This window comes from Akebia trifoliata, chromosome 3 (assembly GCF_017979445.1).
Source record: "Akebia trifoliata isolate Shusen 1 chromosome 3, ASM1797944v1, whole genome shotgun sequence".
NCBI classification, from domain to species: Eukaryota; Viridiplantae; Streptophyta; class Magnoliopsida; order Ranunculales; family Lardizabalaceae; genus Akebia; species Akebia trifoliata.
In genome coordinates this window covers 43020117-43092205 of record NC_141377.1, presented here as the reverse complement: position 1 = coordinate 43092205, position 72089 = coordinate 43020117, and the positions used below count along the sequence as shown (strand labels likewise).

Genomic DNA, 72089 nt, shown 5'->3' with positions numbered 1-72089 from the left:
TGCACCATGATCAAATAACTTGGAACCAAAGGATAGGTTCATTTCTTCTTCTTTTTTTCAATATTTATTCATCCAATTTGAATATATATAGTGGTTTTAGGTGGCAGCATTCATTGGTTCATCACCTCATTAGCTACGCTTTTGCTGTCGAAAATGTCTAAGAATGAAGCTGTCTGCATACAGAGGATAGTTTTTCCTGATCAGACCCTTTATGCATTTCCAGTAGGAGAAATCAACCAACTTTCCATCCTTCTGGACTATAAACATGCATCTAGAGCTCTCAAAATCTGGATGGTAGCCGACCTGTCAAAAACAGAAACAAAATTCATATATGATCAAGAAATCAAAATAAAAAAAGAGCACTAATCTTAATGCATACACATGCAGAAATGTGTTATATTTAATAAATATAAAATTGTTAATTTGATAAAAATAGTGACATATATGTCTCAAATACTTGAACGTCATGTTTTCTCCTCCTTAACAAACCCAATTGAAGAATTTGAGACCACAATGATGTGGTATAATGATTTTGTTTATAGACTTGATATCTAACATTTTGAGGAAAAAAATATCATTAAAAAAAGAGAGTATAATCAGTATATGTTCATGTACCAATAACCAGCTTCAAGAGTCTCTAATAGTGTTTATGACATTAATGGATTGAGTTACATCTTATTTGGTCATTCATGTAGTTTAGAGTTGGAGCCAGTTAAAAAACTTCCCCCAATTTTCCTTTCTCTGCATACTTCCTATAGCAACCTTGAATACTTACTAATATTTAATAAGAAAATGTATATAACTCGCTGAGAAACAAGTTGGCCTGTCTGAATCCTGGTTGTAGGTTTACGCAAGTTGAACCTGAATCTAGAGATTTCAAACAATGCTTGTAAGTCCCATCTTCCTGGTAACTCAACTCCCTTTATGAAATCACAGTTTAAAAAGTAGAGTACAAATTATGAATCAATACCCACATGTTACAAAATAAGGAAATTGTAAAAGATTATCTTTCTTTTTCTTTTCTTTTTTTGATAGATGTAAAAGACAAGACCTCAAAACCTAAATAAAAATATTTGGCTGCGTAAACACTGTCAAGGCATGTTAGATGCTTCATAAATCTGTTACAAGTAATTCCCAACATTTTAAGAAAACTCATGTATAGGTCAGGCCTTGAGTCCCAATGCATAGGTGGGAGAAATGCAAATAAATCAGGATAAAAGTATATTATTTCAACCCATCCGAGTATTGTGCTAATTGGGGAGGTTAAAATATGAAGGGTGGTGTTTGGCTCACAATCTTCGGTTCACAAAAGGCTCACAAAAGTTTTGTCCTATGTGGCTTAAAAGTTTTGGATTGGGCTGATTTTTTGAGAGGATGATCTCTATGGTGAGGAGATCATCCTCACCAAAAATCAGCCGAATCTGAAACTTCTAAGTCCATCAAAAGTGGTTTTAGAATTGTGAACCATTGATTGTTTACCAAAAATTTGTAAACCACTTATGATGGACTTAGAAGTTTCAGATTTGGCTGATTTTTGGTGAGGATGATTTCCTCACCACAGAGATTGTCCTCACAAAAAATCATCCCAATCTGAAACTTTTAAGCCACATAGGACGAAACTTTTGTGGGCCTTTTGTGAACCTTAGATTGTGAGCCGAACGCCACCCAAATATGAATTACCTATATATTTTTGTATTCAAAAGGCAGGCTAAATTGAATGGTGAAAACAACAATAATTCAAAACATTTAACCAAGAAACTATAAAGTATGACAGAGTCACTAGGTCAAAAATGTCAGCAGCATCACATTTGAGAGCATAATTGCAGCTTCCAAGGTAGTGTATCGGGGTGAATGCGCTGGCGTAAAGACATGAATGTAGTGTTTGTCCCCGAAAAAAAGCTACTACAAAGATTTTGAAATCTTTCAAGAAAATGAGTCTAGTTTGAGAGAAAGAACGAAGCCATACTGTGATGTAGTTGATTCCACATCCTATCTTCTTTTCAAACTGTGGATGATATGGGAGTAACCTTTCCAGGACTACTTTCTCGTGCTCAGTGCTCAACTTTTCACCACTTCCATACCTTCAATAAGAATTCACAGTTGAAAATAATGACATTATTAACCCCCCTCCCCATCCAAAAAAAAGAAAAGAAAAAGTTGACTGTATAAATCTCATTATTCCAAATCAAATCCCCCTAGGAATTAGGCTAGGACCAGTACAAATATTAGAATACTCCTAATAGCAGATAGAAATGAAAAGAAATTGTCCACAAGACCCTACTTATGTCATAATAAATTCATTTACTTGTGCCAGCAAATCGTCAACATTAAACATAAAAATAATACTTAGTTCACAGAAACTTTCTAAAAGAAAATTGACTCCACTACAGTGTACTCAAATTCCAGTGACTTGTCTAAGAATACAAGGTGGATGATACAATCATAATTTTCTTGCTCCACATCAAAATTGGAAGAACTGGGATTTTGATAATTATAATTTCCACATATATGTCTGATGTTTTTGAATAATGATCAAATCAGACTAACAAATCTAGGGCATTCTTTGTAGTAATGTTAACTCTATATACAACTGCTTTAGCCAGCATTAAAGGAAAGCAGATTTTGGTATATACACAAGCCAAATCATGCTCTAAAAGCTTCAATGCACCTTGGTGAAAATACATGAATCGACAACCATCTAAAATCACTTTGGGCCAGACAACAAAACTGCCATTACGCTGGCTAAAAGTAGTCAATGTAGAGTTATTTCTTTGTAACTGAATAACTCGATTCATAAGTGGATAAGTTCCATTATGAACTATCTATGTTAATGGATTAGTTCTATCCAAAACTTGAGATATAAGGGATGTAGTCCAAAAAATGATTCATAAGTGGTTGTTAATGAAGTTGAAGTTACCAAATTAAGAGGAGTGAGTATCAATTTATGCCCAATTGCCCCAAATCTAGTTCCTCGAACCACATTTTCTAAACGAACCAGAGCCAATCCGAATTGATCTCGTAATAGATCCACTAGCTTAATGTGGGGCATTACAGGTGATTGCTAGAAATGCATCATATTTAAACTGTAGAAGAATCCGGAAATCTGATCTCATAGAATCAAGAAAATAAGATATTCTTCTTGATTATTCTTGATTACTCTTAACTTTCTAGAATATTCTTGTAATGTTCTACAATAGGATAGTTGGTTTATTATTCTAGAATATTCTTGAAGTTCTAGATTATTCTTGTAATAGGATAGTTGGTCTATAAATACCACTATTGGGGCATTTGTAATGATCATCCAAGAATTTTCAATAAATTCAATTTTTCTACATGGTATCAGAGCACTAGGTTCTGATCTAGGGATTACCTATGGCGGGTCAAAATCCGTGGAAGACGGCTTTAACCAGTGCGACTAGTAAGGACTCAGTGGTGTCAGGGGAAAGCACCACAAGTCCGAACCTGAACTCCTCCATCTCATTTAGTGGTTCAGAAGGGTCCACGAATTCGTTCCAATTAAATATCCACCGTCTAAATGGAAAAAACTACACGGAATGGTCGCAAATCGTTCGTTTGATTTTGGAAGGCAAGGGGAAGCTTGGATATCTGACAGGAGAAGTGACAAAACCTGCCGATGTAGATTCGACTCTCAAGACCTGGAAATCAGAAAATTCTTTGATTATTGCGTGGTTAGTGAACTCAATGGAACCCGCAATTGGCAAGCCCTTCATGTTCCTGCCGACGGCCAAAGATGTTTGGGAAGCAGTCAGGGATACGTATTCCGATCTAGAAAATTCTTCGCAGATTTTTGGTTTAAAATCCAAACTTTGGCACGCGAAACAGGGTGACCGAGATGTAACCTCCTACTACAACGAGTTGATGACATTGTGGCAGGAGTTAGACCTCTGTTATGATGATGTCTGGGAGTGTGCGAATGATAGTGTCCGGTTCATGAAACGACAGGAGAATGATCGTGTATTTATGTTCTTAGCAGGACTTAACAAAGAATTAGACGAGGTGCGGGGCCGAATTTTAGGGAAAACTCCTCTGCCAACAATTCGTGAGGCCTTCTCAGATGTTCGGAGAGAAGAAGCACGGCAGAGTGTGATGCTTAACAACAAATCGGTTCCTAGTACTACTAACTCGGAAGTAGAAAGTTCTGCCCTTGTAACTCGAGATTTTCAGGAGGAGGTGAAGAAGGATGGTAAGCGTTCTGAACGGCCGTGGTGCGATCACTGCAAACGTCCGTGGCACACACGGGAAACCTGTTGGAAAATTCATGGCAAGCCTCAAAACTGGAAGAAGAAGTCTGGTGGAGCGGGGCGTGCACTTCAGGCCAGTGTCTCGGATCAAGAGCAGCAGTCTTCTTCAAATTCGTTTCCTTTCACCAAGGAGCAGATAGACCAACTGTACAAGATTCTCGAGTCTCAGAAAAATCCTACTTGTTCTTTGGCTCAAAAAGGTAATTACCTGAAAACAACTCTCATTGGTGTCAACCCTGATCGCACCTGGATCATCGATTCAGGTGCAACCGATCATATGACAGGGTTGTCAAATCTTTTTTCTTCGTATAATCCTTGTGCAGGTAATCAGAAAATTAAGATTGCAGATGGCTCTCTTTCAGCCATTGCAGGAAAAGGTTCTATTATAGTATCTCCATCACTCACTCTTCACGATGTTCTTCACGTTCCCAAACTTTCCTGTAATCTTTTGTCTGTCAGCAAACTAGCCCGTGATCAAAATTGTCAAACTAATTTTTTTCCCAACTCATTGTGTGTTCCAGGATTTGACCTCGGGGAGGATGATTGGCAGTGCTAAACAGAGTGGAGGACTCTACTTCCTTGATGATGGATCTGAATCGAGGCGACAATCTCAACAAATAAGTTCCTGCTTTGAATCTATTTCTGTTTTCAATAATAATATTATGTTATGGCATTTAAGATTAGGTCATCCAAGTTTCAAATATTTAAAACATTTATTTCCTAAGTTGTTTGGCAATAAAGATCCATTTATGTTTCATTGTGAAATATGTGAATTTGCAAAACATCACCGTACATATTTTCCTTCACAACCATATAAACCATCAAAACCTTTCACTATTATTCACAGTGATGTTTGGGGTCCTAATAAGATAAGTACACCTTCTAGCAAGAGATGGTTCATCACATTTACGGATAATCATACTCGACTCTGCTGGGTGTATTTATTGAAAGAAAAATCAGAGGCCGAACGCGTTTTTAAAAATTTTTACAATATGGTGCAGACTCAATTTCAAACTAATATACAAGTTTTCAGGAGTGATAATGGGAAAGAGTATTTTAACGCGACCTTGGGAAATTTTTTTCTTGAAAAAGGAATAATTCATCACAGTTCTTGCATCGATACACCCCAACAGAATGGTGTTGCAGAAAGAAAAAATAAACATCTGTTGGAGGTGGCTCGTGCATTACTTTTTACAACTAAAGTTCCCAAGTATCTATGGGGAGAGGCTGTTTTAACTGCTGCGTACTTAATAAACAGAATGCCCTCCAAAGTTTTACAATTTCGAACTCCTTTCCAAGTTTTCACAAATTGTTTTCCAACTACTAGACTTTCTGCTGATCTACCTCTAAAAATATTTGGTTGTACGGTTTTTGTTCATGAACATCGAAAAATTGGAAAACTTGAGCCCAGAGCTATAAAATGTGTCTTCATTGGTTACTCCCCAACTCAGAAAGGCTATAAATGTTTTGACCCGATATCGAAAAAATGTTTTGTCACAATGGATGTTACATTTTTTGAAAAACAACCATATTTTAAGGATATTCATCTTCAGGGGGAGATTTTTAAGGAAGATTCATTTAACTCGGGCAATGTTTTTCTCTCAGATGATGTGTTTCTCTTGCAAGAATCTGAGTCTAGTATCTCTGCACCTACAGTAAATGGCCAAGATTCATTCCTTGAAAATCCTCCTATTATGAGTGATGTTTCCCCTGAGTCTAGACCTACATTTGAAAAACAATTTAAAAATCAGAATTCTGAACAACAAATTTTGGAAACCGAAAATAAGGAACAACCTACTATAATGTCACAACATGATAATAGATTCAAGGATGGTGACCGAACTTGGAAAGGGATTGTTTACTTGAAGAAGAATCATAAGAAAAGGAAAGACGAATTGACTCTACAGCACAGCCATGATTCTGAACCAAGGACGAATCAACAATCTGAGTCTGTTACAGGTAATTCTCTTTCTCTTTCCAACAGTCAGTCTAAGCCTTCTGATTTAGACATTCCTATAGCTCTTCGTAAAGGGGTTAGATCTTATACTAGTCATCCACTGTCTAAATTTGTATCATATTCGAAATTGTCATCATCTCTTGCTGCTTTTACCTCTCAATTGTCCAGTGTAGAAATTCCTAATAGTGTACAGGAGGCTCTAAAGGTTCCAAAGTGGAAGGAAGCAGTACTTGAAGAGATGAAAGCTCTTGAGAAGAACAATACTTGGAGTGTTGAGGCATTGCCAGCTGGGAAGACCACTGTTGGTTGTAAATGGGTCTTCACTGTGAAGTACAACTCTGATGGTTCAGTGGAAAGATATAAGGCTAGGTTGGTGGCAAAGGGATTCACCCAGACATATGGCATTGATTATTCTGAGACTTTTGCTCCTGTTGCAAAATTAAACACGGTGAGAGTACTTTTATCTATTGCTGCTAATCTGGACTGGCCCTTGCAACAACTAGATGTGAAGAATGCCTTCCTCAATGGTGACTTGGAGGAAGAAGTGTACATGGATAGTCCGCCGGGCTTTGAGGAGAAGTTTGGCTCAAGAATATGCAAACTAAAAAAGTCCCTGTATGGTCTCAAACAGTCTCCAAGGGCTTGGTTTGAGAAGTTCACACAGTCTGTCAAAAAACAAGGATATTCTCAAGGACAAGCTGATCATACCTTGTTTTTCAAGTTTTCTCATGAAGGAAAGGTTGCTGTGCTAATATAGTTTATGTTGATGATATTATTCTCACAGGTGATGATGTGATCGAAATAGAGAGATTGAAGAAGAGCCTTGCTTTAGAATTCGAAATCAAGGATTTGGGAGCACTAAGATATTTCCTTGGCATGGAAGTTGCTCGTTCAAGGAAAGGAATCGTTGTCTCTCAACGAAAGTATATTCTTGATCTTTCGAAGGAAACCGGGTTAAGTGGTTGCAGACCGGCTGAGACTCCCATAGATCCCAATGTAAAGCTTTGGGAAGAGGAAAGTGTTCCTGTTGATACTGGTAGATACCAGAGATTGGTTGGAAAACTAATCTATTTATCTCATACTCGACCGGATATTGCCTTCTCTGTCAGTGTTGTTAGTCAATTTATGCACGCACCTTATGAAGAACACCTCGAGGCGGTCTACCGAATTTTGAGATATTTAAAGTCTACTCCTGGAAAAGGTCTGTTTTTCAAAAAGACAAATCAAAGGAGTGTTGAGGTATTTACTGATGCAGATTGGGCAGGTTCAGTGAATGACAGGAGATCTACTTTAGGGTATCGCACCTTTTTGTGGGGAAACTTGGTTACCTGGCGAAGCAAGAAGCAAAATGTTGTTGCCAGAAGTAGCGCAGAGGCTGAGTTTAGAGCAATGGCTCAAGGGATCTGTGAGGTATTGTGGATATACAAAATCCTCGAAGAACTCAAGATGACTGTGGAACTTCCTCTGAAGCTGTACTGCGACAATAAGGCTGCAATAAGTATTGCTCACAATCCTGTCCAGCATGATAGGACGAAGCACATTGAGATTGATCGACATTTCATTAAGGAAAAAATTGAAGCTGGAACTGTTTGCTTGCCGTTTGTGCCTTCTAGTCAGCAAACAGCCGACATCTTGACTAAGGGGCTTGCTAGACCTAACTTTGAACATCTGATAAGCAAGTTGGGCATGATTGACATCTATGCACCAACTTGAGGGGGAGTGTAGAAGAATCCGGAAATCTGATCTCATAGAATCAAGAAAATAGGATATTCTTCTTGATTATTCTTGATTACTCTTAACTTTCTAGAATATTCTTGTAATGTTCTACAATAGGATAGTTGGTTTATTATTCTAGAATATTCTTGAAGTTCTAGATTATTCTTGTAATAGGATAGTTGGTCTATAAATACCACTATTGGGGCATTTGTAATGATCATCCAAGAATTCTCAATAAATTCAATTTTTCTACATAAACCACATGGGAGAATCAATTCTTGAGTGTTTGGTAACCACCAAGGTTTCTAAGTTCCACAGCAGAATTCCAACTCATCGTACAAATGATGAGCTAAAAGTAGAACTAAACAATGTGGAACATAAGCATATGAAATGAGACACTCAATCTTGACACTTGTCATGAATTTGTTAAGATACGTTATGTAATTATTTTATTTTAGTATTTTAGGATACTAGGATGTGTTGAATTAGTAGTTTTCTTAATTAAGGAGTCTTTAGTCATTAATTAGGAGTTATTATTTTAGGACTCTTTATATTTTATTAATTTAGGAACTTTAGTAATTTAGTATTTTATCTTTTCAAATCATTGGAGTCATAACTCTATATATTAGAGATTGTAGTTCATGATTTTGGCAAGCAATAAAATAAATAAAATAGTTTTCGAGGAAGATCCCCTTTAGGTGGATCAATTTTGTCCATAGGATCCTATCATCTGGTATCAAAGCATAAGATCTTGGAGCCTAAGATGGTGACTGTGCGATTGGAATCCGGTGGACGACTCTGATGGTCCCAACACGCACTGATCCGAAGTCGCTCCGAGTGCTCCCCGTCCCCTCGCAGCGGCCTGGTACCTACCACAAACATTCTGACACTCAAGTTAGAGAGACAAAGGAACAGTAATCAATACTGGCTAGTCCTCGGTCCTTTCAACCCCCCCCCCTACAATAGTGCTTACTGTGCTATTTAACACCCCTCACTTTTCCTAGGGTTCCCCCCCCTACAGACTGCAGTATAGGCCGTAATTATGGGATTTCTGCTGATTTTGAGGGGTTGTTTACCTGATCAAGATATCTTGGAATGATCGAGTTTATCTGTTATGATTGCATCCGGGATTTTTGGAACTGACGTGCACGCAACAGTATTGCAGTTTTCTTGAGGTCTACCCTGCCTTGCCTGGTTGGGCTGGCTTCGCTTAGTGTTGTGCTGTCCTGCAAGTCAGGTTAGGGAGGCCTCTGCTCTGGCCTGCCCTGCTTGCTGGGTAGCGCTTCATCAGCTGGTTTGTGTCAGGTACCCCTTGGCCAACTTGGACACGTGTACGGCCAAGATTAATGCGCAATTATTTCCTTTTACAGTGACTGTTAAGGATCTAAGCGAGAGATTCGATGCGTTGGAGCCACGGATTGAACAATAGAACACCAATATTCGCAAGCTAAGAGAAGAGATGCGAACGATCCGAATAATCCCAGATCGTTTGGTTGATGATCAACCTCCAATTCGAGAAGCACCACGTGTTCCTGATGTTGTGCATCAAAGGGGAGAAAATCAACAAGGAGGTACGGTAATTCAAGGTCATCCGCTTTGTACCGATTTTTCGAAGTTCAATGGAGATGATCCTGAAGGCTGGATTTTTCGGGCTAATAATGTCCTTGGCTTCGATTCACCCAACCTGAGATGCTATAGCGTTCAATTGGGTTAATGACATGGACCTAATTCTCTCGGGTCCTACGTTTTCACTTTGATTCTCAGGAGTTCGCAGATCCGAGTGCGGCGTTATCTAAACTCAAACAAACTGATACAGTTTGTGTATTTCAAAGCCTATTTGAAAAGCTTGCCAATCGGGTTACAGATTTACCAAAACCATTTTTAATTAGTTACTTTGTCTCAGGGTTACGTGTCGACATACGTGCTGAAATTCAGTAACTTAGGCCTACCTTACTAGCTGAAGCCTTCGACTTGGCTATTCGCTATGTAGTAACGATTAAGGTAACCCAAGAATTTTCTTTGTGCCAATCAACACCTCTTGAACCTAAAGAACCTCCTGAACTTCCTCATATTCATCAACTTTCCCCAGTAGAGCAAGCAGAGCGACGATCAAAAGGTTTTTATTTCAATTGTGACAAACTATTCAAACCGGGGCATTGTTGCAAGAATCCTCAACTACTCCTTTTGGAGGCCGACGTGAACATGCTTAAGGACGAAGTTGCTATTGAAATTTTTCTGACTTGAGCATAAGTCATTTTGAAGAGGGGTGGAAGTTAGGATAAGTTATTTAATTATTTTATTTTAGTTATTTAATTATTTTATTTTAGCATTTTAGGATACTAGGACACATTGAGTTAGTAGTGTAAATACGTGAGGTTCAAAGCGGTTTTGACCTCATCTACTTGGATTTAGGAGTCACCACCATTCAAAGAGTTAAGGTGTGAATGGACACCATAAAAGAAGGTTTTGAAATTTGATTTTTAAGCAAGTAGTGACTCAAATCTGGTCGTCACCTAGAGGTAAGGAGTAAACAGATTTGGTTGTGAGACAAAGAAGGTGTTAGGCACCTACTCTCACCCACCAAGTTAGTGGTTACCAAAGATTGGCCAAAAATGAAGTTTAAACTAATTTTTTTTTTGTCTTTTTGAAGTTAGAAACCTCAATAAATGACTTCAAATACCCTCAATCAATAGGGCTCAAAATGGATCGGATATTATCAAAAATCCGAGGGAACCGAATCCAATTTTTGGCGGGTTTGGGTCCTTTTAGTATATCTGAATTAAAATATGGGTTGATGTCCCTTGACCCGAGTCGGATATGGGTCGGATATGAATCCATCCCTATATCTGTCTATATCCGAATGATATATTTTTTTGTATGTTGTATACTATATTTTCATTTTTTTTTAGTTTATTATTCATCAACAAATGTGTATTATGTGTAGTAGTCAAAGATCTCTTCAAAAGGGGAGAGGTCTTGAGTTCAAATCACATTTAAGCAACATTTTTTAATAAATTACTTTGAAATGATTTGAAATTATCCGACCAACCCAAATCAATTAATTCGGTCGGATCAGATCTGGATATGGATTTAATGAAAGTAAAAAAGAAATCGGGCATGGTTTATGCTAGTAGGATCTGATTTGGACACGAATAAGAAATCCAAATATGAATATGGGTAGACACATATCCGGCCCGAACCGACCCGTTTTAAAGCCTATCAATCAACTAGTCTTTGATGGTCTTTACACCTACTTGAGTCTGACCAATCATGATCATCAAAGGGTAGAGATATCAAAGCACTCAAAGTTCTAGAGAATTCATTAGAGAAGGTAGAAGTGTCCAAACCCTTGGAAAGTGGTCAATTTCTAGAAAAACTACGAGCAATGACATGTAATTTACAATGGAGAATTAGGACTTTTAGGACAATTGCATTAAGTAAGCTCCTAACAACTTTAGGGAATAAGAGCAAAAGTCCTAGAGTTTCTAGAGGTTGCTTGTGAGTGAGCAAAAAGGTCAAGGACTTTTAAACTTGGTCAATTTGCATGGAATTTAGTAGACTAGATCTTGAATTAAGGATAGGAATGATGGGCTTAAATGTCAATTACCCTAATTGAGTCTCAACAAAATAGGGGCAAGAGGATAATTGGGTTGTGGGGACCAAAGGTGACAAAGAGAAGAGCTTAGAAGAATTGGGAATTTACTAGGAAGTCAAGGTTGTAAAATTAGTGTAGTCATAATGCATGGGCAAAGTGGGAAAAAGGTTGGATTTTCTTGAGGAATAAGCAATTAAGAGAGGGGTTTAAGAAGTAATTTCCTCAAGCAAATCTAAAGTACTCAATTGCACTCATTCCAAGCATTAACTATCTGACCAAACCTGGCTTTAGGTGAGTAAAGGTCAGAAAAATTTTATGAAGAACAATAGGCCAATGAAGGCCAAAAAAAATTTAACCTGGACATTAGGTGTGTGAAGACCAACACAAAATTTACGCTGACATTAAGTGACCAACGGCCAAGGAAAATATTAAGCTTGGCAGTTGGTCAATGAGGGCCAAGCTTATATTTGCATTGTTTTTTGGAATTTTGTGATTTTAAACATGATTGAAGTGGGTCCCACTTGATGATTTGAAATTTCTTAGGTTGCACATTCTTCACCGGATTTTGATGAACTCTCATGCTCGGTTCAAGCAAATTGGGGTGTCTACAAGTAGTTTTCTTAATTAAGGAGTCTTTAGTCGTTAATTAGGAGTTATTATTTTAGGACTCTTTATATTTTATTAATTTTGGAAGTTTAGTATTCTAGGATTCTATCTTTCCAAATCGTTGAAGTCATAACTCTATATATTAGAGGTTGTAATTCATGATTTTGGCAAGTAATAAAATAAACTAAATAGTTTTTGAGGAAGATCCCCCTTGAAGTGGATCAATTTTGTCCATAGGATCAATGGACCCTATGAGAATCAACAACTATGCTATTGGTTGTGTCCACTGGAATTAAATCTTTGATCACAGCTATGGATGTGAATATATTCGTTCTTCTCGAATGGGTCAAGTGTAATATTCCATATTCACGTGTGTCAAGTACGCAATTAGAAGTTTAGAACTAGAAATTTGAGGTCACAAATTCGAATTTTCAATCCAATTTCAACAACAACAACAAAAAAAACCCATTTTTAATTGAAATAATTGCATTTAATCATCAAAGATAAAGATAAAACCTTACTTTCCAGAGTGAAGTATCATCCTAACGAATCCGACAAGGGGTACGGTGTCCTCTAAAATTCGATCCTCCCAATCGTCCCACTCCTCTCCTGCTCTCGTCCCCTCGCCCGTAGATTCCTCATTGTCATCAGAAAGCTTGGAAGATCTCCTCTTCTTCGTAGATTCCTCGCTCTCGTAGTTGGGCGAGATAAGAGGCTTTCCCAGTAAATCTGGACCGTAAGAATCCTGAATCCGCACCTTTCCTCCGTCAGATGCAGCTTTTAGAGCACGAAAACGAGGTTGGAGCGGAGTTATGAAGGAAGGAAAGCTGAGGATAGAAGGAGAGAAGGGAATAGAAGTAGGATTTATGCGAAGGAGAAGCGAGGGTGAATTAGAGATGGACGCCATGGCTGAGCTTCAGCTGTTCTACTGTTTAAGCTAATGTGCTTCAGATCACACCATTTTTCCTTCTTTTGCTCTGTTGCTTGGATGCAGGTCTCTGCAGCTTCATCTTCTATCGTCACGGATAAAGGTGGGATATTTATATTTGTAGATTTTGAATAATGGCGGATATATCCTTTGGTCAACCTAAAGTTCCAAATTCATAGAAGAGGTTAGCTGTCCCGGGCGAGATAAACCATTTAACTCAGTTTATAAATATATATTTACAAGCAAATAGTAATAAAAATAAGGTAGATGATAAATTCCTTAATCCTAAGATCATATTTTTATTTATATAATAAAATTTTGAATTATAAAAAATATTAATTATATTAATATAAAAAAAATACATTATCTCAGTTGACTCAACCAAAATTTATTGATTTAGGAGAGATTTTCAAAATATGGTCCAAGTCATCTCATTTGTTAGATGAGATGCTTGTTTGAGTCACATTGATAATCTATAATGTTAGTGAAATATTGAGATGACTTGAGCGAATCATCATGGTCTCGGAAGATAAAAAATTGTCTAAAGCCACTTTTTGAGTTGTGACATCATCACATCGTTCTGTTATTAATAATATATGATTTTATTATAAAATCACACCATATAATAAAGAGTCATGCTTGGATGACATAGAATTTACTATGATTCTCACAATTTTAACGTGGACATGCATATATAATTGTAGATGATTTTTACTCGTATCACAAGAAAATATATATATGGTTATGTGCACATCCCACGTCAAACCTGTGAGAATCGTAGTAAAATTTTTTTTTGTCATTTCAACATTTTCCTATAATAAAAACACTTTCGAGATTTATTGGTAACATAGTGATGTGGTAATTTCATTTGCCCGTAATAAATCATAAGAATTAAAAAAATATTAAAGATTGTTGTTTGTCTAGTGCCATGTGGAAAAGAGAATTGTTGTCACAAATTTTAATTCGAAGTTGATGAAACAATGACTTGACAGCATGTGTATCAAACAAGCAACTGAAACCAAAGCACTCAAAGATGGGTTCCTCAATAATTCTAGATTCAATGGACATTGGGATATTTATGAAAAAGCGATCAACTTTTAACAAATGTACAATTCCGACTCACTGTTCATTTTAATTACCAAAACGTGAATGATAAAGAAAGGTTTTAAAGTAAGTATTTCACAGGTTTAAATTGACACTTTCGCAGGTTTAAAGTAATTAATTGAAAATAATCACTTTAAACTTGTAAAATTTGTTTGTTTAAAACAGTTGAATTTGTTATTGCTCTGATTTTTTTTTAATGAAAACATCATCATTCACATTTTGATAATTAAAATAAGCAGTTAGTCAAAATCATAAATAATCTAAGGACATTTGCTTGCATGATTCTTCAAATAGATTTTTTTTCTTTCTCTATTTATTTTATTTTTATTTTTATGCTTATGATAATTGAGAGGGGATTTTGAGGACCAATACATCTTGACAATTGTGTCACAAAAATACAATCATCGATTTTTTTTTTTATGATTCATATAATATAGACGGAATCAAATAAATCAAACAAGAATATCTTAACTCTTTTTAAAGATTGATTATTTATTTTTATCTTTTTTAATTTTTTTTTAATTGTTTTACTGTTGTTGTTGTTGCTTGAACTCCACATTGGTAAAGTACTTGATAATTTAATTATTTTTCTTAAATATATATTAAATGATTCACTTATATTATTCAATTTATTAAGAGAGATTCTATTACCACACCAACTTTTGCTAATGCCACCCTAATTTATATGTAATTCATTCAAGAATTAGTAGCACTTGGGGTGGCATTAGCAAAAGTTGGTGTGAAAATAGCAACTCTCTTTATTAATAGACTTTCTAATTTATCTCTATAATCTTTTCTTTTTTATTTTATTATGAAAGAAAAATCCCTTTCTAAATATTAGGTAAATATCTCACCTCTTATCTCTCTGGTTCTTTATATCATGATTTCAAAACTCGTTCGAGATGCATCACCCCAGGTCTTGATATCGGGCATGGATGAGATGGACAAACAAATCAATGTATTGGATGAGATTTAAAATCTCACGTTCATTTTTTTTATTGTTGAATGAGAAGTCTCAAACGTATTAAAAACCTCATCTGAGATGACCCAATCTTATTTATGGACGAGACAAGATGTCAAAACGAGTTTTAAAACAATGCGGAATTTATTTAAATTTTTTGTAATAGTTTTATCTATATTTTATCATTTACTACACATATATCATGGTTCAGGCATTAGAAATAGATGGGATCTACTAATTTTTTTCAAATCTGAAGAATGTTTTCAAAGAACTCTCTGGATCATTTGTCGACTGATCATTCATCAATCCAGATTCCAAAGACTTAATACAATTAAGATTTTCTATTCTTCATCGTAATGGGACCCAAATATGGACCTCTTCAGATATAAAAGCCCATTATAAAAGATATCAAATCCAACAGTCAAAAAGAAAAATAATTCTGTTGTTGATCAAGAGTGTCCTCCCCTCTCTGACATGGACAGTGGGTCACAATGGGCCTCTGATCACCTCATGTGTATTGATTTTCGATCAGCACGATATGTATCCTATAATTACTCTTCATATACAATTATACACTATTGTGAAAGATGACCAATCTGTCCTGATACGTTTGACCTTGACCTTGACCCAATGAAAGAGCCATGATTTCAAGTTGTCGTGGGTGTATGCAGGGATGATCTAGACCTACTATACCAATTTTTTTCCTACTGGGATCGAATCACAAATCGATACGAGAAGAAAAAATCAGTTATGTGTTATAGTTTGCTCTAAATTCATGGAATACAATGCGCTAAATGATAGGATGACTTCTAAAAATAAGAAAATATTTGATTTAAAAAGAAATTGGTAAATCAAAATATACCTAGTAACTTATAGTCATTTGATCTTGAACATGGTTTCAAAACTCATCCGAGTCGTCTCGGTATTAGGCATGAATGAGACGGACGGACAAGTCAATTTTTTGAACGAGATTTAATACCCCAAGTTCATTTTTCAAATTTTTGGACGAGATTTTTTAAACGTATCGGAAAACTCGTCCGAGACAACTCGATATTTGACATGGACGAGATGAGATGAGACGCGAAATCGAGTTTTAAAACCATGATCTTGAAGGCATCTGCATTTTTATGATTATAAATAAATTGTGGTCTTACCTTGATTGGCTAGAGATGAAAAATATATATAAATAAAAATCCTTCCAATGACTTAAACGATCTTCTTTATGAAGCAAGTTCATGAAAACTCCTCTTTTGATTTGTGTCTTTTTATTTATTTATTGGTAAGCCTGTTTTTAATGAATTAGTAACTCAGAGTTGGTGGGAATTGAACCTAGGTCTCTGGTATCATCACCCAAATGCTTTACCAACTAAGCCAATTGGCATTTGCGTTGATTTGTATATTCTTCTCTAAATAAGTTTGAGCAATCTCCTCTTACTTTATTTTCTTTCTTTATTATTCTTGGATCGATTTCTCTATGATGAAAATTGCATTTCCCCTTCAAGAAAATTAGGATAAGCAATGGAATTGATCAAAGCCTCATGTATGATATATAAACTTATGCCTAAGGGGTTCAATTCAAGCCGAGGCCCATTGATAGATCTCTACAAACTTCATAATATGTGTCAAATGATACTGTAGGATGAAACCCACTCTCTTGTGATAGGAAACTATTGTCACTTATAAGTTATAATTAACATCATCAAAGAATTATCTCAAAGATTTGGGATTAGCTAAATAAATCTCATTTATATTTTTCATTCCGTATAGAGCCATATATTTTATTATTAAAAACAAGTTTACACCTTTTCCACTATCTCTATTTTCATTCTGAATTTTAAATAAAATTAACATATTTTTGTTTTTTTGTGTGGGATGTACCAAATTTCTCTACATCATATGAGTCATTTTCATAATGAAGTTGGAACTTTGAAAAAGGCTTAGCTTCATTTTGAATTATTTAACTTCATTTTGAATCAAAATAGACCACTCAACAAATCAAACAAATGGCTTTAAAAACACTTTTTTACAATTGTTTTTCCATTTCAGTAAAGGTGCTTTTAGTACTATGCATTGGTAGAAGAAAATCAATTCCTAACTAACTTAGTTAGAAAAATTTACCTCACCTCATCATGGCATCCAAAAACATGATCAGAAGTCATAAGGATGTAGATCATAAAATTTTAAGAATTTTCATATTTTTCATAATTTAAATTTAAATTTAAATTTGGGAGTTCGGTGATCATTCATTTTTTATTTTTAAAGCCTTTGATCTAGTCCAACATTTATTTTTTCTAATCTAAGTTATGAAATATGTGGAGGGCTACTTGGTTATTTTGCCTAAATGACACCCCTCTTGACGATCCTTAGCGAGATTCAAAATCATACTAAGGTAATCACACTAGCCTCAGTCTTGATAGAATACTAAAAAGGCATATCTACAAATCATTTATCTTCAAGTTTGAGGCTTGACATTGAAACGTTAAGCCTTGATGATTTCAATTTTTTTCATTTTTGAGCTCGACATTAGATAAATCTTTTCGAAATATTATAAATGCATATATTATAATGATAAAACAAACATTTAGATTAAATATTATGACCATATCTTCAAAATTATGAGAATGTCGTCAATTTTCATCATTAATAATTGAAATCGGTAAAAAATTATATCTAATATTAAAATTATAAATATATCATTATTCATTCTTGATAATTGTTAAAAATTGTAAGAATCAATAACACTCACAGTCGTAAGTTAAAAGAGGTAAGAAAATGATATTTTGATTAATTTAAAATTAATTAGTTTTAGCTTAGAAAGGATGATTTTACTATAATTAAAATACCATCCAAAAGTTAAAGATTATTTAGCAACAAGTCCCTATAAATTATTATAGGGTCCATTAAGTAATTTTTCTTTGTTCCACTTCTATACACAGCAACTGTGGGCGTCAGATTTGCATTTAATAACAGATGAAGAAAAATCAACGGTCTACATCTATTGAGTACGACTAGTTTTTTGTATTTAAATCTGAAGGGTTTATCCTATCACCATTCAGCTTGGACACTTTCCACGGAGGAGAAAATAAAATACAAAAATAAGAAACAAAAGCCCAAAAGCACAAACGAAAAGCGTGCGAGTGGGTAAGTTTTGGGAGAAAAAGTTAAAGGTTTAAGCCACGTAATCACGTGCGAAGACAGATCTTTTAACGAGGCTTATAAAATATCTGGCTTTTGTTGGCACTATTAGATATTATTATCAGCAATGCTGACTTGGAAAAGATATGATATGAGGACACGTGTAAAAGAGTAGCCATGTGGAGCAATTTATGGCTCCGACCTCCCCCTGTTTACTCCTCTTCTTCTCTCTCGTCTCTTCCTTGTTTCTAGTCTAAATCAGGGGTTTCCTTCTAAATTTAGTCATCATTCCTCTAATTTTAGTGGAACTTTCTTCATATTAAAAGTAGAAATGGAGAGAAATGGAGAGAACACCATACCTCCAGATTTAGCTGTGGAGGGTTGCGGACAAAGGCAGATTGGGACGACCTCGGATATGTCGGGACTCACCAGACACGATTCGAGAGATTTGGCTCAAAATGATGAGTTTGTGAGCACTGTAAGAGAGAATTCTTTGTGATTTGTTTTTTCTTCTTCTAATTTTGTTGATGGGTTTGTTTTTGTTTGGTGTTTGGAATTTGTTGGTTATTTTCATTAGGGTTTAAGAATTTGAAATTACATATTGTTTTAGTTTCTTAGAGGAATTTTGTTTAATCTGTTTTTTAATTGATCTGGGTTATTCGTAAACTCTTTTATCTTGATGATCATATCAAATTCAAACAGAGAATTAAAAACTTGTTAGAAAAAAAAAAAAAAGATTTTTGTGTCTGCTTTTAATTTAAAGGATCTTTTATGGCTACCAAGTTTTTCTAGAGGATTTTTTTACATGATTGTTGTCGATCTGTTCTGATTCCAAACCGAGCCAAGGGGATCATTTGACGAGATAAATTTCCTATTTGTCTCCTCTTTGGTTGCCTTGGAACAAGTGAGACTTGCAACCCACATAACAGTTTTTTTAAGAGGCTAGGGGGTGAAGTCGGGTTTTTCGATCAGAGGTCTGTGGTATTACCGTTCACATACTTTACCCACTTACCTACTTGGCACCTTCAACAACCCACATAACACATTCAAGGAGAATCCATGAGATTTGTGGATTTTGTCGGAAGAAATCAGTAAGGTAGCCGGTGTGAGTTCCTTGCGCCGCCAGATTACATTAAATAATCTGCCAAAAGAAAATAATTTATATATATCAAGTCTAAATGAGATGCATGCAACACTTGAAGATAGTTGGAACCTCCCAATTTGGTACAATGGAATTTGAAATCTCTACATATGGGAGTCAATTAAGCCAAACTTGATTTTAGTGTAAGCAAGGCTGTGTGCCCATGAGAAACCCTTTGATCTCCTTGGACTGTCCAAATATAGTGTTGTCTCAAAATTGACGAAAACGAGTGTCATAAAAAATCCGTCCACGTGTAGTGTTTTTGAAATCAGGATGTGTTATCATGTTCCTACAGCGATACAAAATAATTTATAATGGCATTTATCATTCAAATATCTAGATTAATTGCATTTAATGTGGTAGAACTTTTATTTTTTTGTTTTTTACTAAAGAAACAATATCCATGTCGTAATAATTTCTTTGAGGAAATGCAATTCAAAGTCTCTTCTTGGTTAAGAGACAAAATGGATGTCATTGAAGAATAAAAGACCTAGGGAACTCACTTTTTTTTAAATTGTTGTGGGCCTCTTCTCCAAAGAGATGATAGCTCAAATTTAATTGGAAGAAAAGGAAAAAAAAAATATTCTTTGTTTAAGTAGAGTTTCCATGTGTTCTCAAATGAGAAATCCTTGGTTCAAAATATAGGAATGGACTGGCCGATACGAAAGAACAATACGAAACATTGAATGATTTGGGAATGTATCAGATTGTATCAAAATATTTTTAATGTATCGGTCGATACATTATCGGTTTTTTCATTGACCAAAACAGTCCATCGATATGACATTTTAAACCTTCATCCCCACTTTTCTTTATTTCGGAACCTACTTCAATGAGTATTAGGAGATTGAAACCCAAGGCCTCTTACCAGAAAACTAAAGCAAATGGTTCTATATACTAAGCAAGTTGCTTAGTTGTAACTTATATTAAAATCTCCAAAATATATTAATTTAAATTCAAACCAAACCATTTTAAAAGCACTTAAAATTTAAATGGTCTCTTCTCCCACTTAACTCCCATTTATTTTCCCAACTGTTTCATGGATATGGGTACAAATTTTAGAGACCAATGCAGGGAGGGAACGTTGGATTTGGAAAATTCCAAAAAATAGGGTTTGTGGACTCAAAATTATATTTGAATAACTTAGAACAAATATTTTTGTTAGGCAATTAATTAATTTAGGAAAAAACTGTAAATGGAATCTAATAAAAAAGAAAGTATATATAGTAGATTTTGCTACTGGTATGCTATTCTAATAACGTTGAAAACCTATCATGACAAGGAATTTTTTTAACTTTGGTTACCAGAGAATCTTGAATGGTTTCCTTATATTTCCAATTCTCATGCTTTAGCCTCCTCTTCGATCCTCTAAATTTTATTTTGGTCTCACAAAGTTAACTTCATATCAGGGCCCTTGGGTGTCAGAATCTATGTTGAAAGAATGGACAGATGAAAAGCATAGTTTGTATCTCAATTTCTTGGAAGCATCATTTGTTAGACAGTTATATAAGCGGAAACTTCGTTCAATGGAATTATTGGGTCAGCATTCAAGAATGGAGAACCTGCAGGATCCAAACTCATCACAGCCATCCCATGCCAACAACAATATCCCGCCTAGCCAGGTATTTAACTTAGACCATTTTACATGTTCAATGTACAGTTGTCATCATTAAACCCATTCCCTTACCATCTTGTTTTCTTTCTCCTCCCCCCCTCCTTTTTTTTAATAATAATTTCCAGTTCAAGGTACTTCAACGGGGATGCTGGCAGAAGATTAATCTTAAAAGAGCTCAACCTAAATTGGACACAATAGATGCATCTCATGTTATTCCAGAGAATCAATGGATTCGACATTTCTGGCCTGCTGGAAAACCCCGAGAACTAATAATATCCAATCTGGAAGAAAATGGCGCACAGAGAAGTGAATCAATCCTCTCAGGAACTCAGAAGATGATGTCCTGTGCAGCAGAGATAAGTGCAAAGAAGCTCCCTGCTTTTCATTCTCTCTCGTGTCATCAAGATTCCTTTGGCATCAATACAGGTAGCTTTCTACCAGAACTTGGTGCGTCTCCTGGCAGAGTTCTCCCTTTGTTTTCCATGTGCACTTTGAGTTTCATTTTGGACTTCCATACTTATTTATTGCTTTATCTTGAGATATCCATTCTGTGGTTTTTCAGAATATATTGTGTGCTTTTTTAAAATAAAAAAAATATTTTAATTACTTCCACTTTAGGGGAAGGAGAATTCCATTCAAGATATACCAAGTAGAGTTAATAAATAGGAAAATGCTGAATTGACTTCCTTCGACACTGCACTCAATACTGTGCTTACATGACAGGTGCACACTGCCACTGCCACATCAGTGCAGTGTCGAAGTCAGTTTAGAATGACTAATAAATAAGGTCACATGTGTTTCATACATGTCAAGTGATGTGAATCTGCATTCTTCTTCTTCTTTTCTTTCTTTTTTTATTTCCCTTTTTCGTGGGAGGTGGGGAATAGGCTTGGGGTTAGATAAACCCCTACCTTACCTTAGTCAAAAAACGGAGTTCCAAAATTGATGGTAAGTATATCCTATGGCGTCATCTTAAAATCATCATAAGAAGTAACCAGAAACTCATGTGCATTGTTGTTAGAGATTTTCTTTTAAAAAAAAAAAGATATGCTATTGTATTTGCTTCTTTAAAAGTATGAGTAGATGAGAGTAGCTGGCAAAAACATGTATATATTTATTCTTCCATTACGCTGTAGGGGTCCAAACGGCAACTGGTATCATAGGTGACAAAATAGAAAAACAAGTAAATTGCATAGTAATGTCATGATATGTTCAAGGTTCTAAGAAGATTTCTGGGTCTCACATGAACTCATTGCAGATCTTTATATCAAATATCTGACATGGTATTAATGAAACACGTATGTCATTCATTCATCTAATGGGGCATGTGATTCACTGGAAGGTGAGGGGTCTTCTGAACTAACTGCAGTTAGGAACAAAAATGATGACTAATATACATAAATGAACGATGTAAGTACTAGAAAAGATGATTGAAAAACAAACATGATCAATGTAAGTACTACACAATTCATGTATAACAAGTTTGTGGCATGGCCGAGAAATTGTTAATCATATTTCTTGGATGTTGGTGTGTTGCTGCCCTTTATTTTAATGATTTTCTGTTAAAATGACTTTTGAAATAGAGCTGGTGCATTCATCTTTCAAACTTTAATTTATTAAACTGTTAAACACAACTATTGTTTGATATTATATACTAGAGTTCACCCGTGCCTACGGCATGGGCATCTTCTCTTGCGTTAAGGGGGTAAAAGTGAAAAAAATAAAGTTGGAGGGGTATTATTATAAAAAAAAAATTGAGATTAAAAGGATAAAAGATGAAAAACAATAAAGTGGATTAAAGGGATAAAAGTGATAATATAGTAAAGTTAGAGGGGGCATCCTCTTTTGGGTTAAGGGGGTAAAAGTGGAAAAAAATAGAGTTGGAGGGGTATTATTTAAAAAATTTGAAATTAAAGAGTAAAAGATGAAAAATAATAAAGTGGATTAAAGGGGCAGAAGAGAAAATATAGTAAAATTAGAGGAGGTGAAGAATAAAGGAAATAAAGTGGGTCCGATGACACTATAGCTTGATGGGAGGTTTAACCCACAAATCTGTAGATGATGAGACGTTTGTGTCACATACAACTGTTCCAACTCAGTTGTGCTTTATTATGAAAAAAGTTGAAGTAACATTGAAATTGACATCGTGGGGGACATTGGTGTGCATAGAACCATAAATGCTTCTCACTTGTATCGAGATACTTCTTACACGTATCTCTATGACAAGCATCTATATGGTTCTGACATACATCCATGTCAGCAATGTCCCCCGCAATGTTACTCCAACACGACTCTTTTATTATATAGAATATCTCCAAGGAACATTATGCTATGTGAAGGAAAACTCTTTCTGTATCTAGCAACCTAGTGTTCTCCAAGATGACTATATATATATTTCTCCAAGAGGACTGTATATATATATATATATATGTATGTATGTATCATGAAATGTACATTTAATCATTTAGATAGACTCTTCCTTGCACAATATTTGGTTCTTCAAGTCTCTATTTACCTGTTCAACATTTTAGGCCGCCATGTCTGATGGAGATGACTTCATAAGAAAACCAATGTAGCTTAGAACCATGTAAACATTGAGAAATCCTATACTTATGCCTGCTTTTCTCCCCTCTTTACCATCACCTTTGGCTGTGAACCTTGATTTGGATAACCTGTTTGCTCACTATATAACTATTGATGATGGTTTAGCAGATTCCTAGATTCTTTGCTACTGTTTGGATTAAATAACCCTAAAAGAGTTGGCACTTTAGTTCTTCCTCTTTCAATTAATCCTAGCACTAGCAAGAAGAGATACAAATTATGAAAGTTGTTGACAGGGCCCAGACTTAACTATCGTGATCGATTTTCATTTAGTGTAGCATTGAGGAGTATGTTTGCATCTTCATGAACACCTGATTCCAGAAACTATTATTTGAAATTTGTGGTATGTCATCGCCTTAACTCATGGCAATTTGAAACTTTTCTTTTATTGTCAAAACAATAAGTTTATCACAGTTCTTGCAGAGGTATCAGATCAGAACTTTGTCAATGAAGACTACGAAGGGAAACAGTTAAGCAGTTTACACAAGAAAAAAAGGACGAGTCCTGATATTTTAATCAAAGATCAAGTAATGTGTAGATTTTTTACTTAGTTTTTCTGTTTGACAGTCTTCTATGAGATGATCATGTCGAGTTGGTGTTTTAAGTTTCACTAACGTCCACAATATTTTCGAGTCCTTTTCAGGTTGTTCCAATCAAGAAGAAATCTCCTTATGAGAGTCATGCTTCTCTGGAAAAAGATGGTGTTTGCTGTGACCAGCAATCAGAAAACATGGATAGCCATGCAAGACCTTAGAATTGAGGCATTCGTTCTTTGTAGACCAAAAGCTGAATGCAAGCTATAATGCATAGTAGTTAAAGTTGTAACTCAAAAAGACTGAGCCAAAAATAAGCAAATAAAACTAAAGCTGGTACCAAATGCTCTGCTGGAGCAGTATTGAGAGACGCTGGAGCTTTGAGATCGAGCTATTTTGCATTGTTGGTGAGAATTAATGTGGTGTAAATACAGAGTACATAGAAGTTCAAGATAAGCAACAAGGCTACGTTTCATCTACTTGGGATAATGGTTGTTGGTGACCTAATGTTTGTTTCAGGGTATTAGAAAATATAGTTGACAATACTTTCACAAGGTGGCTATGGCCAGATACATAGAAAAAGCTTGGTTCCTATGTCATTATATATTTGGAATGTACTTCAATAGTTTATATGGGATTTAACCTTTTTTTTATCTGAGGTCTATTGGAATTTCAAAATATAAAATCGTTTTTTAGGTTTTGTGTTTTGTGTTTTTTTGTTTGGCTTTCTTATGTTTGAAATTTGGGGATTTTTTTTTTATGTATAAAGTTTAATTCAACATTACTCACGAGTGAGAATGTGGGATATTTAATAAGAAATGAAATAAAGTTAGTTTTCTTTTCATACTTTTAGAGATGTGAAATGTGCTTCGAGGTGGTGCAATTTTCGAGATTTAAAGGCAACTGATGGTTGTGGTTGATCTGTCACGTTTGATGGATCGGGTGCAATCTGCATCATTCAATCACACTAGTATCTGATCAATTTCGTTAGTACTTAATCATGTGTGTTTGTTAGTGATTGATATCCAATCAGGAATGATCAAATTTATTAGATCAAGTGGTGATTGATCAAATGCGATCGAAATTGTTAAATTACATAAATTCAACTAATAGTTGTTGATGATAAAACACGAGACACATAGTTTCGATGGCATGCGATCTAGATTGTTAGATCTAAGATCAGATATGATCTAACAACTCTTGAACCAAGAGACATTGAGTTATGATTATTATTAGTCAACAAACACAAAAATGATTATAGATAATCGATTAGAAATCAGATTTTTACATAAAAAAATCTCGTGTTCTCTTATTTTCAAATTTAAAAACTTAGCATCTTCAGTTTTCAATAATTTCTTAATGTTTTAGGTTAAATCAGATTGTACATAATCCGATTTAACAATTTGATTGTAGGTTTTTCTATATCTTGAAGGCATTACTTCTTAGACTGTGTACGCGTGGTTCAAACCAAGTGGGGGAGAAAATTATTTAAAAGAGATTGAATTTTCAAAATTTTCTTCACCGAATTATTCTATTTTTGTACATTTTATCCAACAATGTCAAGCTCTTAGCATGTAGTGTAGTGGGGGTTGGTTCTTTTAGGAAAGACGCGTTCTTGACCTTTCCAGCACCAATTTTTTTTATTTTTATTTTTTTTTATTATTATTACCAATGTACATAGCAATAGCATTCATGTCATGGTTCACAAGGATGAAAATTCCAAAATGGGAAAGTCAGTATGTGCGTAGTCACCCCAAGTTGTCGTCACGTGTTACCAAATTGGGTCTTTGTAAGATCCGAGAAAATGATCCATATCGACTCCTTGGATGAAATTTCGGATAGTTGTATCCACCAATTTTGGATACATTTTGATTTTCCAGAGAGTGGTAGCAAAGCAAAAGACCAGTCAACGTCGGTTAGGTATGTGGAAATTGTTTCGAGTTGATTTTTATGGGCGTTTACTGTTGAACTTGAACCCGTTACCCTGGATGTTATTGGGAAAAAATTTGATCAAACAATCCACTTGACCAATTCAGCAAATCTCAAGAACACATTCACACTATATACAAAGAAAATAAAGAACTACAGATGATAAATTATAAACATGGGGCCCTCTCAATATTCCTATTTGTCCCACATTTATTGAGAACAAGCGCACGCCTTGGCCTTGACCACCCCTTATTTTAAAAAGAAATTGTTTAATTACATTCTTTTTGTAGTTAATGACTAAATGAGAGGTGAAAGTCATACAGATGAACAAAATAATAATAATTATTATAAGATTATTTAAAAAGATAAATAACACACTAATGGATTTAATATTACAATAGAATCTTGATGGGTTTGTCTCATATATCAATTTTGTGTCACACACGCTTTCAAGGCTATATGACTACACCCATCTCTCTCACTCTTAGTCTCCCTCGAAGCGATGTCCCAACAACAAAGAAAGTTACGTTTATGTCAATGGCGTTTGCTTTACTCTAGTCATTATTATATAAAATTGTTAGTATTAGGGATAGACTGGGTCTCTAGTGGGTCTGATCTATCCGGTCAGTATGATTGAAGATAATTCATTTTCAAGGAAATATAAATTCTTTTGCAAAATAATCATGATTCCATGGAAAAAATAAATTCCACCATTTGTTTGCACCTAGAAATATGTCACAATAAGAGTTGAATTTTGGTTTTGTGATAGTAGACACCAGTGAAAAAAATAACATTAGGAGATGGGAATATTATTTTGGTTAGGGATAGGTGGAAAAATATTTTCTTGTCAACAATGAAAAATTACTTTGGGTGGAAATATAGTTTTTCAAGGAAAATATGCAATCTTACACCTGAAAATCGTATTTTTTAAGAAAAGATGTATCTTTGTCCATTTTTCATGCACTATCAATTAGATCCTTAGTGGGAGCATATTGTCTATAATGTTTTTTTCATGTAGCTCTGTATAAAACTTTTTACATTGTCGAGAAGGTGTCATGCTAAGAAAAAATAACACATTAATCATTTGAGGTGGGTTCATGGTTTAGATCAGATTAAAATAACAAGTCCTGACCTGACTCACTTTTTTGTACGCTCACAGAATCATATAAAATCATAAAGATTTGTCATTATGTATCCCAAAGCAAAGGATCTATAATTCTATGAATGGAGGGTACAAAAAGTGAGCCAGATTATCACAACTCTAAAAATATATATTCAAAAAATACTTTTTAGACTTTGAAAATCGACAGTTATTGCACTCTTAAATTTTAATGACTGGATTTCGCTATCTTATTGATGTGGAACTCTCTTTAACCATTGAAAAAGCTTGAGAGGGATACAAGAAAAAAAAGCTACAGAGAATCCGCTCCCACCCTTAAAGTATTATAAGCTTGAAATCAAACAGGTCCCTTGACTATGTAGGCCTTGTTAACATTTTCAGCAGATATAATGAGAGCAAATTCTTTACATTCAAGATTTATATAATTTCTTTATCAAAAGAATCCATTAATTATGATCTCATGATAATGTATTATTTTGAAAATTTTATAATCTTACGAATGATTAGACTGATGTGTAAACATATAGAGACACTAAGGCCCCGTCTAGATAAAAAGTAAAATAAGTAACGTGGAAGAAAGTAGTTTTTTTGATAAAGTAGCTTTAGAAATAATAATAAAAAATTATTATTATTATTATTTTTTGGGTAATTTCAAATGGGCTCAAAGTAGGGGTGTCAATGGATGGTAGAAGTTTCGAATCTGATTCGAATTCGAAAAATCGGATATTATCCAAATTTTTTGGATATCAGATTCGAATTCGCATTCGGATAGTTTTATATATTCGAATCCTTATCGGATACGGATTCGGATATTAACATTTCGAATCCGATTCAAAATAATATATAATATATATTATTTTATTTTATTTATTTTTTATATAAATAATATAAAATATATTATTTGATTTGATTTATTTATTATATGTATAGTATAATATATAATAGATTTTTTAAATAATAAAAAATCAATTGGATAAAGAAATTTTTTTTTTTTTTTTAACATACAAATTATTTGAAGTCTAATCGAATATCATCCGATATCTTATTTGAATATGAATTCGGATATCAAATAAAAATTTCATATTCGGATTCGGATATTGCTATATCCGAACTGATAAGCATCCGTTGACAACCCTAACTCAAAGTATATCATATATTAATTGTTTAAAGTTACAAATTATCAAAGTATTTTATTGCAAAAAATCACATTCATCCCTTTAACTCAAAATATTTTTCTTCCAAGGTATCATGACTTTCAATCTTTGATAAAAATAAACATCCTTAGATGTTCAATGTTTGATAAATTTTCTTTTTCAGTCGTGATAATCTGATTCCCTCACTTGGCATACTCACCTGATGTGGCATGTGCTAGAGTCATATAATTTTTGCCTCGGGATACATATGTGCACATCCCCATAAGTATGCATTTTTGCATATCAAGGCAAAAAGATCTATGGTTTTAGCACATGCCTATTTTGGAAAATCATTACTCCTCTTTTTTTCAAAAAAGCTGGTACACCATCAACTTGATTTTGATAGCTTGAAGCATCATATTTTAGTAGTGCTTATATATATAATAATGAGAGAAAGGCAACTACTGTTAATCCAAATCAGCATTAAGTATTTTTGAATTACAAAAATTCATATGGATAGACTTATTAATGCATTTGAAATAATTTATTTATAATAATAAAATAAAATATTACTTTTTATCTTTTGCCATTCTCTGGAGACGGAACACTATGGATTTCAAGAGTCTTTACCCTTGCAACATGTGCATAGCAACCTTTCTTTTCTTAATATATTACAGTGATAGAATGGTAGATATTTTTTATTTAAATTTATATTAATAAAAATATAATGGTAGACTCTAATTTTTTTGTCCCTCACATAAAGAGGAATTGGGATTTAATCTTTTTACGAATCTCGAGGATAATTTATCTTTTTCTATTTTGCTCTTTTCAAGAATATCCCTCTAATTTTTTTTTTTTTTTTTTTTATCTTTTTCTATTTTCACCCTTTTCTAATAATACCCCTCCAATTTTACTATCTTTCCTCTTTTACCCCCTTAACCCCAAAGATGATGCTCGTACCAATAGGTATGAGAAAATTCTAGTATATCTATATAATAAAATATAATGGTAGACTCCATTCCCTTTATCTCCCCCGCATAAAGACGGGTTGGGACTTATTCTCACTACAAATCTCGAAGACAACTTTTAACTTTGTTATGTTATATCTTTAATTACTTTCTAGAATACCTTTCGAATTTTATTTATTTTCCTCTTCGACTCCATTTTTCAAGAAAATCCCTCCAACTTCATTGTCTTTTTTTTCACTTTTCCAATTATATCTCCAAAATTTATTATCTTTTTTCCTCCTATCTCCTTTACCCTAAAGAGAATGTCTGTGCCGGTAAGCTGGGCAATCTCTAATGTACATATAATAACGTGAATCCTTGACCCAGTCACCTTTTTACTCTTACTAGAATTTCCTTCTTTTCTTTCCATTTTTTTTTTTTTTTTCATTTATTTGTATTTTCCTTTTTAGAGTACAAACATTTCAATAATAGTTTCTCCTTAACTGTGTTGAGTGAAAGAGGAGAATCTTTGCCTCTTAAGATGAGGGTTTAGGGAGCTTAACCTAGGTAATATGATCAACACTCCACATTCCTTACAAACTAAATTGAGTTGGCACCTTAAATTAGATCATTGATATTAAACATCATTAACAAAAGCATTACCATATATTTTTAAATTTAGTTGAGATATCTTTACCATTATTATGAGAAAAGGTCGGACACACAAGTTTCTTCCAATGATCTGCCCCCAATAAATTTAAATTTACTAACCATTAGAGTCTTTTTGGTCAAAACAAATATAATTGCAAACGAACGACTCCCACTTTCATGTTAGTTAATTTGTTGGAAGTACAAAATATTATTTTAATCTCTAATATTATAATTAAGGGTGTCAACGGCTACCCAATTCACTACGTCAAAATTAGAAAATTCTACAGAAAAAATTGACAAGCCAAGGCTCACGAATTTTAGACTGTTGAAATTTTTGATGTTCCCAGATTTGACGGTTTAGAGCTGTCGAATTTCTCTCATATTTCATTAATTTGATAGATCCAGCCTGTCGAAAAAAAAAAAATTTTGACAATGAAAAATTCGATGCCAATTTGACCTCTTGGTCTGTCGAATTTTATGAAATTTGACAGTCCAAGACCGTCAAATTTGGGCTTTTTTCACATTGTGATTGTTCGGTGTATCCGAAATCAATTTGTCGATTTTAGGCCTACCAATATTCACCCGCTCATTTTTGGGTCCAGTTTTGGGTAGCTATCTTAAGGACTCGATAAGAATCAGGTCTCCTTCGGGTATGTGAATGGTAAATTTATAATATTATAATAAAATTAGTGGTCTAGTTAAATGCAATAAAGAGATGTCTTAAGGTAAATGTAGTTGAAGTAAAATAAAAATATAAACAAAATGTAAAATTTTTAATTTTTACATTTTCTCTACATGTACTCCCATTCAATTTTCATATTTTTATACAACTTAAATGGCAAATAAATGGTTCATACTACAATTTTTGATAATTTTATTATCAAAAGTTTTATTTGCTTGAAGAATTTATTATTGATCTTAATTTTCAATGGAGGAATTACAAGATAATTTGTTACATTTATAAATGATTGTCTATTTTATTGGATATTCATATTTTTTCTAAGTTAAAAATTTTAAACCATCTTAGGTGGGTACTCGACGGGTACCCGATGAGTATCGAGCATTTGTCGGGTTGATTTTGATTCCAAGGATCTCATACTGGAATCGAAATCAAGAATTTATTTAGGGTTCAATTTTGGGTATATATGAAACTAACCCATTGACACCCCTAATTAAAATAAGATAAGGCTCTAATACCAACAAATTCAAAATAGTCTTAATTAATATTCTAAATTATTAAATACCCTTAAAATATTATAAAATTAGAAGTTATGATTTAAAATTAGATTATTTATTTAAAATTTCTAAAATAATTTTAATCTTACATAAATCCTAATCTTGTTTGTAATACATGAAAGTTTCCACAATTGACCTAAAATAATTTAAAAATGTCCTAACTAGTTAAGTTATAATAAGAATAATTAAATGTCAATTAATTTCTTTAAAATGACCTTAATACTCATCTTTCTTGTTGTGCAATTATCTTGAATTATGCTTCCCTTTTTAGGGTAACTATAAAATGATTGTAGAGTATTATCTTTTTTTTTTTTTTTTTTTTTTCTATTTCAGGGGTTTCTATTTATGGGGACATGTACATGTTTTATTAATTCATGATTTTATAAATAGAGATATTTAGGATTGTAAAAACTATGATAAGAGTTTTCTTCTTCTAAGGTTAGAGAGAGAGAAAAAGAGAGGAGTGAAACCGGAGTGTACAAGGGTTTCAGGACTTGAGTTTTAGATTAAAACCTTATGTGTTTTTCTTGTACTGTTATCCTTTGATTTCTTAGTGAAGAATATTGATTTTGATCCATGGATATAGGGCACATTATCGAACCACATAAATCCTTGTGTGTTTCATATATTTTTTTATTCTTTTTTTTTTACTTAGTATTTTTATAAATTGGTATCAGAGACAAGTTGTTCGTATGGATGATAGTGATAGTTCAAATACGAATATCGATGTTAAGATATTTGACATGAATAGTAATTTCAATCCGTGGTAAAAAACGGTGAAGGATATCTTGGTTTATCAGTTGTCTGGTTAAGGTATTGAAAGGGAAGTTTGGTAAACTAGAGAATATGACAAATGATTGTGAAGTAGTTCTTATGATTCAAGAGGATGGGTTGAGATCCCTCTCTAGAGTTGATTGGGCAGTCGACTAGGAATAGTTATACATGTGCATTGGTCATGTGATCGAGCCGAGGTGGACCAAGATGATTTGATAGTGTGTAACTGGTGATCATAAAAGGCCAATGGTTGTTTACGGTATTAGTAGACAAGTGATTGAGTCGAATTGATTTAGATTTGATGTGGAGTTGCATCTCAGGCAATGTGATGTAAAGTTGTGGAAGACATGCACAAATTTTCTCCAATGTGGTTCTTGTATGTGGACTAAGGTGGAGTGATAAGCACATGTGACAAATTATTGTCCTAGGTCTTCAGTGACAAAATTCAAGTCAAGGAGGAGATTGTTGTGCAATTCTCTTGAATTATGTTTCCATTTTTGAGGTTATTAAAAAAAATTGTCTAATATTATCTTTTAGGTTTTTTTTTAAAATATATTTCCATTTCAGGAGGGTTCTATTTATGGGGACATATACATGTTTTAGTAACTCTTAATTTTATAAATAGATATCTCAAGCATTGTAAAAATTATGATGAGGATTTTTTTCTTCTAAAATTAAAAAGAGAAAGGGAGAGAGGTATACAAGAGTTTTAGGACTTGAGTTTATGATTAAAATCTTAGGTATTTTTCTTGTACCGTTCTCCTTTGATTTTTAGTGAAAAAATAGGTTTTAATCCATGGATGACCATTAATTCACATAAATCCTTATGAGTATAGTATAGTATATATATATATATATATTTTTTTTTTTTTTCGTATTTTCAAATTTCTTTCTCTCCATTTGTATGGATTCATAGATGAACACTTAGGAGGTAGAAGAAGCAGATTTATTTTAATACATAAGGCTATTGTACTAATAATGTCATCGTCCGACAAATTTTTTTGGGTTTGATCATGGCGCACTAGTGGAATTTCGGCATCCCGAAGCTTCCTATCCACGTGATGCACGTGCATGTCTGCCCTAGCCTGACCACTAAAAGGGTCCGATGCGCCATAATCAATCAAATGGTGGCCCACGAAATATTGTTTTAAATTGAAGGCAGCATACCTCCTTGGACAATGGGGCATATTTAATATGCCTCCCTCGATTTATGTTGAATGACTTTTGTAAAGGACGTTGCATAAACGCTTCAAAAGTAATGTATTATAATTTTCTTCTCAAAAAATAAAAAATAAAAAATTGAGTCATACTTTTTTCTTGAGAAATTCAATGGCCAATCCAACTTTCACACACCAATTCTTTTCAAATTATACCATTAAAAGAATTTCAAAACTAATTAGTGTCAATAGCACCTCTTTTTTTAATTTTTAATTTGTTAATTAATTATTATTATTATAAGATAGGGTACATCTCACATACCTTTTGGGATGGAACTAGTCCTTATGATTATACATCCTGATCTCACAAAATTTTCAATGTACAATAAGATAAATCAGGATGCCAACAAATTTCGAACACACAACTAAAGAAAACTAATCCCTATCACTAATTTTACCACTGAACCAACCTCCTGGACGTCAATGTATTATAAATTCATAATAAAAAAATGTAAAATAATCAATATTTAGAAAGATTCATTGGATGACAAGATTGATTGTTACTAGCTTTTTGTAGATGCAATTTCATAATCCATCGTGAAGAATCAAAACTTGACTAATGAACTCCTCGAGATCTATGCTAACTCCTCGTGGGTGTGCGTGAAACAAATTTTCTATATACAATTTAATAACAAAATAATCTTGAGAGATTTTAGAGAGTACATTTTTTTCTTTTATTTCATGATCTATTTATTGATGAACCTTTTTTTGGTTTTGATCCCTAGTATCCCACCAAGAATGGAATCCTAGTCTTAGACTAATCTTGTATCTCTTATTTTTAAGGAAGTGATATGATTCCGAATATAATAAAATAGTTGAATGAATTTATGATCGATCAAGTCTCTTCGTCTACTCCCCCAATATCGACATCTGAGAATATCTCCCTAGGACACTCTCTCCGATGGCTTGGGTAATTTGATTGTCCTCTGATCCCTAGGTGACTAAGTCATCATCTTACAACTCATTATTTTACCTTCCACACTTTCCATATTATTTGATCAATTATTCAAATTTTACATTATTTTATCTTAAAAATTAAGTAAATGAAAATAAATAATATTTTTTCATTGTAGACGACTTTATCAACAAGATAAAGGGTTGAAGACCTATGGGTGTTTGGAAGTAAAAAAAAAAAATTCCGTAGACTTTTAAGGACAAAAAAAATTAAGTATTGTTGAAAATATGGAATAAGTTCTTATTTAAAGACATATTTCTGGGAACAAATTAATCAATATTTTAGTAGAAGGTTCAAGACAAATGTTAGTTTTTATTAATCTCTTATAAAAGATTACTTTATAGCTTTGAAGACCATATATTGATAAGAGGATGCCCCATTATCCTATCTTAGAATACAGTTAAATAAGATAGGAGGATGCTTTAATGTATTAAAGGTATAAGTTTGAGAAATTGGTGTTTTGACCTAGTAAGGGTGCAAGTGTTTGATTAAGAGTTTTTCGATAAGAGACTATTTTCCAAGCCTTGGTAGGAAAGGAGATTATCTCAAATATTCACCAAATTCTTGAGGTGTATGTCAAAATTATAAAAAATAAAATAAAAATCCTATTGTCGCCATCTAATTTGACTTGAGTATCAAATAATATAAATATTCTTTTGGAAGAAAAAAAAAATCAAATTAAAGATTAATAGAATAAGATTTCTTGAATGTATATAAAGACTTGTGTCGGTAGTAGAAACTTTATTAGTTAACACACACCACCACTATGGGTCCCTTCGACAAGCCCATATAGAATAGCGGCACGACTCTAATGTCCTAAGCCCTATGATTTGTGGTTCAATTAATTTCTTTTTATGCTTTTTGATTGATTATTATATTTAATGGCTCAAAAGAAGCCAATTAATAAACAGTGGGGGATAGACGACAAGATTGATCCCTTGCTTTGAATCCAGGATTTTGATTGTTCGTGGGTGCGTTTTCGAAGGATTTAAATTAAGATTATAATTATGTTGGTTTATATTTTTTTATTTTTATTTTTATTTCTAATTTTCAATATTTGCATTTCTTTTTTCCCAAGAGACTATTACTATACTTAATGGGAGTTTTAATAAGTCATGAGAAAACATATGATTCGAACCATGTAAATACAAAATCCAACGAACGAGATGTATCCTTTTATAAATGAAATAGATTTAGCTAAAGAAAACGTTTTTAACATGGATCTTTCCTTCAAAATGTTTTGAAGAATAGGCAACATACATATAAATACATTTCTTTGGAATCACCATTAAAAAGTAAAAAGGTTACTCATTTATACATATTCCCATAACACACATCTCACAGATAATTATTTTAAAGATAAATCTCAACCGTTGAATTTTGTGTTTACATAGTTGAAATCATGTGTTTCTCATGAGTCACTGGATCCTACTCAATACTTAATATGCAATAGGTTAACTGTAAAAATGGAGAATATTAACAATAAATTAAATATTTAATTAAATTAAATTCGAGAAGAAGATCTATGTTGAAAGGAGCATATCATCATTTTGAAAGCACATGGAGATATTTGTAATATTACCCAAGAAAGGTACGATGATACTAATATTCTCATGAGATCTTGGATGTTAGTATTTTTCAATAAAAATATAATGATTTTTTTTTTTAAATTCTTAAAAAATTTTAATTAAAAATTGTGGGCATTTAATTTGTAACTCGGTGCAATTTTTACATTTTATTTTTATTTAGAATGAGAACAAGTTAAGGTAGAATTTCTAGAACTTTTGCAATGAGATTCTAATGCTTGTTATAGTGCTTGTTAAAACTCTTAAGTTGTATCTAAGTTCATAGTGGCTATTAATATTAAGTGCATAAATTATAGCAATTCTAAATTGTTTGTGGAGAGTTTAAATTGAACTATGATACCATATACGAATTTTATCTAACAATACATCGCTTAGCCGTCAATATTTAATTTCTTAGTTTGACTTTGATATAGCGAGGGCAGTTTTGAACTTTTCTTCAACTTTTTAAATTGGTTATGGCACCACTCAAGAATTACTTATCAATGTTCTGACTTGATAAGTTTTTGTTTTTATATTTCTTCTGTTTTTCTGATAAGAATATTGGGGTTCTAATCATAATTCTACAAATCGGGTGAAAATAGTTTAGGATTTGATCTTAATATGCATTTTTAAGACACCAAAATTTGGATTCTAAAAATGCCCTCAAAGTAACATTTAAACTTAATATAATTAGGATCATTTTAGTAAAATTTAAGATAATTACAATCACACGTTAATTAATTTTTTTAATTACAAAAATATCTATTTTACTATGTAATCTTCAAATCACTTTTTAATTAATATTTTAAATTATAAATAAGCTCTTGAGATACATGTGCTTTCGCACATGCCCCCTAGATTGCATGAAAATCATTATATAATCGTTCAATTACCAGAACTTTTCGACTAATTTGGATTGAAGTAGCTTGAACTTAGTTTTACAATCATATATGGCAATTTAATCAAGTGGGTAAAATGGTATGTTGGGAAGGTCAAACAAAGTGGCATCTCAAATGATTATGTTACAATAATTATTAATTCTTTTATAATGTCCACCAAAGGTAATTTGCATCTCCTTCCAAACTTAATTATTGGGTTCGATGGATCAAAGAACTATTGACCTTTATGGGCTGCTGTGGATGCAAAAATTCGCAATTCACCTCGAGATCTTGATTTAGATAAAGTTCCCCAAATAAATCTCATAAATGGTTGAACACTACAAATATTTTATGTTGACAAAGATGCTTACATCCATGGGTCTATGGGAATCATTCCACTATAAATTTTATTCCAAGATTACAGTATGCATTTATATTTTTTGACTTTCCACTTTCCATCTTTTTTTTTTTTTTTTTCCATATCCATTTTTTTCTATTTACAATGGTTTTAACCTTTTAAATAGAAAAAATCCTAGTCCAAAAAACAAAATCATAATCTTCCTCAAAGTGTAACTCTCATATTCACCTTTATCAGAATATAACAATTATCTGTAGGAAAATAATTTTTTTCTATTGGGATTCTTTTTGGATTAGATATAATCAAATCTTAATAGTACCACACAATATGATTATATGCCTCGAGATACTTTTCAAGTGATATAAAATGGATGACTTAGATGTGGTCGATTTTACCCCTCTATAGGAGCCCCCTCTCGAAATTGGATATAATAAAATCTTAATAGTACCACACCCTGACTTGATTTTTTTAGTTAATTTTCTTAATTATAAATTTCAATTTCTTCAGACAGTTATCAGCACAAGTTAGATTTCGATATGGAATTCTTGAATCCTTTAAAATCATCTAAGAGATTTTTTTTTTTCACTACGTGACACATACGTCATAATGAGGTAAAGTGGGTTCATGTAATTATTCCTCTTATAAATCTGTCATGATGCATGTTTAGTTTTTCTTGACCACTCAACACGCAGTCATCCACATATGGATAGTATTTATAAGATGAATAATCACATGAATCCAATTTACCCTCATTATGACTTATGTGTCAAGTGATGGGAAAAAAAAAAAAAAAATCTCTCGAGGGTAATTTTAATGGATTCAAGAATTCTACATCGAAACCTAACTTGTGTTGATTACTTTCCAAAAGAGTTAAAATATACAAGTAAACCAAAAAAAAAAAAAAATCAAGAATTCCACATTGAAACCTAACTTGTGTTGCAACATAGTCATTACTGCCAAGAAACATGGTCCCAAGATATTCATACCAACTCTCCACCTATTTAATGTGCTAACAACACGGGTCTAATTGGTTCAAGATACACTTATTATAGGTTTCTTGAATGAATTGGTACCTATTTGCAAAATTTTGAGAGAGTGTTAGGATTCCAGAGAACCTAAAGGTGTTCTTTAGGGAGATCATTTTCAAGTACAACAAGAATAGATAATTTATCACTATAACAAGATAACATATAATGCATTCTTGTGCAATTCGCTGAGGTTCTTTCCATACGTCATGGTCTTTCGATGGAGTCCATAAGGATGCTGTCATTTGCTCGGATCCTTGGCTCAAGTTCAACAATGATTATGCTTATTCTTGACAACACATGCATCTCATAAATCCATGGATTTCTTTTATTCCATTATCCCTCTCATACAAAACCAAACGGAGGCAATACCTCTATTTCTATTTCTGGTTGAACATATAAAATGTTTATAATCGGGGATTAATAGACAATTGGTTTCCACGCAGTGTTGAATAGACATCCAATTCTGATCAAATAAGTACCTATTGACACTTCTAATCATTTAAAGAAACACGTTCAATCATAGAGTGACAATGGCGTTAAAGTGCATGGCCAATCTCTCTATAACCACCCTTGACCATTCCCAATCAACATGTTATGCAAATGAGTAGTAAATCCAAGGAGTGATGTCACACCACTTATATGATCGAGTAATACAATATTTCCAAATATCAAAGTGATACTTCTAAGACAGTTGAAAATCTATAAATTAACCATAAATAAAGAAGTAAGATGGGCTCAATTTTCCTTTTTAATTGAATAATTTCAAATATACCAAACTTGATCGTTGGAGTGTCTACTTATAGAAAAACAAATGAGAGAACATCATTATTGGATTTGATTCCAATCGACTAATATTAATATTGTTCAGTCCACTATTTTTAGTGGACCAGCACACCAATAATCATTGTGATTGTAGATTCTTAAACGTTGGATTTGAGGTTGAGAGTCATAAAAAGGCCTATTGATGGGTTAGTAGTATCAAGAGATTATAATAAAATTTTATGTGGCATTTTTGGAAGGAATTTTATTAAAGTTTTGATGATTCGTTTATAAATATTTCGATAAAAAAAACAAGTCTTCTTCCTCCAAAAGTCAAATTTAATGCTGGAAGATTCCAACATAGCCGCTCGAGAAGAAAGAAATTAAAAAGAAAAATGCTTTGTTTCTTACTTCACGTCAACAAAGAAACAAAACTAAAGAATAAAAACAAAATTTAAAAAGAGGGCGGGTGAAAGAAAGCGTTTCTGAGTTAGGTGAGACATTGAGAGGTACCTTACAAGTGGTACCTTGCACACCTTGCCAGTCTTCTTCCGAATTTTATAGGGTCCAACGACGTTGGACACATTTCTATCCAGCAAACTTTAGAAATATATGCCCCTAGCTCCAAGTTCTCGTGAATATTTGAGTACCCTCTTGTCTTTTCAAACTGATGAGACATAAGTGCCCTAAATTTCTACCTCTAGAGATAATCAACCTAACCTTGTCTTCAATAATTCGAGAGAAAGATTTAAAATGCACTTAATTAAACTCAAGCAATCAAAAAACAATTTGAATGTAAAAAATTTCGTTGTCTTATAGAAAATTCTTGATTTCTAATTTTTATCTTAAAGGGTGAAGAAAAGGGTATTTAAAGTCATTTTATTAATCTATCAAGAAAAGACTAAAGTCAAAAGAATATGTTATCGGTTTGTAATAACATGGGTATCTAAAATATTCTTCTATATCTATCTATCTGTCTAAATAGATAACCCTAGAACCTTCGATTTCTCTCTTATATTAATATATATATATAAAAAAAAAAAAAAAAAAAAAGAGGGAAGAGATGAGAAAATTGTACACAGTAGGGGCACCAAATGTTGGGCTTGAATTTTCTGTCCATCCCCACCCACCAAATGTAATAGAAGCTTCTCTAGAAAGAACCTAGACGACGATTCAACGAGACAAACGCTTCTCCCTTTTCTTATCTTCTCCCCTTCTTATAACCACTATTCAAATTCTCTTTCGTAACCTTTCTGATTTCTGTTTCGTTGTGTTTGATCTTTGACTGCAATACAATTCCAGAAAGAAAGTATTATTGGGTGAAGTTATGGTTGTAGTTATCGGATCGAATCGAATTCGTCCGGGAGAGGAGGCTTAGTGATGGAAAGAGAGAGGCGTTGTTACGGTTACGGTTCGGTTTACTCGCAATCTCACTTTGTTGATCTGACCAACTCTGGGTTTCTTTCTGGTTTTTATTGCTGGGATTGGGAGTTCTTGACTGCTCTTCTGCTTTTCAGTTTAAATCTATATTAAAAATTTAGGTTTTCTTCTTCTTTGTTGTTCTAAGTTATTAATTTTGGTGGGAGGGATTTAGTTGAAATTGAGGAATAATTAAGATGGCTCATAGAAGTGTACCGGCGCCATTTCTGACGAAGACGTATCAGTTAGTAGAGGATTCGAGCACGGATGATGTGATTTCATGGAACGAAACTGGTTCTACTTTCGTGGTTTGGAAATCGGCTGAGTTTGCGAGGGATTTGCTTCCTAATTACTTCAAGCACAATAATTTCTCCAGTTTTGTTCGCCAACTCAACACCTATGTAAGTTACAACTTAATTTCTCCTCTTTCGTTTCTAAAAAAGTTGCGTTTGCGTTTAGTTTGGAATATTCGATTCTCAAACTAGATTCTTATTTCAGATTTTAAAAACTGATTTCCGCTTTTGGTTACACTGTTTATTAGAATCTAGATTTCGAATACAAACCTTGCCATGTACCTAAACCCAAAAACGTCATTTTTGGGGGAAAAAACGTAAGAAACGGATTTAAAGAAACGTAAGAAATGAATTTTGTACCATTTCTGATTCTTGAAATCGAATCAATTGAAAATTGAAATTGCTTAAAACAGTTTAGAATTCATTTTCATTAGTTTGAGAATCGGAATCAAAACATAGAGAAACCAACCAATATCGACAAAATTTAGGAGTTTCAGTTCTGATTCATTTAGAAATTGAGACTTACCATCCAAACCAAACATAGGGGACATATTTGATTGGGATGGTTAGATTTTAATTTTGGACTAAATGGTCTTTTTCCGATTCTGAAATAGAAGACAAAACTATTTTACAGTTAGATTTTTGGTATAATTGTCACCATTGGATTCAAGGATCTATCCAGACCTAGAGGTACGAGTGATTCTTAGGCCCACCTTAACACCACACCTTCTAGATGAGGGCATAGTGACAAATTCGGGATTCGTGAAGCATTCGGCAAGAGAAAGCTTCAAAAAGTCGATTAAAAAAATCAATAATTTTTTTTTTAAGTATAAAAATATATTTTTAAAAAATATGTATTTCAGATATTAAATGATAAAATACTGCTTAATAATGCTAAATATAAAAATAAAATAATTCTTTTTTAAAAAAATCGTGATTAATTTATTAATTGTGATTTTTTGAGAAATCAAAATTAAAAAAAAAAGAAAAAGTCTTCCTGCATAGATTTTTGCCACTGTGGAAGAGGGTGGCACTATGGGAAAGAAGCAACCTTTATGGCTATGGCCTATGGTATAGTACGAGAGGGCTGCTGTACGAACTCGGTAGCCCAATAATATCATTATCAAATGAATTCTTCGTGTTTTGAAGGGTTGGTGGGAGGAGAATCGTCATTTTCTTAACTGTCCATTAGTGGATGATGTCCCACATAACGCGTTGAAATTTGAAAAAAAAAAAAATACAAAAGCCATTTTCCAGTCAAGTTTTTCTGCAACCCTCTTCTTTCCGTGACAGGTGGTCACTCAATGTTTTGTGAATATTTAAGGTATCCTACGTTTTCAAAAATCGGTGACATGCCCCTCGACCTCGTCTTCTCTCATCAACTTTATAAAAAATAAAAATAAAAAAAATTGATCTAAACTGACTTAGAAATTTTTGATTTTCTTCTTAAAATTAATAATTTATAACTTCTTTGATATGATGACAACATTTGAAGGTGATGATTATAATGATGGTGGTGAGGCCATTTATGTCATTTTTGGTAATCCATGAAAGAAAACCAACCTTAGGGATGATATATATATATACATACATCAGTTTAAAAAAAATGAAGTATATCAAATATTCACAAAAATATAGGGGCATCTAAAATTAATTTTAAATATATATTATTTTTAAAAATATAAAATGGCACGTGTCAGATGAAAAGGATGGTTCATCCAAAATTTTAGAACGGGCTGGTCGTATCAAAGGCAGTACTCTTGTATAGTGTAATAGATACTTAGGATTGAGATTAGCATATAATCTTACAAATGTCTGATTCATATGCGGTAAAGCTTTAATAGACTTAAATTCAGCATCATTAACCACTCTTGCCACCAGATTCAAGCCTCAAATTAAAGTCAAGAATCATCAATTAATCTATGTGATATTTTTGCCATGTGGGTCCACTGAACAAACCCCATAGGCAAGACTGCCAAGATTGCTTACACCATGCAAATTGACTATCCTGCATTTATAGGCCGTCCTTTGATGGTTGATGTTGATTTATTGAATGGATAATATTGGGGTTTATTTTTGAAATTATTGTCAACTCTTTATATTCCTATCAAATCTTAAATTCACAATATTGATTTTATAATTTATTTCTTAAATTTTATATATATATATATAGGACCGTCCAATGTTTCTGAAATAGTTGAATTGTTCAGTGTTTTAGCTTCCCACATTTTTTCACATACCTAAAATAACCTTATAGAAATTGTTGAAGAGCCATGTTGAGTGACCTCAAGATTGGATCTCATATCGAACATCTTGATGTGATAGTGGATAAGAACCATAGAGGATTTTTCACTCATATCTTGAGGAAGGCATCTGTGGTTCCCGTACACTTTGACGTTAGGGGTGTGCGATGTGAGGTCCAATCTTGAGGTCACTTCAGCATTATTCATTGTTGAATTGTCCAGAAATGGTTGGACAATGTAGTGATTCATGTAGAGGTTGATAATGATAGGAAGCTAGAACACTACACAATCAATGGATTTTGAATATTATTATTGTTTAGGTGATAAAAGATAAGATCAATATCATTTTGATAATTTTACCCTTTAATAAAGATATATTCATGAAGTTCAACTAAGCTAATAAAATTTCCTACCTACTTGATCCATCATTTGACCAATAAAAAAGATTGGTATTCAACCACTTAGCGTACCCTTTATGGCTCGTTGTCTTGCTATCCTGACTTTGGTATGTGGAAATTTCTTATAGGACTTCTTGTTTTCAAACTTTCACATTGTACATTATTAATTAAAGGAAAACTAACTTCTTAAATAATTGCTTTTTTATCTTTTTTTTCTTTCATCAGTGAATTAGTAAATATTTCTATATAAGATTAACGTAATAAATTATCAGTTTTGGGTTTCGATGGGAGTAACTCCCATCCAATTATGCTGAAACAGGGATTCCGAAAGATCGTGCCAGACAGATGGGAATTCGCGAACGAGTTTTTTCGAAAAGGAGATAAGGAACTTCTCTGCGAAATCCACCGTAGGAAAACGGTCCATGCATCGACAGCTCAAGTAAATGACACTGGAAAATCCAATGGCAGTCCTTCGTCCCAATCAAATTCGGGCGATGATCTAGGGTCCAGCTCGACCTCCTCTCCTGGTACAAAAAACCAAGCTTCAGACGAGACGATAACAACAACGACGACACAATTGTCCAACTTATCGGATGAGAATGACAAACTGAGAAAAGAAAATCAGTTACTCAGCTCAGAGCTGGCACGGGCAAAGACCAAATGCAAAGACCTTGCAGATCTTCTATCCAAGTATTCCAAAATTGAACCAGAAAAGCAAGGAACTGTTTATCAAGATAATGGCGAAAAAGAAAAAGGCCGCGAGGAGGAGTGTTTGAAGCTGTTTGGAGTTTGGTTGAAAGGGAAGAAGAGAGGGCTAGATCATGAGAGGTGTGTCGAAGGGGGGCCATCAATGAAGGAGATGAAGATGATAGACTATATGGTCTCTGTGGATGAACATCCCTTCTCAACGCAAGTGAGGTCTGCAATTCGTGGATCTGTGTGAAGGGGTGGTGCGTATCTTAAGATCGATGCTCACCACATTGCATGTTTTAATTGCTTCTGTTGAAAAAAGGAGTGAAGACTCTTTGCATGGGTAAGTAAGTATATATATATATATATATATATAGCTGAAATAGTAAAAGGAAACCGTTTGTGTAGTATAATAATAAACGGTTCTAAAGTATATTTAGATACTTTTGTGGGTAAGACACGAGAGAGATAGAGAGTTGAAGATCAAAAGCAAATGGGTCTCTACACTCTTCAATATTAAATATTAGATGGTATTTTGTTTGTTTGTTTGTCTGAAGGTTCTAATGTTGGAAAAAACCCTCCTTGATTTCTATGATGTGATGGCTTTAGTTTCGTACGCTTGTCCACATTTTTTTCTTCCTATGTTTGGCTAAATATTCATGTTCTTTTGGATTTTTTTGGCTTTTTATGATAAAAATAAAAATTCCACTAGTATATAGATATTTCAAAAAAGTGTCATTTGCAAAAGTAAGACTTGAAAAAAGGGCCATTTACTATAGTATAGTAAGTCCATTTTTGGGACATAAAATACTCGTTGTAGTAAACATGTTTTTCCTATAATCTTTTCTACAAGGTTTCCCAAATGTCGTGAAAGATAGAGAAAATTTATCCTAATGAAGGATAGAAAAATTTATATACCATAAGCTTCCCTTCATTTCATTAGTTTGACCATCTATTTGTTAGTATGTATTTTATTTTCCATCTCAATATCTATCGGGGTTGGCCATTTCAACTCCTCAAAATAAGGAAGATTTTGGAATGTAAAACAAATAGAGAGGTATCATCATGGCTTGACAACTAATGAAAATTCAAGTTTTTGATCGTTTTGTCAATTGAAAAATGTTCTACAGTGTCAAGCCTCGACGAAAATCATCGTAGAGGCTCGATGGTAAATCATCACCAAACCTTGACGATTTGTAATCAACCAAGTTTCCAATGTTTCTTTTGTATGCTAGAAAATAGCCTGCAACGTCAAGGCTTGACGATAAAAAGACATCGACACTAGATGTATTCAATGTATTTTAATCGTCAATCTTCACTATTACTAATTAGTCAAAAACTAATGTTTACGTTAGTCTTATGCATGCATTGTAAATATAACTTAATTGTTTACTCTCAACAAATTTTTTTTAAAATATATATTGTGGACCTTCAATTATGGATAATTTGTATTAGAATTGTGGTCTACTTGTACAAATAAATCATCTGAGTCCTCAAGATTTTTGAAGTTCTATTTTGGAATTTTCTTTTTTCACGATGTTGGCACTATACGCTGTAGGAAATCTTGGAGAAAGTGAGAATTTTGTCTGTTCTTCGTAACGTCTTTGGTAGAGTAGAGAATCTTGAATAGAATTTCTGTACTTGTGGTATATAAATTCTCTCTATCCTTCATCATGGCATTTGGTCAACTTCTCAATCGAACATTTATTGAATTCTTACTTTACTTGAAGCTTGAGGCTTGTTGGGAAGCAATCATGAATAATGAATGGAAGGGAGGAAAATTAAGTTCCTCATAGTGTTATTTGGGTTAGATTCCAATAGGGTGGAACGCTAATTCACTGTTGGACTAATGATTTCATGACACTTAGGTGATCAATTTTGTTGATTAGGATCTTTTCAATCTTGCATCTATGATGATTCTCGCTTCTTCTTTTGATTCTTGAGAACTTTGCAAATGCACTTCAATGATCAAATTAGTAACAATTTTAACAGAGTATTTGGGTAATTTTAATTGGAATTCTATACCTTTACTTTCATCTATTTCTTCCATGTCGAGTTCCAATCGATTGTAGCACAAGGCGTTCTGTTTTTAAAAAAGATTGACACATATTGATTCCGAAGCCTCATATGCAAGTTTTCATACATATTAATCACATGTTGGCGTCGTGGACAATCTAGTCATGTTGTGCATGTTGCCGTTTTGTTCCCAAAACACCCAGGACAGAATGGTCAATTGTTTGTTCACTAGATGCTCCCAAGGACCGCCAACACTCTGCATCCACTAACCATCTTTCCCAGGGCATCTCTCTCTCTCTCCTAATCTAAGCTTTACTTCTAGGATTTCTTAGAAAACCCTAGGAGATAGAGATAGTTGCCTTGCATAATTTCATCATTTGGTGTGCTATAACAAGTAAATGTTGGTGTAGTAATATTTTTTTTTATATATAAAAATTAATATATAATTAAATTTCCAAATTGAGTAATGAAAAAATTATTGAAAAGGGAGGTGGATAACTTAATCTCTCTTTTACAACTCAAAAGCAATGTAGGGCTCACATGTCCGCAAAGGTGGTGTCATCAATGGATCTTTCGATGAAAGTAATCTCGAGACAAGTTTAATGGGACCGATGTTTCATCATACAAAGTTGTGCACGCACACAAATAAAAGTCCAATATGAATGGCCTCATGTTACAATGTTTCCTTCCACAGAACCCATAAAAACTTAACATTCCATTATAGCAAGGATTATTGCTTGCCCACTCCATCATGTTAGAGTATTTAGATGATGTAGTTGAGGAGTTCTTCGTTGATTCCATGTCTGGGCGTAGCCCTCTATCAGATGTAGAGCACTCCTAGTCTTAGGTGCTGCAGCAACGATTTTTGCCCAAAAAAGAAAAATGTTATTTTGAACTCTCTTCCTATAAAATACCTAGTAAGCCCTTATCCATCAACCCAGCCCATTTTACTTTATTCATACCAGGCCCATATCCCAAATACATCTCATTGCAAGAAGAAAGCTTCTTTTGGTAAAGTCCCCACTCTACCCTTTGGTTTAAGTGTTGAAGACATCATTTTGTCAAAGGACATATTTTTGGTGGATCTAAAATATCAATCTAATTCATCTTCTTTTTTTTTTTTTTCCTCCTTTTTTCAAGAGAAATAAATCCTATTAAACCAGGTACCCAACGAAGTCCGATTGATCCCCATCTCTTTGAAATCCAGCCCACTTGCTAATAGTAGCCATATCCATTGCCCATTGCGTGTAACGTGTTTACTAATGGATTCCAATCCCACTCTTTCTAAAAGTACTCCCCCTTCCATTGTTTAAGAACATAGTTTTAAAAATCGATTCGAATGTCTATAGAATCAAGTCAAGTTGAAAATTCCTGAGTCAAATCTGCCTAGTCAAATTAAAATATTTAATGACCCTTTGGTGAAATGTCATTGCAACTTATCCCTTTTCAATTTTCAACTTGACTTGATTCTATAGACATTCGAATCGATTTTGAAAGTTCTTTTCTCCTCTTCAACCTTATGATCTACTATTGCAACCCTTCACAAACAAGAAAGGGTTTTGGTGGATCTAGAAGAAGATGGATTTTTGGTGCACAAAAGGATTTTCTACAAGAAGTTGAAATCGATGGATTGAAGATGCAGTCGATTGAATTGGAGAACTTCAAGATGATGGGGTTTTTCTTAGACTTATCAAGGGTTGTATTCTAGAGATTGAAGGCAAAGTTGAACAAAGTTAAAGCCCTTGAAGATGATGAATCTTTAATAGAAAAATCAAGTTGGTCCTAAACATACTCATATATATATATATATATATATATATGAGTATATATATATATATTATATAATTATTATATCTAATTGGATTTGAATAGAATATTACTGTAGTGGATATTTTGATATCTAGATCTGTGTCCAATAAGAATTCAAATTTGAATTTGATATCTAAACATTTTGAATAATAATTAACCATTCATTAATAGACGTAGAAATAATATTTTTGGGAAACAACAATTGACGTTCTTAGATTATTATTTGCATCATTGTCCCAAGCTCAAAGAGTGTCAGATCTTTGTCTATTTAAAAAGGAAGAAAATTACTTAGGATATATTTAATTGCACATGAAAAATATGGTGGAAAACCACTTTTTATGGAAAAAGTCATTTTTCATATGTTTGATTGGTTTTTGTGATGGAAAATGATTTTCCATCCTCTTCAAAAAATTCAAGAAAGTGTGGATTTAATTTTCCCATTTATAACCATGGGAAAACAAAATTTACCTCTATTTTCACACCAAAATCAGAATCCTAACTGTTGTGGGGAAGTGTAACAAGATTAAAGAAAATAACTAAACGAACACACAAAATTTACATGATTCGGCAAATTACCTACGATCATGGAGGAGAGGGAGAAAAATCCATTATCAACGATAAAGATTACAAACTCTTTGTCCACACCGCAAGGAACCTCATAGATATTGCCTTGCCTCTTGAAATCCAAGCCCAATAAGAATACTAGACATCTCATAACACTAACCTCATCCCTAAAGTAAAATCCTAACGTCATCTCTTCTTCCACACCACCACCATCACATTCACCCTCTCTGTTTCCATCGTTGTCGCCTACTATCTCCCTCCCTCCTCCTTCCATTCTCTTTTCTTTTTCTTCTTCTTTCTCTTCCTCCTCCGTCAGCCCCAACCTCTCTATATCTTCTTCTTATTATTCTTCTTTCTCCTACTTCCTCCTCCCCAACCCTCTCTTCTTTCTTTTTCTTCTCCTTCTCTCAAAGATTTTTTTCCCCATGGTTTTGTCTAATCATAATCAAACAGGAAAGTCACTTCCCATGCAATCAAACATGCCATTAATGGACCCTAGGTAGGGAATTTTGAGTTAGACTTTGATACGGTCTGGTTGCTTCACAATTTTGTAGGAACCCTTTATTTTATGCAGATGTGGTTCTCTTATGTTTCCAAAATGATGACATGCACCCCTATGTTTCCATCAATATTTATGAAACACCCTTTTTTATTAAATTGATGATATGTGCTCTTGACCTTTATAGACTAATTAAAAATGACCTTAATCCTCTCAACATCATCACTCTCATCACCACCATCATCATCTTCGACATCATCAGAACCACCAACACCCCATCAATATCATTGTCATCATCTCATCCCTGTTATCTTTTGGCAAGAAAAAACAAACAGTTTTAAGTTATTTAACTCGTTTTTCATTAACTGATAAAAGAAGACCAAGGTCATGGGTATATTATTAATATGAAAATTATCTCATTTATTCATGAAAATGTGATAGTGCCACATGTTTTATAATAGGGAGGGTTTCACCAAAACTTTGAATTGGACTGGTAGCTTCAAAAAAATCATGGGATTTCTTTCTAAATGCACTTTAACTTTTGGGCAACAGCTCCACGACCCAGTTATTAAGATCTTTCTTACTTAATGGAGCCATTTTATTTGCACCCACCTTTATGGTCATTGCACCCACTTTCTTTTATGTATCTCTGTAGACTTTTGTTTTCATCCATGTAAATTGATTTTCTTGTAAGATTTTGTAAACAATCAATGTATAAGATAGTATGTACTTAGCTTGAATATAATTTGTCAAAGTTAAATTCTTTTGAAGATCAATCTTCAAGGAGATTTAAAAAAAAGTTAAATCCTTTTGAAGATCAATCTTCAAGGAGATTTAAAAAAAAGTTAAATCCTTTTGAAGATCAAGCATGAAGAGGTTTCAAGAAGAGTGAAGAAGACACTCAAGTTCAAGAAGAATGAAGGTCAAGATCAAGTTCAATTCTCGTCAAAATTTGGACTGAAAAAATTCAGGTTAGTATGTGAGTGTCCTTGGTTGGTTGACCGACCCATGATTGATCAACCAAACCCGTGGTTTAGACCCTTACTTCTTTTCTTCTCTTGGGCGACCGAACCTGAAACTTGATAACTTCTCTTTTTGTTCATTCGAGAGGTCGAGTCTGATCAGTTGACCAAACCTAAAACTTGATGATCTCGCTTTATGTTTACTAGGTCGACCGAACCCGAAAGCCTCATAGCTCTTGGGTTTTGGTCACTCGGTCGACCTACTCTCGTTCGATCGATCGAGTGCTTAGAAATTGTTTCACAACCTTTTTTTTTTATTCTATTTCAAATAACCATATCCTTTTAGATTTATCTGATCTTTCAATTTTGTCAAATTTGTTGAATCCTCCAGATTTTATTCTAATTAGTTAGGGTTTTTCTTTTAACCGTATCTCCTATTCTTTTCTTTAAGTATGAGAGAACTCTTAGAACTTCTCATCAAGTAAAAAAAAAAAGTAAAATTTCTATAGATCTGAACGGTATTTTTCACATCTTTTTTCTTCTTCTTTGATCCTTCTCCTAGTAATATTCTGGTTGAGAAATCATTCAAACGGCCTGGGTAAAAGTTCCTAGTAGAGTTTTTGGGCGGTATGCTCGTTTTTTTATATAAGCGGTTGTAATCCTATAACATTGAATAAAAAACATCAACTCAAGATTTTGAGTTTTTCGAGAGTGGAGTAGGGACCGAGGTCACTGAACCACTATAAATCTGTGCCTCTTGTGTGATTTGCATCTCTCTAAACTTTGCTATTAAATGTTGTTTGTGAAATTCTAATTGTCTATTATTGTTATTATTTGATTAATTTTAAAATTAAACTTTATTAATCAGAATACCTATTCACCCCGCTCTAAGTATTATTGTGAGGTATTTCAATCTCAATCCAAAATGTGCTTGGGGTGGGTGCAGTGAGCAGAAATGTTAGGTGCAAATAGGCTAACATTTCTTAATGCCTCCTCACCCGTGTGAAACGTGAAATTTAAATCACAGAGGTCAACAATTCAAATTGTTGAGATTGATGTTCAAACCATTGTTATCAACCATTTAAATGACTGGTCTCAATGGTTTGAATCGCAATTCTCAATTTAACAGTCGAGATCGATGATTTATAATCGTCAACTCGACAATTGGAATCTTCCAACTTGTAGATGTTAAGAAATATCAAAATGACTTCCCAACTTCGTTAATAGCTGTGATCGAATAACAGAAGTAACGTTGAAAGTTAGGTCTAGTGTTTGGGTCAATCTCAATCCTGATTTGTATAGAATTTTCAGCACTTGGACCCTACTAGATTTAATATCCATTAGATTTATAGTGGATGATAAAATTCCATGGAACTGAAGAACGTACAAGGCATGTATGAACATGAAAGCGTGTTATTTGGCGTTTTTAACTCGCCATGTAATCTCATAAATAGCCAATTATATAACTTATATATAAATACATTCAAGATAGAAACCCAGATCAAAGTCTCACAAACATCTAAATATCCAATAAATTAAACAAGATGAGGCTTCTTTTTAAGTCAGTCTGCCATCTCTACCTCTTCATCTCCCTCCTACCCATCTTCACTACTGCTCAGTTACTATTTCAGGTTTGCATCAACTATGAAATTAATTATTATATATAGAGAAGTTAAAATTTATTATTTTGATTTTTTTATTATTTCTATATATCTTATTTTGATATTAAGGGATTCAATTGGGATTCTTCGAAGAAGGATGGGGGATGGTATAACTTCCTCAGTAAGTCCATCCCTGATCTTGCTAGTGCTGGAATTACACATGTTTGGCTCCCTCCATCTTCACAGTCTGTTGCACCCCAAGGTACTTTGATCCAATCAAAAATCATGTCTCCTCCAAGATGGATAAAACATTATGTATGTATTTGATGAGTTTAAATTTCATGAACATGACGAATTATGGTTGCTTAATCATTAAATTAAATTTCACTGATATGTAGTTAGTAAATTTTGTCATAAACTTGTTTTTTTTTACTATATATTAGTTTAAGACGTGATGAAATCTATATGATTGGTTTCCTTTCATTATACAAAGATTTTCCCAATTGAATCATGATAGGTTTAACCAAGCTACAAAGTCCTATAATTCAAACTTTGATCTGAAATGTGCCCAACTGAAACTTGGAAACAAAAACACGAATTCCTTAACCAAATCTGATTTTTTTGAACATGGGTTTCCCATATATAGTCTTCAGAGTTTTTTTTTTTTTTCCCCCTAATGACAGTATGAGGCATATATATGATGCAATTGAAGGATGAAGATCATGGCAGGCCTTGATTAAATATGAAGGGCTTTAAAAGGGTAAGAAGAAGGCCGAATAGGGCATGAATGGAGGCATTGAAAAAATACATAAAAGAGCATGACTTGACTAAAGATATGGTGCATGATAGAGTTAAATATGTAGACATGATGTCGAGTCCACTAACCCTTTTTTGGGATTTTTCAATCCTACACCTTGTACCAGTGTCGAACACTGACTCTCGTAGCTGTATCCATGCAATGTCTTTAATTAATTTTATAGGGAACCCTTTGAAAGACAAATCAGTTTGTGGAATCTATACTTTAGGGTTGCCCTGTTTCATTCCTTGGGAATGTAGATGTATGATCAACATAGATGTTTTATAGGACTAATTCTAATCCCATGATATTGATCAACATAGGCTTTTACCATTTCTAAGTTAATTTCCAATTGTAACTCTTTTCCAGGATACATGCCTGGAAGGTTGTATGATCTCAACTCAAGTTACGGAAATGTGAATGAATTGAAAGCACTGATAAAGGCTTTCCATGACAAGGGAATTCAATGCGTTGCGGACATAGTAATAAACCATAGAATTGCAGAAAAGCAAGATGGGAGAGGGATATGGTGCATCTTTGAAGGAGGAACCCCAGATGATCGCCTCGACTGGGGCCCTTCTTTCATCTGCAGTGATGACACCTTATATTCTGACGGTAAAGGGAATCCTGACACTGGTAAAGACTTTGGAGGTGCTCCAGATATCGATCATACCAATCCAAGGGTTCAGAAGGAGCTATCAGATTGGATGAACTGGCTCAAGTCTGATATTGGGTTCAATGGGTGGAGATTCGATTTCGTTTTGGGATATTCCCCAGCTTTCACTAAGATCTACATGGAGCAAACCAAGCCCAACTTTGCAGTCGGGGAATATTGGAATTCTCTTTCTTATGGGCAGGATAGAAAGCTGAACTACAACCAGGACGCTCATAGGCGTGAGATAATGCAATGGGTTCAAACTGCTGGTGGGGCTGTGACAGCCTTCGATTTCACAACCAAGGGAATCCTCCAAGCAGCAATGGGAAATGAGCTGTGGCGACTCAAGGACTCAAAAGGAGGTCAACCTGGTCTGATTGGGTTATTGCCAAGCAATGCTGTATCTTTCATTGACAACCATGACACGGGGAGCTCACAACGATTATGGCCGTTTCCATCTGACAAAGTCATGCAGGGATACGTTTACATACTAACCCATCCAGGGATACCATCTATCGTAAATTTTCTAAGAAGCTCAATTCTCATTTTCTACTTAATGCAAGCATGAACATTTTTTAATTAAGAAACTACTTACTTGTACTAGTATTCTTTACTAAGGTGTAACTTCTTGTGCAGTTCTATGACCACTTCTTCGAGTGGGGAATAAAGGAGGAGATTGTTAAATTGGCTGCAATCAGGTCTAGGAATGGGATCCGACCAACTAGCACACTGCGTATTCTAGCCGCCGATGCTGATCTCTATGTAGCTGCGATTGATGAGAAAATTATTGCCAAGATTGGACCAAGGTATGAGGTCGGGAACCTTGTCCCGTCAAACTTCAAGCTTGTTGCCAATGGATTGGACTATGCTGTGTGGGAGAAAACACAGTAATAGAATTCATCATTACTAGCATTGAGATAACTAAAGTATGCATAGAGAAATAATGTAAGAATAAGCTCTATAGAGCAGAGTGCCCTCTTAAATGTAATGTTTGGGTTAGATTCCAGTAGGGTGGAATGAGAATTCATCGTTGGATTAATGATTTCATGACACTTACAGGTGATCAAATTTGTTGATCAGGATCTTTTCAATCTTATATTTATTATGATTCTCACATCTTCTCTTGATTCTTGAGAATTTTGCAAATGCATTCCGATGATCAAAATAGTAACGATTTTAATAGAGTATTAGGATAATTTTAGAACAATTGTATACCTTTGCCTTCGTCTATTTGTTACTTGTTTGGTTCTGATTGATTGTAGCACAGGGCGTTATATTTGTATCACTCTCAGAAATGTTGACACGTGTTAATTTTGAAGCTTCATGTGTAGACTTTCATACACGCTAGCCACATGTGGACGAGACGCCATGGACAATCGATCGATCATTAGATGCTCCCTACACCACCAACACTGTGCATCCACTAGCCAGCTTTCCCATGGCCTTTTTTCCTTCTTCTCCTAATCTAAGCTTTACTTCTAGGATTTCTTGGAAAACCCTAGGAAATAGAGATAGTTGTGTCTTGCATAATTTCAACATTTGGTGTGCTATAATATGGAAAAGTTGGTATAGTAATAATTTATTATTTATTTATAAAAATTAATATATAATTAAAATTTCAAATTAAGCAATGAAAAAATTATTGGAAAGGGAGGTGGATAACTTAATCTCTCTTTTACAACTCAACAGCAATGTAGGGCTCACATGTCCTCAAGGTGGTGTCATCAATGGATATTTTGATGAAATTTATCTTGAGACAAGTTCAATGGGACCGATGTTTCGTCATACTAAGTAGTGCACACGACATAAAAATCCAATATGAAGGGTCTCATGTTACAATGTTTCCTTTCAAAGAATCCATTAACACTTAGCATTTCATTATAGCAAGGACGATTGCTCTGCCAACTCTCTCATTTTAGAGTATTTAGATGATATAGTCGAGGAGCCCAAAAAAGGAAAATGTTATTGTGAGCCCTCTTCTTTATTTTAAAATACGTACTAAGCCTTCATCCATCTAACCCAACCCATTTTACTTCATTCATACCAGGCCCATGTCCCAAATACATCTCGTTGCAAGAAGAAAGCTACCTTTGGAAAAGTCCCCACTCTGCCTACCCTTTGCTTTTAAGTGTTGAAGACATTCTTTTGTCACAGGTACCCATTTAATCCGAACTGGAATCGAAAACCCCAATTTCGGAGCCCTTTTTATTAGAATCGATTTGAGTCGGGTCTAAAATGAAATCGAACCGATAGGACCGGAATCATTAGGTTCTATCCATTGAGTACCCATGGGTACCCAGAACCGATTTAGTTTGTCATTTTTTGGTACTATAAATGATTTAAGGTTTTTTTTTTCAAATAAATACATGTTATATAAAATTCTTTAATTTTTTATATAAATTATCCGATTGGAGCTTAAAATGAGTTATTTTTCTAAAAATTTATTATTTCTAATTAAGATAAATTTTTATTCTTCAAAAAAATCATTAATTTGTATTTTTAATATAACAAATAATAATTAAGTTAATAATTTTGTTGATAATATGTTAATTTTTTAAAAGAATTATATATATGGGTATTTGATTTGAAATACTTTTTTCTCATTTGAATCTTGAGAATTGGAATTTATGGGTACTCGTGATTTTTGGTAATTTTGGTTCTAGTTCCATTTATTTTAGAACAGACACAGAAACAAAACGAAACTAAGTATAATTGTTATGGTTCTAAGTTTCTTATGAAGCGAACTGGAACTGACCCATTGACACCACTACTATTGAGAGACTTCTTTCTAAATGCACTATGATTTATGGGCAGTGGCTTAATAACCGGTTTAGTAAGATATTTTCTTTCTAAAATCATGGAGGTCAACGATTGAAATTATTGAGATTGACATTCAAATCATTGAGATCAACCATTTAAATAATTGATCTCAATAGTTTGAATCATCAGTCACAATGATTCATATTCAGACATCGAGATTAATAATTTATAATCCTCAACTCACAATTGAAATCCTCCAACTTGTAGATGATAAGAAAGATCAGAATGACTTCTCCCAACTTCACGAATAGCTGTGATCGAATAGCAGAAGTTAGGCCTAGTATGGTTGATGTCAATTCTGATTTATATTGAATTTTCAACACTTGTGCCGACATCTTAGGTTCAACTCCCATAGAACCCAACTTCAGAATTACCTTTAAAAAAAAAAAAAAAAAAAAAAAAAAAAAAAAAAAAAAAAAAAAAAAAAAAAAAAACACTTGTGACCTACTAGATATAAAAATAGAACCGTATTGCCATCCACAAGATGCATGGTGGATGCTTAAAATTCCATGAAGCGGAGGAACTTGTTGAGGCGTGTTAGAAAGGGCGTTATTTCTTGACGTTTGATACGCCAAGCAACCTCATAAAGAGCCAATTATACCAGTATAAATGTATCCAAGAACATAGACCAAAGTCTCACTCACCTCTTAATATCCAATAAAATAAACAAGATGAGGCTTCTTCTTAAGTCGTTCTGCCATCTATACCTCTTTGTCTTCTTCTTAAGTCAGTCATGATTTGTTGGTTTGGATTGATTCGAGGAGCTCCCTCAAAGTCCAACTCAGGAAAAATCACCAAACCACTTGATGTGGACAATCCCCAAACTTATCCCAAGTCAAGTCTAAAATCTAAGTTGCCAAGTCCTTTTTTATTTTGAAATTTCAGGGTTGTAGGGTCTTTTCCTTTTTGAGGGGACCCTTCTATTAATTCTCAAGGGCCTGGGCTGATTTGGACAATCTCGAAGCGTCAAAATCTCGAGTTCAATGCTAGATTTATTAGTCTTTTGTTTTGAAATTTCAGCATTGTAGGCTCTTTCCCTTATGGAGGGGACCCTTGTATTAATTCAAGGGGTAGAAATGGTTAGGAATGTCTTCTTTTGTTGATATCGTGGCTATCCCCACACTTTGGGTGGGACTAATCCCGCGGTCACACATACCACCCCCTCAAAAAATTCTACGTGCAATAGATTGAGTCAAGGGTCCACTAGAACCTAGAGGGTCGCCCCAATAAATTCATAGCTTCGTGAGGTTTCGAACACTTGGCCTACTCTTCTTGAGGAGCTTATCAAGGCTTGGCTTGCCCCTGGGCCAACCCCTTGAGGTTAGTTAGGAATGTCAAGATCTATTAATTGGATCAAATACAAGAATGTTTGAATTTGAATTCAAAATCCGACAAGTACTCTAAATCAATATTTGAAATCAAATTCAATTCTCTTATCGGATATCCAATAACATCATATTTGGATCATATATACACATATAGACATCTTCTTTGGGATTAAAGGGTAAAAACAAAAAAATAGTAAAGTTGGGAAGGGGCATTAGTAAGAATAGTTTAGGTATAAAGGGTAAAATAAGAAAGATAATAAAGTCAGAGGAGGTGGGCTTGTGAAATAATGTAAAAGAAGAAAGATAGTAAAATTTGAGGAATATTATTTTAAAAAAAGGAAGACGAGGATGATGATAGGAAAGACAATAAAATTAAAGAAAGTGAAGAGAAAAGATAATAAAGTGACTAATGTGGACTCTATTCTGATGGGATGTTTGTCCCTTACAAAATAGTAGCAAAGTGGGCACTATAATTGTGTTTTATTATATATACTAGATTTCGCCCGTATCTATGGCACGAATATTTTCTCTCAAGTTAAAAACATTTAAAAAATAATAATAATAACAACAACAACAATAACAACAAAAAGTTAAAAGAGTATTATTGAAAATTTTAAGGTTAATGGGTAAAAGATAAAATATTAAAAAAATTAAAGGGGGTGAAGTGTAAAGAAAATAAAGTAGATCTCACACAAATATAGCTTGATGAAAGTATTAAGGGGTAAAAGTGAAAAAATAAAGTTTGAAGAATATAATTAAAGAATTTGAGATTAAACGATTAAAATATGAAAATAAATAAAGTTAAAATGATTTTATTAAAAAATATTGAGGTTAAGAAGTAAAAAATGAAAAACAATAAAATGGGTTAAAAAGAAAATATAATAAAATTAGAGGGAGTGAAAAGAAAAGACAAAAAAAAAGTGATGTAGATTGATCGGGGTAAGTAAGTATATATATATATATATAGCTGAAATAGTAAAAGGAAACCGTTTGTGTAGTATAATAATAAACGGTTCTAAAGTATATTTAGATACTTTTGTGGGTAAGACACGAGAGAGATAGAGAGTTGAAGATCAAAAGCAATGGGTCTCTACACTCTTCAATATTAAATATTAGATGGTATTTTGTTTGTTTGTTTGTCTGAAGGTTCTAATGTTGGAAAAAACCCTCCTTGATTTCTATGATGTGATGGCTTTAGTTTCGTACGCTTGTCCACATTTTTTTCTTCCTATGTTTGGCTAAATATTCATGTTCTTTTGGATTTTTTTGGCTTTTTATGATAAAAATAAAAATTCCACTAGTATATAGATATTTCAAAAAGTGTCATTTGCAAAAGTAAGACTTGAAAAACGGGCCATTTACTATAGTATAGTAAGTCCATTTTTGGGACATAAAATACTCGTTGTAGTAAACATGTTTTTCCTATAATCTTTTCTACAAGGTTTCCCAAATGTCGTGAAAGATAGAGAAAATTCATCCTAATGAAGGATAGAAAAATTTATATACCATAAGCTTCCCTTCATTTCATTAGTTTGACAATCTATTTGTTAGTATGTATTTTATTTTCCATCTCAATATCTATCGGGGTTGGCCATTTCAACTCCTCAAAATAAGGATGATTTTGGAATGTAAAACAAATAGAGAGGTATCATCATGGCTTGACAACTAATGAAAATTCAAGTTTTTGATCGTTTTGTCAATTGAAAAATGTTCTACAGTGTCAAGCCTCGACGAAAATCATCGTAGAGGCTCGATGGTAAATTATCACCAAACCTTGACGATTTGTAATAAACCAAGTTTCCAATGTTTCTTTAGTATGCTAGAAAATAGCCTGCAACGTCAAGGCTTGACGATAAAAAGACATCGACACTAGATGTATTCAATGTATTTTAATCGTCAATCTTCACTATTACTAATTAGTCAAAAACTTATGTTTACGTTAGTCTTATGCATGCATTGTAAATATAACTTAATTGTTCACTCTCAACAAATTTTTTTTTAATTTTTTTAAAAATATATATTGTGGACCTTCAATTGTGGACAATTTGTATTAGAATTGTGGTCTACTTGTACAAATAAATCATCTGAGTCCTCAAGATTTTTGATGTTCTATTTTGGAATTTTCTTTTTTCACGATGTTGGCATTATACGCTGTAGGAAATCTTGGAGAAAGTAGAGAATTTTGTCTGTTCTTCGTAACATCTTTGGTAGAGTAGAGAATCTTGAATAGAATTTCTGTACTTGTGGTATATAAATTCTCTCTATCCTTCATCATGGCATTTGGTCAACTTCTCAATCGAACATTTATTGAATTCTTACTTTACTTGAAGCTTGAGGCTTGTTGGGAAGCAATCATGAATAATGAATGGAAGGGAGGAAAATTAAGTTCCTTATAGTGCTATTTGGGTTAGATTCCAATAGGGTGGAACGCTAATTCACTGTTGGACTAATGATTTCATGACACTTAGGTGATCAATTTTGTTGATTAGGATCTTTTCAATCTTGTATCTATGATGATTCTTGCTTCTTCTCTTGATTTTTGAGAACTTTGCAAATGCACTCCAACGATCAAATTAGTAATAATTTTAACAGAGTATTGGGATAATTTTAGTTGGAATTCTATATCTTTACTTTCATCTATTTCTTCCATGTCCAGTTCCAATTGATTGTAGCACAAGGCGTTCTGTTTCTCAAAAAGATTGACACATGTTGACTCCGAAGCCTCATGTGCAAGTTTTCATACATATTAGTCACATGTTGGCGTCGTGAACAATCTAGTCATGTTGTGCATGTTGCCGTTTTGTTCCCAAAACACCCATGACAGAATGGTCAATTTGTTTGTTCACTAGATGCTCCCAAGGACCACCAACATTCTGCATCCACTAACCATCTTTCCCAGGACATCTCTCTCTCTCTCTCTCTCTCTCTCTCTCTCTCTCTCTCCTAATCTAAGCTTTACTTCTAGGATTTCTTAGAAAACCCTAGGAGATAGAGATAGTTGCCTTGCATAATTTCATCATTTGGTGTGCTATAATAAGTAAATGTTGGTGTAGTAATAATTTTTTAATAAAAATTAATATATAATTAAATTTCCAAATTAAGTAATGAAAAAATTATTGAAAAGGAAGGTGGATAACTTAATCTCTCTTTTACAACTCAAAAGCAATGTAGGGTTCACATGTCCGCAAAGGTGGTGTCATCAATGGATCTTTCGATGAAAGTAATCTCGAGACAAGTTTAATGGGACCGATGTTTCATCATACAAAGTTGTGCAAGCACACAAATAAAAATCCAATATGAATGGCCTCATGTTACAATGTTTCCTTCCACAGAACCCATAAAAACTTAATATTCCATTATAGCAAGGATTATTGCTTGCCCACTCCCTCATGTTAAGAGTATTTAGATGATATAGTTAAGGAGTTCTTCGTTGATTCCATGACTGGGCGTAGCCCTCTATCAGATGAAGAGCACTCCTAGTCTTAGGTAACGATTTTTGGCCCAAAAAAGGAAAATGTTATTTTGAACTCTCTTCTTATAAAATACCTAGTAAGCCCTTGTCCATCAACCCAGCCCATTTTACTTTATTCATACCAGGCCCATATCCCAAATACATCTCATTGCAAGAAGAAAGCTTCCTTTGGTAAAGTCCCCACACTACCCTTTGGTTTAAGTGTTGAAGACATCATTTTGTCAAAGGACATATTTTTGGTGGATCTAAAATACACCAATATCAATCTAATTCATCTATTTTTTTCCTCCTTTTTTCAAGAGAAATAAATCCTTTTAAACCACGTACCCAACGAAGTCTGATTGATCACCATCTCTTTGAAATCCAGCCCACTTGCTAATAGAAGCCATACCCATTGCCCATTGCGCGTAACGTGTTTACTCATGGATTCCAATCCCATTCTTTCTAATAGTCCTCCCCTTTCCATTGTTTAAGAACATAGTTTTAAAAATCGACTCGAATACCCATAGAATCAAGTCAAGTCGAAAATTCCCGAGTCAAATCGGCCTAGTCAAATTAAAATATTTAATGACCCTTTGGTGAAATGTCATTGCAACTTATCTCTAAAAAACCATCATTTTAAGATCTACTCCTTTTCAATTTAGAGTTCTTTTCTCCTCTTCAACCTTAAGATCTATTATTGCAACCCTTCACAAACAAGATAGGGTTTTGGTGGATCTAGAAGAAGATGGATTTTTGGTGCACAAAAGGATTTTTTACAGGAAGTTGAAATTGATGGATTGAAGATGAAGTTAAATGAATTGGAGAACTTCAAGGGTTGTATTCTAGAGGTTGAGGGTGATGGATTGAAGGCAAAGTTGAACAAAGTCAAAGACCTTGAAGATGATGAATTTTTTGGTGCACAAAAGGGTTTGTATAGAAGGTTGAAATTAATGGATTGAAGATGAAGATGAAGTTGAATGAGTTAAAGAACTTCAAGATGTTGGATTTTCCTTAGAGTAATCAAGGGTTGTATTCTAGAGGTTGAGAGGGGTGAATTGAAGACAGAGTTGAATAAGGTTAAAGAGCTTGAAGGTGATGAATCTTTAATAGAAAAATCAAGTTGGCTCCTAAACGCACCCATATATATATATATATATATATATATATATATATATATATATATATATATATATATATATATATATAATGAATTATATAATTATAATATCTAATTGGATTCAAATAGAATATTACTGGATTGGATATTTTGATATCTAGATCCGTGTCCAATAAGAATTCAAATTTGAATTTGATATCCGAACATTTTGAATAATAATTAACCATCCATTAATAGACGTAGAAATAATATTTTTGGGAAACAACAATTGACGTTCTTAGATTATTATTTGTGTCATTGTCCCAAGCTCAAAGAGTGTCAGATCTTTGTCTATTTAAAAAGGAAGAAAATTACTTAGGATATATTTGATTGCACATGAAAAATATGGTGGAAAATCATTTTTTATGGAAAAAACCTTTTTCATATGTTTGATTGGTTTTTGTGATGGAAAATGATTTTCCATCCTCTTCAAAAAATTTAGGAAAGTGTGAATTTAATTTTCCAATTTATAACCATAGGAAAACAAATCTACCTCTAATTTCACACCAAAATCAAAACCAAACTCCTAACTGTTGTGGGGAAGCGTAATAAGATTAAAGAAAATAACTAAACGAACACACAAGATTTACATGATTCGGCAAATTACCTACATCCACGGAGGAGAGGAAGAAAAATCCACTATCAACGATAAAGATTACAAACTCTATGTCCATAGCTACAAGGAACCTCACAGATATTACCTTGCCTCTTGAAATCCAAGCCCAACAAGAATACTAGACATTTCACAACACTAACCTCATCCCTAAAGTAAAATCCTAACATCATCTCTTCTTCCACACCACCATCACATTCACCCTCTTTGTTTCCATCGTTGTCACCTACTATTGTAAGGAATTCAACTCAAAATTCCCAACCTGTGAGAAACAAAAATAAAGAAAAATATACATCGAAAAATAAAGCAATCACACGCACAAGGCAGTATTTACGTGGTTCGGCAATTTGCTTACATCCACGGAGTTGCAGAGATTTCACTATTTTCAAGAAGAATTACAAAGTGCGGCTCAAGTATCAAAGACGACAACCAAAACTTTTAAAAAAAATTCTAATTACCAAAAATGGCTTCTATATACTGCGCACAGGATACACAATGAGTTACAAAACGGGCCCACAAATTTTTTCTGGGGTCGTTGCTCCCAGGAGGCTTATCCATGAGCGCTCCGGCTTGGGCCTATCAGCCCAAGCCTCCACTCCATGGACTAAGCCTCAGAAAATATCCCACGAAAATACCACGTAAACATTATTTTGGTCGGGTCGTCAACCGAATCAAACATAACTAGGCTCCACAAAGCCTAACAACTATCTCCCTCCCTCTTCCTCCCATTCTCTTTTCTTTTTCTTCTTCTTTCTTTTCCTCCTTCGTCAGTCCCAACCCTCTCTCTATCCTCTTCTTATTATTCTTCTTTCTCCTACTCCCTTCTCCCCAACCCTCTCTTCTTTCTTCTTCTTCTCCTTTTCCCAAAGTTTTTTTCCCCATGGTTTTGTTTAGTCATAATCAAACAATGGATTTTGATTTTTCAATCCTACCTATTTCCACCATCATTTTTTCATGGAAAATCACTTTTCATACAATCAAACATACCATTAATGGTAGGGACTTTTGAGTTAGACTTTGATATGGTCTGGCTGCTTCAAAATTTTGTAGGAACCCTTTTATTTTATGTAGGATGTGGTTCTCTTATGTTTCCAAAATGATGACATGCACCTCTATGTTTCCATCAATATTTATGAAACACCCTATTTTTTTTAAATTGATGATATGCGCTCTTGACCTTTATAAACTAATAAAAAATGACCTTAATCCCCTCAACATCATCACTCTTATCACCACCATCATCATCTTCGACATCATCAAAACCACCAAATACCCCATCAATATCATTGTTATCATCTCATCCATATTATCTTTTGGCAAGAAAAAACAAACAGTTTTAAGTTATTTAACTCATTTGTCATTAACTGATAAAAGAAGACCAAGGTCAAGTGTATATTATTAATATGAAAGTACAGGGGTCATCTCACTTATTCATGAAAACGTGATAGTGCCACATGTTTTATAACAGGGAGGGTTTCATCAAAACTTTGAATTGGATTGGTTGCTTCAAAAAAATTCTGGGACTTCTTTCTAAATGCACTTTAACTTTTGGGTGGTAGCTCCACGACCCAGTTAGTAAGATCTTTCTTACTTAATGGGACCATTTTATTTGCACTCACCTTTATGGTCATTGCACCCACTTTCTTTTATATATATCTTTGTAAATTCATTTTTGTTTTCATCCATGTAAATTGATTTTCTTATAAGATTTTGTAAACAATCAATATGTAAGATAATATGTATTAACTTGAATATAATTCATCAAAGTTAAATTCTTTTGAAGATCAATCTCTAAGGAGATTTCAAAAGAAGTAAAATCCTTTTGAAGATCAAGTGTGAAGGAGGTTTCAAGAAGAGTGAAGAAGACATTCAAGTTCAAGAAGAATGAAGGTCAATACCAAGTTCAATTTTCATTAAAATTTGGACTGACAAAATTCAGGTTAGTGTGTGAGTGTCTTTAGTAGGTTGACCAGCCCATGATCAGTCAATCGAACCCGTGGTTTAGCCCTTTACTTCTTTTCTTCTCTTGGGCGATCGAACCCGGAACTTGATAACCTTTATTTTTGTTCATTCGAGCGGTCAAGTCTGATCAGTTGACCAAACCCAAAACTTGATGACCTCGCTTTATGTTCACTTGGTCAACCAAGGCTGTTTGGTCGACTGAACTCGAAAGTCTCATAGCTCTCGAGTTTTGGTCACTCAGTCGACCCACTCTCGTTCGATCGATCGAGTGCTTAGAAATTGTTTCATGACCTTTTTTGATTCTGTTTCAAACGACCATATCTTTTTAGATTTATTTGATCTTTCAATTTTGTCAAATTTGTTGAATCCTCCAGATTTTATTCTAATTAGTTAGGATTTCTCTTTTAACCCTATCTCCTATTCTTTTCTATAAATAGGAGAGAACTTTTAGAACTTTTCATCAAGTAAAAATAAAAAAAGTAAATTTCTATAGATCTGAGCGATATTTTTCACATCTTCTTTCTTCTTCTCTAATCCTTCTCCTAGTAATATTCTGGTTGAGAAATCATTCGAACAGCCTGGGTGAAAGCTCCTAGTAAAGTTTTTGGGCACCTATAGCATTGAATAAAAAACATCAGCTCAAGATTTTGAGTTTTTCAAGAGTGGAGTAGGGACCGAAGTCACCGAATCACTATAAATCTGTCTCTTGTGTGATTTGCATCTCTCTAAATTTTGTTACTGAATGTTGTTTATGAAATTCTAGTTGTCTATTATTACTATTATTTAGTTAATTTTTAAATTAAACTTGATTAATTAGAATACCTATTCAACCCCCTCTAAGTATTATTGTGAGGTATTTCAATCTCAATCCAAAATGTGCTTGGGGTGGGTGCAGTGAGCAGAAATGTTAGGTTCAAATAAGCTAACATTTCTTAATGCCTCCTCACCCGTGTGAAACGTGAAATTCAAATCACAGAGGTCAACAATTCAAATTGTTGATATTGTTGTTCAAACCATTGTTATCAACCATTTAAATGACTGGTCTCAATGGTTGGAATCGCAATTCTCAATTCAAGAGTCGAGATCGATGATTTATAATCGTCAACTCGACAATTGGAATCTTCCAACTTGTAGATGTTAAGAAATATCAAAATGACTTCCCAACTTCGTTAATAGCTGTGATCGAATAACAAAAGTAACGTTGAAAGTTAGGTCTAGTGTTTGGGTCAATCTCAATCCTGATTTGTATAGAATTTTCAGCACTTGGACCCTACTAGATTTAATATCCATTAGATTTATAGTGGATGATAAAATTCCATGGAACTGAAGAACGTACAAGGCATGTATGAACATGAAAGCGTGTTATTTGGCGTTTTTAACTCGCCATGTAATCTCATAAATAGCCAATTATATAACTTATATATAAATACATTCAAGATAGAAACCCAGATCAAAGTCTCACAAACATCTAAATATCCAATAAATTAAACAAGATGAGGCTTCTTTTTAAGTCAGTCTGCCATCTCTACCTCTTCATCTCCCTCCTACCCATCTTCACTACTGCTCAGTTACTATTTCAGGTTTGCATCAACTATGAAATTAATTATTATATATAGAGAAGTTAAAATTTATTATTTTGATTTTTTTATTATTTCTATATATCTTATTTTGATATTAAGGGATTCAATTGGGATTCTTCGAAGAAGGATGGGGGATGGTATAACTTCCTCAGTAAGTCCATCCCTGATCTTGCTAGTGCTGGAATTACACATGTTTGGCTCCCTCCATCTTCACAGTCTGTTGCACCCCAAGGTACTTTGATCCAATCAAAAATCATGTCTCCTCCAAGATGGATAAAACATTATGTATGTATTTGATGAGTTTAAATTTCATGAACATGACGAATTATGGTTGCTTAATCATTAAATTAAATTTCACTGATATGTAGTTAGTAAATTTTGTCATAAACTTGTTTTTTTTTACTATATATTAGTTTAAGACGTGATGAAATCTATATGATTGGTTTCCTTTCATTATACAAAGATTTTCCCAATTGAATCATGATAGGTTTAACCAAGCTACAAAGTCCTATAATTCAAACTTTGATCTGAAATGTGCCCAACTGAAACTTGGAAACAAAAACACGAATTCCTTAACCAAATCTGATTTTTTTGAACATGGGTTTCCCATATATAGTCTTCAGAGTTTTTTTTTTTTTTTCCCCCCTAATGACAGTATGAGGCATATATATGATGCAATTGAAGGATGAAGATCATGGCAGGCCTTGATTAAATATGAAGGGCTTTAAAAGGGTAAGAAGAAGGCCGAATAGGGCATGAATGGAGGCATTGAAAAAATACATAAAAGAGCATGACTTGACTAAAGATATGGTGCATGATAGAGTTAAATATGTAGACATGATGTCGAGTCCACTAACCCTTTTTTGGGATTTTTCAATCCTACACCTTGTACCAGGGTCGAACACTGACTCTCGTAGCTGTATCCATGCAATGTCTTTAATTAATTTTATAGGGACCCTTTGAAAGACAAATCAGTTTGTGGAATCTATACTTTAGGGTTGCCCTGTTTCATTCCTTGGGAATGTAGATGTATGATCAACATAGATGTTTTATAGGACTAATTCTAATCCCATGATATTGATCAACATAGGCTTTTACCATTTCTAAGTTAATTTCCAATTGTAACTCTTTTCCAGGATACATGCCTGGAAGGTTGTATGATCTCAACTCAAGTTACGGAAATGTGAATGAATTGAAAGCACTGATAAAGGCTTTCCATGACAAGGGAATTCAATGCGTTGCGGACATAGTAATAAACCATAGAACTGCAGAAAAGCAAGATGGGAGAGGGATATGGTGCATCTTTGAAGGAGGAACCCCAGATGATCGCCTCGACTGGGGCCCTTCTTTCATCTGCAGTGATGACACTTTATATTCTGACGGTAAAGGGAATCCTGACACTGGTAAAGACTTTGGAGGTGCTCCAGATATCGATCATACCAATCCAAGGGTTCAGAAGGAGCTATCAGATTGGATGAACTGGCTCAAGTCTGATATTGGGTTCAATGGGTGGAGATTCGATTTCGTTTTGGGATATTCCCCAGCTTTCACTAAGATCTACATGGAGCAAACCAAGCCCAACTTTGCAGTCGGAGAATATTGGAATTCTCTTTCTTATGGGCAGGATGAAAAGCCGAACTACAACCAGGACGCTCATAGGCGTGAGATAATGCAATGGGTTCAAACTGCTGGTGGGGCTGTGACAGCCTTCGATTTCACAACCAAGGGAATCCTCCAAGCAGCAATGGGAAATGAGCTGTGGCGACTCAAGGACTCAAAAGGAGGTCAACCTGGTCTGATTGGGTTATTGCCAAGCAACGCTGTATCTTTCATTGACAACCATGACACAGGGAGCTCACAACGGTTATGGCCGTTTCCATCTGACAAAGTCATGCAGGGATACGTTTACATACTAACCCATCCAGGGATACCATCTATCGTAAATTTTCTAAGAAGCTCAATTCTCATTTTCTACTTAATGCAAGCATGAACATTTTTTAATTAAGAAACTACTTACTTGTACTAGTATTCTTGACTAAGGTGTAACTTCTTGTGCAGTTCTATGACCACTTCTTCGAGTGGGGAATAAAGGAGGAGATTGTTAAATTGGCTGCAATCAGGTCTAGGAATGGGATCCGACCAACTAGCACACTGCGTATTCTAGCCGCCGATGCTGATCTCTATGTAGCTGCGATTGATGAGAAAATTATTGCCAAGATCGGACCAAGGTATGAGGTCGGGAACCTTGTCCCGTCAAACTTCAAGCTTGTTGCCAATGGATTGGACTATGCTGTGTGGGAGAAAACACAGTAATAGAATTCATCATTACTAGCATTGAGATAACTAAAGTATGCATAGAGAAATAATGTAAGAATAAGCTCTATAGAGCAGAGTGCCCTCTTAAATGTAATGTTTGGGTTAGATTCCAATAGGGTGGAACGAGAATTCATCTTTGGATTAATGATTTCATGACACTTACAGGTGATCAAATTTGTTGATTAGGATCTTTTCAATCTTATATTTATTATGATTCTCACATCTTCTCTTGATTCTTGAGAATTTTGCAAATGCATTCCGATGATCAAAATAGTAACCATTTTAATAGAGTATTAGGATAATTTTAGAACAATTGTATACCTTTGCCTTCGTCTATTTGTTACTTGTTTGGTTCTGATATTTTGTAGCACAGGGCGTTATATTTGTATCACTCTCAGAAATGTTGACACGTGTTAATTTTGAAGCTTCATGTGTAGGCTTTCATACACGCTAGCCACATGTGGACGAGACGCCATGGACAATCGATCGATCATTAGATGCTCCCTAGACCACCAACACCGTGCATCCACTAGCCAGCTTTCCCATGGCCTTTTTTCCTTCTTCTCCTAATCTAAGCTTTACTTCTAGGATTTCTTGGAAAACCCTAGGAAATAGAGATAGTTGTGTCTTGCATAATTTCAACATTTGGTGTGCTATAATATGTAAAAATTGGTATAGTAATAATTTATTATTTATTTATAAAAATTAATATATAATTAAAATTTCAAATTAAGCAATGAAAAAATTATTGAAGAGAGAGGTGGATAACTTAATCTCTCTTTTACAACTCAACGGCAATGTAGGGCTCACATGTCCACAAGGTGGTGTCATCAATGGATCTTTCGATGAAATTTATCTTGAGACAAGTTCAATGGGACCGATATTTCGTCATACTAAGTAGTGCACACGACATAAAAATCCAATATGAATGGTCTCATGTTACAATGTTTCCTTTCAAAGAATCCATTAACACTTAGCATTTCATTATAGCAAGGATGATTGCTCTGTCTGCCAACTCTTTCATGTTAGAGTATTTACATGATATGGTCGAGGAGCCCAAAAAAGGAAAATGTTATTGTGAGCCCTCTTCTTTCGTTTAAAATACGTACTAAGCCTTTATCCATCTAACCCAGTCCATTTTACTTCATTCATCCAGGCCCATATCCCAAATACATCGAGGTCAACAATTGAAATTATTGAGATTGACATTCAAATCATTGAGATCAACCATTTAAATAATTAATCTCGATAGTTTGAATCATCAGTCACAATGATTCATATTCAGACATCGAGATTAATAATTTATAATCCTCAACTCACAATTGAAAGCCTCCAACTTGTAGATGATAAGAAAGATCAGAATGACTTCTCCCAACTTCACGAATAGCTGTGATCCAATAGCAGAAGTTAGGCCTAGTTTGGTTGATGTCAATTCTGATTTATATTGAATTTTCAAGACTTGCGCCGACATGTTAGGTTCAACTCCCTTAGAACCCAACTTCAGAATTACCTTCTAAAAAAAAACACTTGTGACCTACTGGATATAGAAATAGAACCGTATTGCCATCCACAAGACGCATGGTGGATGCTTAGAATTCCATGAAGCTGAGGAACTTATTGAGGCGTGTTAGAAAGGGCGTTATTTCTTGACGTTTGACCAAAGTCTCCCTCACCTCTTAATATCCAATAAAATAAACAAGATGAGGCTTCTTCTTAAGTCGTTCTGCCATCTGTACCTCTTTGTCTTCTTCTTAAGTCAGTCATGATTTGTTGGTTTGGGTTGATTCGAGGAGCTCCCTCAAAGTCCAACTCAGGAAAAATCACCAAACCACTTGATGTGGACAATCCCCAAACTTATCCCAAGTCAAGTCTAAAATCTAAGTTGCCAAGTCCTTTTTTATTTTGAAATTTCATGGTTGTAGGGTCTTTTCCTTTTTTGAGGGGACCCTTCTATTAATTCTCAAGGGCCTGGGCTGATTTGGACAATCTCGAAGATTGAACTCTACGTCAAAATCTCGAGTTCAATACTAGATTTATTAGTCTTTTGTTTTGGAATTTCAGCATTGTAGGCTCTTTCCCTTATTGAGGGGACCCTTGTATTAATTCAAGGTGTGGAAATGGTTAGGAATGCCTTCTTTTGTTGATATCATGGCTAGCCCCACACTTTGGGTGGGACTAATCCCGTAGTCACACATACCGCCCCCTCAAAAAATCCTACGTGCAACAGATTGAATCAAGGGTTCACTAGAACCTAGAGGGTGGCCTCAAGAAATTCATAGCTTCGTGAGGTTTCGAACACTTGACCTACTCTTCCTGAGGAGCTTAACAAGGCTCGGCTAGCCATTGGGCCAACCCCTTGAGGTTAGTTAGGAATGTCAAGATTGTTAAAAAATAGAGACAAACAAATCGACAATGGAAGAAGGAAAAATAAGAACACTCAGATTTACGTGGAAAACCTTTTGGAAAAACCACGGGCAGAGAGAAGAAAATCCACTATGTCAAAACTCAACTAATTCCCGTACAGAGTTCGGCCAACAAAACATATACATAAAAAAGAAAACCCTAAAACATAATAGGTCCATACCGTAAGGGCTCCGCCCCTGCACCCCCAACGGGCTCAGTGGTGGGCTACGAGATCGGGCCTATCGGCCAGATCCCTTCGCTACCACCACAGAGCCCCAAAAATTTTCCATTATTTTATTTCACCTCGTGAGCCTTTTGAATTGAGTCAATTAGAATTTGAGTCACACACTCAACAAAAATCTATTAATTGGATCAAATACAAGAATGTTTGAATTTGAATTCGAAATCCGACAAGTACTCTAAATCAATTTTTGAAATCAAATTTAATTCTCTTATCGGATATCCAATAACATCATATTTGGATCATATATACACATACAGACATCCTCTTTGGGATTAAAGGGGTAACAGTAAAAAATAGTAAAGTTGGGAAGGGGTATTAGTAAGAATAGTTGAGGTATAAGGGGTAAAATATAAAAGATAATAAAGTTAGAGGGGGTAGGCTTGTGAAATAATGTAAAAGAAGAAAGATAGTAAATTTTGAAGAATATTATTTAAAAAAAAAAAGAAGAGGAGGATGACGATAGGAAAGTCAATAAAACTAAAGAAAGTGAAGAGGAAAGGCAATAAAGTGACTAATGTAGACTCTATTTTGATGGGACATTTGTCCCTTACAAAACAATAGCAAAGTGAGCACTATAATTGTGTTTTATTATATATACTAGATTTCGCTTGTGTCTATGGAACGAACATTTTCTTTTGAGTTAAAAACGTAAAAAAAAAAAAAAAAAAGTTAAAAGAGTATTATTGAAAATTTTAAGGTTAAATGGGTAAAAGAAAATATAAAAAAATTAAAGGGAGTGAAGTGTAAAGGAAATAAAGTGGATCTCACAAAAATATAGTTTGATAAAAGTTTTAAAGGGTAAAAGTGAAAAAATAAAGTTTGAAAGGTATTATTTAAGAATTTGAGATTAAATGATTAAAATATGAAAAACAATAAAGTTAGAAGGATATTATTAAAAAATATTGAGGTTAAAAAATAAAAAATGAAAAATAATAAAGTGGGTTAAAGAGGAGATATAATAAAATTAGAGGGAGTGAAAAAGAAAAACAAAAAAAAATGATGTAGGTTGATCGGACATTTATCCAACCACAAATTTGTAGCTGAGAGAATGTTTATCCCCACTTCAAAAATCACAAAACTGTAGCAACTCAGTTGTATTTTATTATATAGATACTAGAGTTCGCCTGTGTCGTGCCCCATTTAAAAAAAAATTAAATTTTAAATTTTTGCGAAAAACGACGGATTTTCAAGGGGATATTTTCATCCACTTGAAAACCAGTTTATTACTTTTTTGATAAATTGATTAAAATAATATATTATTATTTTAATAATTTTTCTTAAATAATAAAAATTACTTTAATAATTTAAAACATTTTATTTTCCTATTCGGTAAACAACTATAGTTCCTATATTGTATGTGAACATAGAGTGCTGGAAAAAATTTTCAAAAAATTTCTCTACATTTTTTGGTAATTTCCGAGCCCTTCAATTCACCAATTCTCAGTGTGTTGAGATACAAAAAATTTATAGCAAATTCATGGAATGAACAACATGCACTCATGGTATCTAATGTCTCTTCTTAAAAAAAAAAAAAAAAAAAAGAATGAAGATTGAACAAGCTAGA

The 72089-nt window shown here is 33.8% G+C and overlaps 6 protein-coding genes across 9 annotated transcripts in view; 5 read left to right on the top strand and 1 right to left on the bottom strand.

The window, feature by feature from the left end:
* LOC147407147 (protein DCL homolog, chloroplastic-like) overlaps window positions 1-13188 on the bottom strand; it is a 13829-nt gene extending 641 nt beyond the window's left edge. Inside the window, exons 1-3 of the mRNA XM_086435557.1 lie at window positions 12658-13188; window positions 1967-2081; window positions 126-303 (exon numbers count right to left, since the gene is read on the bottom strand). Coding sequence (XP_086291683.1) covers window positions 130-303; window positions 1967-2081; window positions 12658-13043 — 675 coding nt within the window. The 5' untranslated portion in view covers window positions 13044-13188 and the 3' untranslated portion in view covers window positions 126-129. The remainder of the gene's footprint in view (window positions 1-125; window positions 304-1966; window positions 2082-12657) is intronic.
* LOC147407148 (uncharacterized) lies at window positions 3373-6008 on the top strand. The gene is made up of 2 exons (XM_086432913.1): window positions 3373-4462; window positions 4784-6008. Exons 1-2 carry the CDS (start codon window positions 3373-3375, stop codon window positions 4816-4818), a joined length of 1125 nt encoding a protein of 374 aa, XP_086289039.1. The 3' UTR covers window positions 4819-6008.
* Window positions 13189-18480: 5292 nt separating the features above from the next.
* On the top strand, window positions 18481-24854 carry LOC147407146 (cold-regulated protein 27-like). Of its 4 annotated transcripts, XR_015176714.1 has the most exons (6): window positions 18482-18742; window positions 20815-21027; window positions 21146-21446; window positions 23858-23964; window positions 24036-24148; window positions 24265-24280. XR_015176714.1 is itself a non-coding variant. In XM_086435556.1 (5 exons), the coding sequence occupies exons 1-5, from the start codon at window positions 18596-18598 to the stop codon at window positions 24373-24375; spliced, it is 876 nt and encodes a 291-aa protein (XP_086291682.1). In that variant the 5' UTR covers window positions 18481-18595; the 3' UTR covers window positions 24376-24854. The 4 variants fall into 4 exon arrangements, 3 of the variants coding, with proteins under 3 accessions (XP_086291682.1, XP_086291681.1, XP_086291680.1); XM_086435556.1 differs by lacking the exon at window positions 23858-23964 and having other exon boundaries at window positions 18481-18733; window positions 24265-24854; XM_086435555.1 differs by lacking the exon at window positions 23858-23964 and having other exon boundaries at window positions 18483-18742; window positions 24045-24148; window positions 24265-24854.
* A 14900-nt stretch (window positions 24855-39754) lies between these two features.
* On the top strand, window positions 39755-44363 carry LOC147407145 (heat shock factor protein HSF24-like). The gene is made up of 2 exons (XM_086435553.1): window positions 39755-40524; window positions 43377-44363. Exons 1-2 carry the CDS (start codon window positions 40321-40323, stop codon window positions 43998-44000), a joined length of 828 nt encoding a protein of 275 aa, XP_086291679.1. The 5' UTR covers window positions 39755-40320; the 3' UTR covers window positions 44001-44363.
* A 6668-nt stretch (window positions 44364-51031) lies between these two features.
* On the top strand, window positions 51032-53765 carry LOC147407144 (alpha-amylase-like). The gene is made up of 4 exons (XM_086435552.1): window positions 51032-51228; window positions 51328-51460; window positions 52364-53166; window positions 53286-53765. The coding sequence occupies exons 1-4, from the start codon at window positions 51142-51144 to the stop codon at window positions 53538-53540; spliced, it is 1278 nt and encodes a 425-aa protein (XP_086291678.1). The 5' UTR covers window positions 51032-51141; the 3' UTR covers window positions 53541-53765.
* An 11595-nt stretch (window positions 53766-65360) lies between these two features.
* On the top strand, window positions 65361-68100 carry LOC147407143 (alpha-amylase-like). The gene is made up of 4 exons (XM_086435549.1): window positions 65361-65562; window positions 65662-65794; window positions 66699-67501; window positions 67621-68100. The coding sequence occupies exons 1-4, from the start codon at window positions 65476-65478 to the stop codon at window positions 67873-67875; spliced, it is 1278 nt and encodes a 425-aa protein (XP_086291675.1). The 5' UTR covers window positions 65361-65475; the 3' UTR covers window positions 67876-68100.
* Window positions 68101-72089: the final 3989 nt, after the last annotated feature.

Bases quoted from the DNA above. Each gene is read 5' to 3' on its own strand.
- LOC147407148 (XM_086432913.1), top strand. From the start codon at position 3,373: ATGGCGGGTCAAAATCCGTGGAAGACGGCTTTAACCAGTGCGACTAGT. The intron at 4,463-4,783 runs GTAATTACCTGA...TGTGTGTTCCAG, and splicing joins TTGTTCTTTGGCTCAAAAAG to GATTTGACCTCGGGGAGGAT.
- LOC147407146 (XM_086435554.1), top strand. From the start codon at position 18,596: ATGGAGAGAAATGGAGAGAACACCATACCTCCAGATTTAGCTGTGGAG. The intron at 18,743-20,814 runs GTAAGAGAGAAT...ACTTCATATCAG, and splicing joins ATGATGAGTTTGTGAGCACT to GGCCCTTGGGTGTCAGAATC. The intron at 21,028-21,145 runs GTATTTAACTTA...AATAATTTCCAG, and splicing joins ACAATATCCCGCCTAGCCAG to TTCAAGGTACTTCAACGGGG.
- LOC147407145 (XM_086435553.1), top strand. From the start codon at position 40,321: ATGGCTCATAGAAGTGTACCGGCGCCATTTCTGACGAAGACGTATCAG. The intron at 40,525-43,376 runs GTAAGTTACAAC...ATGCTGAAACAG, and splicing joins TTCGCCAACTCAACACCTAT to GGATTCCGAAAGATCGTGCC.
- LOC147407144 (XM_086435552.1), top strand. From the start codon at position 51,142: ATGAGGCTTCTTTTTAAGTCAGTCTGCCATCTCTACCTCTTCATCTCC. The intron at 51,229-51,327 runs GTTTGCATCAAC...TTTGATATTAAG, and splicing joins CTGCTCAGTTACTATTTCAG to GGATTCAATTGGGATTCTTC. The intron at 53,167-53,285 runs GTAAATTTTCTA...CTTCTTGTGCAG, and splicing joins ATCCAGGGATACCATCTATC to TTCTATGACCACTTCTTCGA.
- LOC147407143 (XM_086435549.1), top strand. From the start codon at position 65,476: ATGAGGCTTCTTTTTAAGTCAGTCTGCCATCTCTACCTCTTCATCTCC. The intron at 65,563-65,661 runs GTTTGCATCAAC...TTTGATATTAAG, and splicing joins CTGCTCAGTTACTATTTCAG to GGATTCAATTGGGATTCTTC. The intron at 65,795-66,698 runs GTACTTTGATCC...ACTCTTTTCCAG, and splicing joins ACAGTCTGTTGCACCCCAAG to GATACATGCCTGGAAGGTTG.